We start from the raw sequence: 72,089 nt of genomic DNA on the forward strand, positions 1-72,089 counted from the left end.
TTATTTGACATGGATTTTACACCCGACGAACCTCACATTCGAGCGATGAATTGGAATGACCTTTGTATTATTGACGTTGAAGGAAAATAAATGTATCGATTTATCGGTTTCGTACATATCCAACAAAAATCTGGGAATATGATTGTGCATGGTTCGCATATTCGACTGTGAACGCCCAATTGGTGTATGTTGTACAGTTCACTTTCACCGTCGTGCGAATAACCCATGTTAGGGTTCCATGTTTGTGTGTCTGTATGTCATGCTTCTGATGGACTCAGAGTCATTGCAATGTGGCTTATTGGTATGACATTGTTATCGGGTGTGATGACATTCGATCTACATCAAAATTACCGGCTATGATAATGTCTGTGGATCGAAGGCTTACTCCCCGATGTTTGTATACCAACACATTGCATGCAATGTCACACACCTCCATTTACGCGTATACTGTTGTGGGCAAACAAGCGCGACGTATGTCTGGATGGTATTTTTTCGTGGAAACACAGGGTGTAACATGTTTACTTTGAATATTGTTCATTGGTTTATCGATTCAGAGTTGATATCCAGATCCGGTTACATACTTTATCAGGGTTTCCGATTTCAAACTGAATGTCGAGGCATACATTGACCAATAAAGACACAATATAGTAAACATGCGAGAGGAAAACTCGACCTGGAATTGTTATCGCGATGGGTGACATAAATCCAACCGTTATCCACATACCAACCATCGTCAAGGAGGTGTTTTATTCAGACATTTTGACTCTGGAAAACCCAAAGCACGAACCCGGACATCACAGAACTATCGAAGCCTATTGTCTAATTTTCCAAAACATGCATTTCTGTGTACAAGAGCATATTGTATGTGGTTAACCGATGATATTGATGTGATACGACTGATGGAGGTATACTCTGAAACCGGTAGTCCGTGTATATTTCCGTCACTGTTCGTTGTAATCTATTTTAAACTATCGTCAATACAACAAATACCAAATTGTCAGGTGTGTTTGTCAGATTTCAGAATGAAAATGGTTTTGTTACTCTAGGAAAAGCTAGATGACCAAGAGAAAATGTATTGTTACACTGGGTAAACGCCAGATCTCCAAAGGAAAATGATATTTTTACTCAGGTAAACGACGACCCGCCAAGTGAAAATGGTTGGTTGCTCAGTGAAAATGGTTTGTTCTTCAGGGGAAAAATATATTTCCAAGTGAAAAAGGTTTGTTACCCAGAGAAAAAATATATTTCCAAGTGAAAAAGGTTTGTTACCCAGAGAAAAAATATATTTCCAAGTGAAAAAGGTTTGTTACCCAGAGAAAAAATATATTTCCAAGTAAACAAGGTTTGTTAACCAGAGAAAAAATATATTTCCAAGTGAAAAAAGGTTTGTTAACCAGAGAAAAAATATATTTCCAAGTGAAAAAGGATTGTTACCCAGAGAAAAAATAGATTACTAAAGGAAAAAGGGGTTTGTTACACTGGGTAAACGACAAATCTCCAAAGGATAATGGTATTTCTACTCGGGTAACGACCGACCTCCAGGTGAAAATGGTAATTTTACTTGGGTAGGTATCGTATGTTTAGTGTCGTTGGTATTGTTAAACGTTGTCGCCGGTAGCTGTTGGTATACTATTACGAGTGTGAAAAGGATTTACACGGCCTGTGTAGAGTATCGCGATAGTGAACATATTTTTGGTGCGACGAAACAAGATCGTTGTTTAAATTTTAATGCATTTCGATTACCGAGTTGCTGTACAATAGAGATGACTCTACATTGGACCGTGCTGTATACTTCGATTAAAACCACAAGACCACATGTAAATCTATTCGCACAACTCGATGATGTTGATGTAGTGTTACTAAAATTAATTATTACCTATTTACACAACATAAAAATAACAATTCATGTCGTAGCAGGTTTCTTGAACTCGTGCTTGATGAAACGAATGGTGACAAGTAGGCTTTGAGTGAAAAATAATTATTTAGAGTAGTGACATTTTGTGACCAACGAATGTAAATCGATCATGATATTACAATATATGCTTTCGTCAACATACCGACTTGGCGTAGAAACACTTTCACGTTTTTTTTTTTGAATAACTGGATTCTCGAGACTTGCTACTTGTACGATGTATCGTTGGTGTGCAAACTATAACGACCATTTTGTATGATAGTATGTTTTAGTTGTATTGTTGTGAGGACAACCATGTGATGACTCAGCACTTTTCGTTAGCAAAGTAGGTCGATTTGTGTGTAAGATGTAAGCACCGTACTAGAAAACATATGTACTCTGTTGTTGGAGTAGCTGATTTATTGTTATGACATGGACATATCCTGAAGCCTTGGTTTGTTGTCTTACGAAAGATGAGGCGACCTCGGTGTCGTAAATTGTGTTAACTAAACTCGTATGGATGCCACAATTGTGCTGGACTTACACACGGTATTCGCATACTGTACACATACAAACTTTTGTGTAAACAACTCTGGTGTTTCTGTTAATACTAGTTATGTGTTGAACTACTTGATTATTACGATACATGAACAACCATTCAAACAATAAAGTTCTTGTGGTATCGAAACAGTTTGAAAGCACCACCAATCATTGTACAGGTTTGTAGCATGAGCGAATATTTTCGTGTAACATGAATATATTTCATATGTCTTCGGTAAGAAATGGGTTATGTGGGATAATAATTAGTATCGTAAAACTTGTTGTGTTTGATTGCATACTTTTTTAACATTGTTTGTTGTTGAAAGACGGACGAGTTTACATTTAAATATAGTAAGCAGAGCAACTCAAGTAATAAATTTTACTCGTTTGAAAATCGACAACGGAAAAAATACCGATGAATCGAGTAACAGTAATAATATGTGTGGTATATTATTTTTAGTGATATGCAACCAATCTTCTAAATCTTCTAATTTATCATGTCATAGAAAAGCCGATTGTTATGAATTCAAAACAAAAGTACTTCGATTATCACGATGATGGAAATTAAGATCAATGCAGTATTATGGAGATGGATGTGTATCGTTTGGTGTGTTCCCCAATCACTAAATGTCGGTTAGTTAAACGATACATTTACAAGTTTACCGAAATCTTGATTTACAAATAACAGCTTGATGATGTAAAGCTCAACCACGCAAATGTGTTCATTGTAAAGTATTTGACACAAACAAAATATCGAATGGAGACTTCGGTTTCATTACCAAGCTAGTGAAAATTGTTTTCTGTTGGCCAGGTAGGACACATTTGACAAACATCGTACACATTGTATCTTCGTGATGGTAACGACTTTCAGCGGCTTGGTTTCATGTCGGGAATTATTATTTGAGGGTTCAAGAATGATTTCAATCAATACTAGAAATGAACAACAATGCAAAACACGTTTAGCAAATACAGTGTAGCAAGTACTTTTTTGATATTACGAGTGTTGGGCACTAGACACTTCTAGTTGAATTGGATGCATCTAACAAACATATCACAATTTACTTTTACAATAATCAAAGTCTTAGAGTGTATAACCTCGCGATATTTTACATTTAGCACGCACAATGGGGAGTTACTGAAATGATTAAGAATTGATCGCTAGCTTCGAACGGTACTCGATACTTAAAGTGATATTATCATACTCTGTAAAGTGCATATGTTTCAATTCTCTGTCACAAATTCCGACAATAAATCGTTGGATTCAATAGTAACGATATTGTGATATACTGATTCTACACTTAGTCGTTTCAATTACCCGTTGGGAATCGGGATAATAAAGCATTTTTGTATCGGATGTTCAATGTATGAATACTGGAATTATTACATCTTTAGTGCTGTTTATCACAACGATAGATTTTAATAATTGTACTGATTGTTGAATGTAATAATACCGATATTGTCGTTTCATCTTTAGTCTTGGTTACTGGAAATATTTTCTGATATCCGCGATACGCAGAGTGATTTTTACCAAGGTGGAGTAATTTTCCTATCAAGAACATTTCAGACACACATAGTTTTACAGCTTGATATGTTAATAACGTTGGTACTGAAAAGTTTGTTGTTGTCATAACATTTACCACAACGCGGGGTCTAATTAACGCAAATAATTTAATAATCAAGTCATGATCAACTATTACATATGTCGAATCAATGTGTCAATTCATATGTTTACATCGTGAAAATTTTCAAGATAACGCCTGCGTTCGATTGTAAGAAATGAATTCTCAACTACATTGGTCAGATATTCAAATCTCGTATACTAAAATGTAATATGGTAATCTCAAACCGCACACCGAGTAGTATTTACTTTGGTTTATAAAATATACCGAGTAGTAATTACTTTATCTTACAGAATAGTAACGACTTTTACAGTTGAACAAATAAAAAGATGATTTGGCGGTATATGACTACAGCCGAACTTGCTATGGATTTTGGATTGTGGTGATTACTCGCGTAGTCTTGTCTACTTTTCATAAGGATACTTTTTGCTTTGGTTGGGTAAGTTACAAACGGATTGACTTGACAAGGCTTTTTTGTATTTTACTCTTTTGTGTGTGGGAAGATGTTAAAATGTTGAGACGTAATACTATTTCCATTCACTCGATTACAACAAAAAATAAAAAATGTTGAGACGTAATACTATTTCCGTTCACTCGATTACAACAAAAAATAACCTGCTAGTTTGTTCAAGGTTTCGACAAATAGATTGAAATATTCCGATTTAACTCATCGCGTCACAAGTCGATCGCGGTATGCACAAGTGGTTGTCAAGTTAGAAATATTTACAACAGGTGCTATTTCATTGATTGATTCTATACATTAAAATATCGCGATAGTATTTACTGAAACTGATAAACGGAAAACTCAGTCGTGAATGGAGTTGTAAGTTTCAAGGATTGTTTCAAAGTATGATCTTGAAATGTGACTGGATCAAAGTTGGTAGTCATGTTTGTCAATATATTTCAATTCAGACTATGTCAAAGTCCAAATATTTCATTTTGGATTATCTGGATTTACCTTTAGTACATCCCACGAATGGATTCCGACGCCGCGCTATAACATTTTTGATGATAAGGACTCGAGGATTTTCATGATAGAGTTGACGAGTGATAAGATGCGTGTTTTTGTTAAGAGTTTGATTTCATGTTGATAAAGACAATAACTGTATAATGCACATACTTGTGATTCTTGATTCTTGTAGAGTTATAGTTGTGAAAACAGCGGCGCGGGTGTGCGAATAATTCAATGTGGCTGAAAGTCGGCGTCAGTAATATTCGGGTTATGGTCGAATCAAAAGATCACGAAAAGATTTCTCGAAATAATTAGAATTGTATTAATTAATTGTACCGAATTAACACATTCAGATACGAATCAACTTGAGCTGTGTAGTAAGTTTCATTTCGAGTTGGCAAATTGATACATTGATTGAATATTCTCATAATTCTTATCGCGCAACTAAAGTCAGCCACTGTTCGAAGTGTCAAAACATATAGCGACCACCAGAAAGTGTCAAATTGTTGGTTTACGAATCACCGTCTGCGCCGGCTCTGTGACAAACTTATTGCGGAAATATTACCTTGTGAGCGATCGGTATGTCTTTAACACCAAGTCACTAAAAATGGTTATGTTCGAGACATTATCTTGTTAGCGATCGCGGGATTTGCAATCTATTTTACACTTTTTGAAGTGTTAATTTACGAGCGCGGTTATTTGTTGCTCGCTTTTCGTGTCGCTGCTGAATACTGAATACTGCTGAACGTAATAGCACCGACTGGATTAGTGGAATAATCGATACGATAGTGCGCGCTCCGAATTTCCAAAACGGACGTATTTAGTGGGTCACACAGGTCAAAATACAACCGCCAACATCTGGTTTTCAAAATCGCACAATGCACTGCGGATTAGTGAATTTCCTGTTTAGTGATGCCTATACCCGAAAGTACGATATGCGAGAGATGTCTATACCTAAAAGTACGATTCACGACCCACCCATAAGAACACATGGCGAATCACCAACACAACCTATACGCGAAAGCACGACATGCGAAAGTACGACGTGCGAGAGATGCCTATACCGAAAGGGCGATTCACGGCCGCACCCATAAGACACAATAGCCGCATGCGACCGCACCCATAAGAACACATGGCGAGTCACCACAGATCCCGTAGGAATACACGGCAGGCGAATCACCGTCACCACCTATAGTAAAAAAGGCGAGTCACGACCACGAGTTTTCACGATATACACATTAACAAAGATTCATTCACATGACTATTTACTTGATACATATTCAACACCGGTCGAGAGATGCATATACCGAAAAGGGTCACCGGTTCAAGACGAGTTTTCGCGGCACCGGTCGAGTGATCCCTATACCGAAAAGGGTTACCGGTCGAGAGATGGCTATACCTGAAAGTGCGACATGCCACCACGAGTTTTCCATGCGATGTGCGAGAGATGCCTATACCTGAAAGTGCGACATGCCACCACGAGTTTTCCATGCGATGTGCGAGAGATGCCTATACCTGAAAGTGCGACATGCGAGCGCACCCATAAGAACCAATGGCGATGTGCGAGCGGAAGGGGGGTCTAAAAGCGCGATATGCCAACACGAGTTTCCAGGCGATGTGCGAGAGATGCCTATACCTGAAAGTGCCTGGGTCTCACTGGGTGTCTATATACAGAGATGACGATACTCATTTTCATGATTCGCTAGGTTTCGGACCGCTAAAACCTCAGATAATCGAATTCCTGGAGCCGGATGAATTTTCTGTGACTGGGAAACAGTTACAGAGTAAAACTTCGGATGTGTGTGGAGATCATGCTATTGCATTCTTGATAAAAAGAGCTCAAGGATTTTCAGCCAAGGAATACTTGGATAATTTTGGTGATGATAAAAAAGTGAATGATACGATTGTACGTGCTTTTGTGAAGAGTTTGATTTCAGAGTAATAAATGAATGTATAAATGTGTATACTTGTGATTCTTGTTGTGACTGTGAACAGCAGATTATTTTGTAGGCGCGAAACAGCGGAAGGTGTGAATAATCCGAAAGTGTTATTCAGCTAGCAATCAATAGCGAGGAAAGAGAACACGATCGGTCATTTGACACGACTAAACTACGATATCATATATCATAATTTACGATCAAACTATTTCGCACTGAATGGAATAGTGTAATAATCGATAGTGGCACGCGGCTGTCCGGGAAACAATTCAGCGCGCAGGTCATTCGAAATATAGGTCGCACGCACTGCTTAATCCTCACAACAAGCCACGTTTCCGTTTGTGCGGTTATTGTTGTTGACTCGTACATATTCAACACCGCGCGAGAGATGGCTATACTCGAAAGTGCGAATCACGACCACGAGTTTTCAATACGAGTCACCGCCGCAGCCTATACCCGAAAGTACGAATCACGACCACGAGTATTTCAATACGAGTCACCGCCGCAGCCTATACCCGAAAGTACGAATCACGACCACGAGTATTTCAATACGAGTCACCGCCGCAGCCTATACCCGAAAGTACAAATCACGACCACGAGTATTTCAATACGAGTCACCGCCGCAGCCTATACCCGAAAGTACGAATCACGACCGCGTCCATAAGAACCCATTACGACTCACCACCACAAGGGGGGTCTGAAAGTACGAGTCACCACCCCGGGTTTTCAATACGAGTCACCACCCCGCCCATAAGAACCCCATTGCGTCATGCGAGCGATCATATATACTACTGGCGTAGAGCGCATAATCTCAGTACTCGCAAAAAATGTTATTTACTACTCGACTCGAATCATTAAAATTAATACTCGATTCAGATTCGAGTACTCGAATCATTGTGCCCAGCCCTAGTAATAAGTCACGGCATTCCGAGTCACAAAAGTCCTTCTCTGATTGTAACGTTTGACGCGACGAGTACGAGTACGAGTAATTCTACAGAAGGTCGCGCCTAAGTCCAAATCACAATTTTTAGTCACGAATCATCAACGGGTCATATTTTACCATCATAAACAAGTAATGTCACGTAATAGTTGATCTTCCACTGCGTGGTAGCTTTTGAAAGTTAAGTTCGATGAGTAGTTTCAGGCTTCTGGAGTAGATTTAGAGCGAATTTTAAGTTCTCAAATGATAAAAATGGTAGTTAAATATTGTCGAATACTTCGAAATCCAAAATATCGTCGCGGGTCGCGTGTTTGAGACCTCTGGTCTACAGTATCATTACTGCTTTAACAATCCAGTTACAGACCTTTTTTTAGGAAATACGATTATAGTTAACCCTACAATGATTCCAACGACTGTTTAGTTTGTTTGACATTACTGGTTCTCTTAGAATAGTTATAGAAATCGGATCAATCATACATCGATGAGCTAATGCTACCTGCTAACACTTAATTAGAGTCGATAGTATTAATACGGTATTAGGAATCCAAACACAAACTCTACAGTATGCGCAAATCATTTTTTGCAGGAAATACAACGATTGCGCACCCTACTATCATTCCAACGACTGGTTAGTTTGTTTGACATTGTTGGTTCTCATTGAATATTGATAGAAATGTGACCAACCATAGATTGGTTAGCCATATCCTTCTGCTAACACTTGATTTCCGTTTGAATTATCAATACAGCCTCAGGGATTGGGATACAAATTTAAAAATGTGCAAATTATTTCTTCTGCAGGAACTACAACCATTGCGGACCCTACGATCGTCCCAACGACTGGTTAGTAGCCTATTTATGAGATTGTTGGTTTTCTTAGAATAATATTACAACGGGTACCAATCATACATAGTGTAGCTAATGCTAACTGCTAACACGTATTCAGAGTCGACAGTATCATTACATCTTTAACAATCCAGTTACAGATTTCTTGGTGTGCAAACCATTTCTTTTGAAGAAATACGACTATAGTTGGCCCTACGATGATACCAACGACTGCTCAGTATTCGTGGGATTCTTTGTTCTTTTCGATTATTGATAGAAATGTAACCAACCATACATTGATTAGCCAATATCATCAGCTACCACTTAATAAGGGTCGACAGTATCATTACAGCTCTAGGGATTCAGATACAATTTTTGAAATTTTCAAATCATTTCATTTGCAGGAACAACAGCAATTGTGGACCCTACGATCGTCCCAACGACTGGTTAGTATGTATGAGATTGTTGGTTCTCTTAGAATAATAATAAAATGGGGACCAACCGTGCAGTGTTTAGATCAGAGGTCTCAAACTCAAATGTGCTCGCGGGCCAATATCGATATCGATATTATCGAAACTATAATTCTCGTTGATAAATTACCTTTCAGTGGCGTGGAGCGCATAATCTCAGTACTCGAAAAAAATGTTATTTACTACTCCACTCGAATCATTAAAATTAATACTCGATTCAGATTCGAGTACTCGAATCATTGTGCCCAGCCCTAGTAATAAGTCACGGCATTCCGAGTCACAAAAGTCCTTCTCTGATTGTAACGTTTGACGCGACGAGTACGAGTACGAGTAATTCTACAGAAGGTCGCGCCTAAGTCCAAATCACAATTTTTAGTCACGAATCATCAACTGGTCATGTTTTACCATCATAAACAAGTAATGTCACGTAATAGTTGATCTTCCACTGCGTGGTAGCTTTTGAAAGTTAAGTTCGATGAGTAGTTTCAGGCTTCTGGAGTAGATTTAGAGCGAATTTTAAGTTCTCAAATGATAAAAATGGTAGTTAAATATTGTCGAATACTTCGAAATCCAAAATATCGTCGCGGGTCGCGTGTTTGAGACCTCTGGTCTACAGTATCATTACTGCTTTAACAATCCAGTTATAGACCTTTTTTTAGGAAATACGATTATAGTTAACCCTACAATGATTCCAACGAATGTTTAGTTTGTTTGACATTACTGGTTCTCTTAGAATAGTTATAGAAATCGGATCAATCATACATTGATGAGCTAATGCTACCTGCTAACACTTAATTAGAGTCGATAGTATTAATACGGTATTAGGAATCCAAACACAAACTCTACAGTATGCGCAAATCATTTTTTGCAGGAAATACAACGATTGCGCACCCAACTATCATTCCAACGACTGGTTAGTTTGTTTGACATTGTTGGTTCTCATTGAATATTGATAGAAATGTGACCAACCATAGATTGGTTAGCCATATCCTTCTGCTAACACTTGATTTCCGTTTGAATTATCGATACAGCCTCAGGGATTGGGATACAAATTTAAAAATGTGCAAATTATTTCTTCTGCAGGAACTACAACCATTGCGGACCCTACGATCGTCCCAACGACTGGTTAGTAGCCTATTTATGAGATTGTTGGTTTTCTTAGAATAATATTAAAACGGGTACCAATCATACATAGTGTAGCTAATGCTAACTGCTAACACGTATTCAGAGTCGACAGTATCATTACATCTTTAACAATCCAGTTACAGATTTCTTAGTGTACAAACCATTTCTTTTGAAGAAATACAACTATAGTTGGCCCTACGATGATACCAACGACTGCTCAGTATTCGTGGGATTCTTTGTTCTTTTCGATTATTGATAGAAATGTGACCAACCATACATTGATTAGCCAATGTCATCAGCTACCACTTAATAAGGGTCGACAGTATCATTACAGCTCTAGGGATTCAGATACAATTTTTGAAATTTTCAAATCACTTCATTTGCAGGAACAACAACAATTGTGGACCCTACGATCGTCCCAACGACTGGTTAGTATGAATGAGATTGTTGGTTCTCTTAGAATATTATTAACACGGGGACCAGCCGTGCAGTGTTTAGCTAATAGTATCGTATCTGTTTACATTAAATTAGAGTCGACAGTATCAATACAGCATTAGGAATCCAAACATAAACTCTACAGTGTGCAAATCATTTTTGCAGGTAATACAACGATTGCAGATCCTACTATCATTCCATCGACTGGTTAGTTTGTTTGACATTGCTGCTTCTCATTGAATATTGATATCAATGTGACCAACAAGACATTGATTAGCCATATTCTTCTGCCAACACTAGATTTCCACTTGAATTATCAATACAGCCTTAGCGATCGGGATACCAATTTTAAAGTGTGCAAATCATTTCATTTGCAGGAACTACAACCATTGCGGACCCTACGATCGTCCCAACGACTGGTTAGTGTGTATGAGATTGTTGGTTCTCTTGCAATATTAATAAAATGGGGACCAACCGTGCAGTGTTTAAATAATGTTATCTGACAACCCTTAACTAGAGTCGACAGTATCATTACTGCTTTACTAATCCAGTTACATCTTTTTTGGTGTACAAACCTTTTTTTAGGAAATACAGTTATAGTTAACCCTACAATGATTCCAACGACTGGTTAGTTTGTTTGACATTACTGGTTCTCTTAGAATAGTGATAGAAATGGAATCAATCATACATTGATGAGCTAATGCTACCTGCTAACACCTAATTAGAGTCGATAGTATCATTACAGCCATAGGGATTCAGATGCAATTTTTTTTAAGTTTTCAAATCATTTCATTTGCAGGAACCACAACCAATGCGGACCCTACGATTGTCCCATCGACTGGTTAGTGTGTATGAGATTGTTGGTTCTCTTAGAATAATAATAAAATGGGGACCAACCGTGCAGTGTTTAGATAATGGTATCTGAAAACCCTTAATTTAAGTCGACAGTATCATTACTGCTTCAACAATCCAGTTACAGCTTTTTTGGTGTACAGACTTTTTTTAGGAAATACAATTATAGTTAACCCTACAATGATTCCAACGACTGGTTAGTTTGTTTGACATTACTGGCTCTCTTAGAATAGGTATAGAAATCGGACCAATCATACATTGATGAGCTAATGCTACCTGCTAACACTTAATTAGAGTCGATAGTATTAATACGGCATTAGGAATCCAAACACAAACTCTACAGTATGCGCAAATCATTTTTTGCAGGAAATACAACGATTGCGCACCCTACTATCATTCCAACGACTGGTTAGTTTGTTTGACATTGTTGGTTCTCATTGAATATTGATAGAAATGTGACCAACCATAGATTGGTTAGCCATATCCTTCTGCTAACACTTGATTTCCGTTTGAATTATCAATACAGCCTCAGGGATCGGGATACAAATTTAAAAATGTGCAAATTATGTCTTTTGCAGGAACTACAACCATTGCGGACCCAACGATCGTCCCAACGACTGGTTAGTAGCCTATTTACGAGATTGTTGGTTTTCTTAGAATAATATTACAACGGGTACCAATCATACATAGTGTAGCTAATGCTAACTGCTAACACGTATTCAGAGTCGACAGTATCATTACATCTTTAACAATCCAGTTACAGATTTCTTGGTGTACAAACCATTTCTTTTGAAAAAATACGACTATAGTTGGCCCTACGATGATACCAACGACTGCTCAGTATTCGTGGGATTCTTTGTTCTTTTCGATTATTGATAGAAATGTAACCAACCATACATTGATTAGCCAATATCATCAGCTACCACTTAATAAGGGTCGACAGTATCATTACAGCTCTAGGGATTCAGATACAATTTTTGAAATTTTCAAATCATTTCATTTGCAGGAACAACAGCAATTGTGGACCCTACGATCGTCCCAACGACTGGTTAGTATGAATGAGATTGTTGGTTCTCTTAGAATATTATTAACACGGGGACCAGCCGTGCAGTGTTTAGCTAATAGTATCGTATCTGTTTACATTAAATTAGAGTCGACAGTATCAATACAGCATTAGGAATCCAAACATAAACTCTACAGTGTGCAAATCATTTTTGCAGGTAATACAACGATTGCAGACCCTACTATCATTCCATCGACTGGTTAGTTTGTTTGACATTGCTGCTTCTCATTGAATATTGATAGAAATGTGACCAACCATACATTGGTTAGCCATAATCTTCTGCTAACACTTGATTTCCGTTTGAATTATCAATACAGCCTTAGGGTTTGGGATACAAATTTTAAAGTGTGCAAATTATTTCTTTTGAAGGAACTACAACCATTGCGGACCCTACGATCGTCCCAACGACTGGTTAGTATGTATGAGATTGTTGGTTCTCTTAGAATAATAATAAAATGGGGACCAACCGTGCAGTGTTTAGATCAGAGGTCTCAAACTCAAATGTGCTCGCGGGCCAATATCGATATCGATATTATCGAAACTATAATTCTCGTTGATAAATTACCTTTCAGTGGCGTGGAGCGCATAATCTCAGTACTCGAAAAAAATGTTATTTACTACTCGACTCGAATCATTAAAATTAATACTCGATTCAGATTCGAGTACTCGAATCATTGTGCCCAGCCCTAGTAATAAGTCACGGCATTCCGAGTCACAAAAGTCCTTCTCTGATTGTAACGTTTGACGCGACGAGTACGATTACGAGTAATTCTACAGAAGGTCGCGCCTAAGTCCAAATCACAATTTTTAGTCACGAATCATCAACTGGTCATGTTTTACCATCATAAACAAGTAATGTCACGTAATAGTTGATCTTCCACTGCGTGGTAGCTTTTGAAAGTTAAGTTCGATGAGTAGTTTCAGGCTTCTGGAGTAGATTTAGAGCGAATTTTAAGTTCTCAAATGATAAAAATGGTAGTTAAATATTGTCGAATACTTCGAAATCCAAAATATCGTCGCGGGTCGCGTGTTTGAGACCTCTGGTCTACAGTATCATTACTGCTTTAACAATCCAGTTATAGACCTTTTTTTAGGAAATACGATTATAGTTAACCCTACAATGATTCCAACGACTGTTTAGTTTGTTTGACATTACTGGTTCTCTTAGAATAGTTATAGAAATCGGATCAATCATACATTGATGAGCTAATGCTATCTGCTAACACTTAATTAGAGTCGATAGTATTAATACGGTATTAGGAATCCAAACACAAACTCTACAGTATGCGCAAATCATTTTTTGCAGGAAATACAACGATTGCGCACCCAACTATCATTCCAACGACTGGTTAGTTTGTTTGACATTGTTGGTTCTCATTGAATATTGATAGAAATGTGACCAACCATAGATTGGTTAGCCATATCCTTCTGCTAACACTTGATTTCCGTTTGAATTATCAATACAGCCTCAGGGATTGGGATACAAATTTAAAAATGTGCAAATTATTTCTTCTGCAGGAACTACAACCATTGCGGACCCTACGATCGTCCCAACGACTGGTTAGTAGCCTATTTATGAGATTGTTGGTTTTCTTAGAATAATATTAAAACGGGTACCAATCATACATAGTGTAGCTAATGCTAACTGCTAACACGTATTCAGAGTCGACAGTATCATTACATCTTTAACAGTCCAGTTACAGATTTCTTAGTGTACAAACCATTTCTTTTGAAGAAATACAACTATAGTTGGCCCTACGATGATACCAACGACTGCTCAGTATTCGTGGGATTCTTTGTTCTTTTCGATTATTGATAGAAATGTGACCAACCATACATTGATTAGCCAATGTCATCAGCTACCACTTAATAAGGGTCGACAGTATCATTACAGCTCTAGGGATTCAGATATATTTTTGAAATTTTCAAATCACTTCATTTGCAGGAACAACAACAATTGTGGACCCTACGATCGCCCCAACGACTGGTTAGTATGAATGAGATTGTTGGTTCTCTTAGAATATTATTAACACGGGGACCAGCCGTGCAGTGTTTAGCTAATAGTATCGTATCTGTTTACATTAAATTAGAGTCGACAGTATCAATACAGCATTACGAATCCAAACATAAACTCTACAGTGTGCAAATCATTTTTGCAGGTAATACAACGATTGCAGACCCTACTATCATTCCATCGACTGGTTAGTTTGTTTGACATTGCTGCTTCTCATTGAATATTGATATCAATGTGACCAACAAGACATTGGTTAGCCATATTCTTCTGCCAACACTAGATTTCCACTTGAATTATCAATACAGCCTTAGCGATCGGGATACCAATTTTAAAGTGTGCAAATCATTTCATTTGCAGGAACTACAACCATTGCGGACCCTACGATCGTCCCAACGACTGGTTAGTGTGTATGAGATTGTTGGTTCTCTTGCAATATTAATAAAATGGGGACCAACCGTGCAGTGTTTAGATAATGTTATCTGACAACCCTTAACTAGAGTCGACAGTATCATTACTGCTTTACTAATCCAGTTACAGCTTTTTTGGTGTACAAACCTTTTTTTAGGAAATACAATTATAGTTAACCCTACAATGATTCCAACGACTGGTTAGTTTGTTTGACATTACTGGTTCTCTTAGAATAGTGATAGAAATGGAATCAATCATACATTGATGAGCTAATGCTACCTGCTAACACCTAATTAGAGTCGATAGTATCATTACAGCCATAGGGATTCAGATGCAATTTTTTTTAAAGTTTTCAAATCATTTCATTTGCAGGAACCACAACCATTGCGGACCCTACGATGGTCCCATCGACTGGTTAGTGTGTATGATATTGTTGGTTCTCTTAGAATAATAATAAAATGGGGACCAACCGTGCAGTGTTTAGATAATGGTATCTGACAACCCTTAATTTGAGTCGACATTATCATTACTGCTTCAACAATCCAGTTACAGCTTTTTTGGTGTACAGACTTTTTTTAGGAAATACAATTATAGTTAACCCTACAATGATTCCAACGACTGGTTAGTTTGTTTGACATTACTGGTTCTCTTAGAATAGGTATAGAAATCGGACCAATCATACATTGATGAGCTAATGCTACCTGCTAACACTTAATTAGAGTCGATAGTATTAATACGGCATTAGGAATCCAAACACAAACTCTACAGTATGCGTAAATCATTTTTTGCAGGAAATACAACGATTGCGCACCCTACTATCATTCCAACGACTGGTTAGTTTGTTTGACATTGTTGGTTCTCATTGAATATTGATAGAAATGTGACCAACCATAGATTGGTTAGCCATATCCTTCTGCTAACACTTGATTTCCGTTTAAATTATCAATACAGCCTTAGGGATCGGGATACAAATTTTAAAGTGTGCAAATTATTTCTTTTGCAGGAACTACAACAATTGCGGACCCTACGATCGTCCCAACGACTGGTTAGTGTGTATGAGATTGTTGGTTTTCTTGAAATAATAATAAAATGGGGACCAACCGTGCAGTGTTTAGATAATGGTATCGGCTAACATTTAATTAGAGTCGACAGTATCATTACTGCTTTAACAATCCAGTTACAGCTTTTTTGTTGTACGGACCTTTTTTTTAGGAAATACAATTATAGTTAACCGTACAATGATTCCAACGACTGGTTGGTTTGTTTGACATTGCTGGTTCTCTTAGAATAGTGATAGAAATGGGACCAATCATACATTGATGAGCTAATGCTACCTGCTAACACTTAATTAGAGTCGATAGTATCATTACAGCCATAGGGATTCAGATGTAATTTTTGAAGTTTTTAAATCATTTCATTTGCAGGAACTACAACCATTGCGGACCCTACGATCGTCCCAACGACTGGTTAGTATGTATGAGATTGTTGGTTCTCTTAGAATAATAATAAAATGGGGACCAACCGTGCAGTGTTTAGATCAGTGGTTCTCAACCGCCGGTCCGCGACGACATTCCTGCCGGTCCGCGAGGAATATTACAATTTTATACTTTAATTTCAAGATGCAATGTTGAAGGCTTGTTCTTTGATAAAATAAATAAGACATCTAATTTTAAACTGATTCAAAACTTCGTGAGGTACAATAGGGCTAGAAACATGTTCGATTTGACTTAAAGTACGAGACGTTTCATTTGACGACATGCGAGCGACAAATACAGAACAGATACGAGCTCACTCATCGCTAAGCAGCGCAGTTTGATTATTGGTGTTCGATTCATTTATTTTGTGCAGGACCGTAACTGAGGCCCCCCAAACCGCCCAATTGAAGAGGGGCCGTGCTTGAAAAGGGCCCAAAATTAGTTCGCAAATGAATATAAATCATAGCGTTTTATTTGAAACTTTTTCCAACATTTTTCAATTTCTTTTCGGGCTTTGCACGATTTAGTGTCCCTAAATGTCTTGCTTATTATGGTGCCCTTCTCCGAGAAATACGCATGATTTATAGGCATTTCAGCGTCAGCCATTGTCGCACCACGACGTATCCACACATAAGGAAGTTTAGGTTAGCATATGGGACTCCGAAATTTGGGCCTAAAATTCGACCGCGAGAAAAGCGCTTCAGTCGTGAATGATCGAAAATTGTCGCCATTGTCGCGATAAGCTACTTAAACTCTCTGCTTACGCTGAGTAGAATGGATGTGATCACAAGTACAGGTGAAAACATCCAATCAAGTGTAGGGTCTTGGGGCGAAGCCCCCGGAAGTTTGGTTTATCGCCCTGTGGGGGCCCCAAGATCAACGTTTTTTGGAGTGGGCTGACGAAGTGCTTTTTCGTCCCGGATTTGCGGATGGCCGGTATAGCTGCTGTATTGTGTTTTCTTGCGGCACGCACTGTATTCGCAGTTGCCGGAGTAGCCTGCGTCTGGTGGCAGTGGGCAATGAGCAAGGTAGCACGACAAGGTGCTTGGTTCGACTCCGATACGCTTCTTCTCTTGATATTGTCGGTCGGTATTGAGTTGGCGTGGCCGTTTAAACCCACGGCCTTTGGCGCGAAAGACTGTAAACGACTCTAAGCGGTAGCACGTTTATCTGGACAAGGCAATTTTACCTCGACTTGGCAGATTCACTACCATAAAATCACATGGATGCCATCATGAATATTATTAAATACGATCAAAACCCTCCAATTTTCACTCTCTAGCATCATATAATTGCCAAAAACGGCTGCATGCTTTACATTTTGGCTTCATTTCAATTTTGACTGTTCACCGGTCCGCCAGACATTTTTTGAAATTTCGCCGGTCCGCGAGGCGAAAAAGGTTGAGAACCACTGGTCTGGATAATGGTATCTGACAACCCTTAATTAGAGTCGACAGTATCATTACTGCTTTAACAATCCAGTTACATCTTTTTTGGTGTACAGACCTTTTTTTTAGGAAATACAATTATAGATAACCCTACAATGATTCCAACGACTGGTTAGTTTGTTTGACATTACTGGTTCTCTTAGAATAGGTATAGAAATCGGACCAATCATACATTGATGAGCTAATGCTACCTGCTAACACTTAATTAGAGTCGATAGTATTAATACGGTATTAGGAATCCAAACACAAACTCTACAGTATGCGCAAATCATTTTTTGCAGGAAATACAACGATTGCGCACCCTACTATCATTCCAACGACTGGTTAGTTTGTTTGACATTGTTGGTTCTCATTGAATATTGATAGAAATGTGACCAACCGTAGATTGGTTAGCCATATCCTTCTGCTAACACTTGATTTCCGTTTGAATTATCAATACAGCCTCAGGGATCGGGATACAAATTTTAAAACGTGCAAATTATTTCTTTTTCAGGAACTACAACCATTGCGGACCCTACGATCGTCCCAACGACTGGTTAGTAGCCTATTTATGAGATTATTGGTTTCCTTAGAATAATATTAAAACGGGTACCAACCATACATAGTGTAGCTAATGCTAACTGCTAACACGTATTCAGAGTCGACAGTATCATTACATCTTTAACAATCCAGTTACAGATTTCTTAGTGTACAAACCATTTCTTTTGAAGAAATACAACTATAGTTGGCCCTACGATGATACCAACGACTGCTCAGTATTCGTGGGATTGTTTGTTCTCTTCGATTATTGATAGAAATGTGACCAACCATACATTGATTAGCCAATGTCATCAGCTACCACTTAATAAGGGTCGACAGTATCATTACAGCTCTAGGGATTCAGATACAATTTTTTAAATTTTCAAATCATTTCATTTGCAGGAACAACAACAATTGTGGACCCTACGATCGTCCCAACGACTGGTTAGTAGCCTATTTATGAGATTGTTGGTTCTCTTAGAATAATAATAAAATGGGGACCAACCGTGCAGTGTTTGGATCAGAGGTCTCAAACTCAAATGTGCTCGCGGGCCAATATCGATATCGATATTATCGAAACTATAATTGTCGTTGATAAATTACCTTTCAGTGGCGTGGAGCGCATATTCTCAGTACTCGAAAAAAATGTCTTTTACTACTCGACTCGAATCATTAAAATTAGTACTCGATTCAGATTCGAGTACTCGAATCATTGTGCCCAGCCCTAGTAATAAGTCACGGCATTCCGAGTCACAAAAGTCCTTCTCTGATTGTAACGTTTGACTCGACGAGTACGAGTACGAGTAATTCTACAGAGGTCGCGCCCAAGTCCAAATCACCATTTTTAGTCACGAATCATCAACGGGTCATGTTTTACCATCATAAACAAGTAATGTCACGTAATAGTTGATCTTCCACTGCGTGGTAGCTTTTGAAAGTTAAGTTCGATGAGTAGTTTCAGGCTTCTGGAGTAGATTTAGAGCGAATTTTAAGTTCTCAAATGATAAAAATGGTAGTTAAATATTGTCGAATACTTCGAAATCCAAAATATCGTCGCGGGTCGCGTGTTTGAGACCTCTGGTCTACAGTATCATTACTGCTTTAACAATCCAGTTACAGACCTTTTTTTAGGAAATACGATTATAGTTAACCCTACAATGATTCCAACGACTTGTTAGTTTGTTTGACATTACTGGTTCTCTTAGAATAGTTATAGAAATCGGATCAATCATACATTGATGAGCTAATGCTACCTGCTAACACTTAATTAGAGTCGATAGTATTAATACGGTATTAGGAATCCAAACACAAAGTCTACATTATGCGCAAATCATTTTTTGCAGGAAATACAACGATTGCGCACCCTACTATCATTCCAACGACTGGTTAGTTTGTTTGTATTGTTGGTTCTCATTGAATATTGATAGAAATGTGACCAACCGTAAATTGGTTAGCCATATCCTTCTGCTAACACTTGATTTCCGTTTGAATTATCAATACAGCCTCAGGGGGTCCGTGGACATATGAGCATGCGACATTACAGCATGCGAGACTTCAGCATACGACAATTTGGCATGCGACACATGAGCATGTGGGTTAAACTACCGGTCAGGGGTAGTTTAGGGTTGAATTTATGGTTAGGTTAGGGTTAGGTTTTAGGTTAGGTTAGGTTAGGCTAGGTTAGGTTAGGCTATGTTTTGGGTTAGGGTATGTTTTAGGGTTATACAGTCACATGCTGAAGTGACGCATGCTGATGTGTTCCATGCTGAACTGTCGCTTTCCATTGTGTCGCATGCTCATATGTCGGGCAACCGCCTCAGGGATCGGGATACAAATTTAAAAATGTGCAAATTATTTCTTTTGCAGGAACTACAACAATTACGGACCCTACGATCGTCCCAACGACTGGTTAGTAGCCTATTTATGAGATTGTTGGTTCTCTTGGAATAATTATAAAATGGGGACCAACCGTGCAGTGATTAGATAATGTTATCTGACAACCCTTAATTAGAGTCGACAGTATCATTACTGCTTTACCAATCCAGTTACAGCTTTTTTGGTGTACAAACCTTTTTTTTAGGAAATACAATTATAGTTAACCCTACAATGATTCCAACGACTGGTTAGTTTGTTTGACATTACTGGTTCTCTTAGAATAGTGATAGAAATGGGACCAATCATACATTGATGAGCTAATGCTACCTGCTAACACTTAATTAGAGTCGATAGTATCATTACAGCCATAGGGATTCAGATGCAATTTTTGAAGTTTTCAAATTATTTCATTTGCAGGAACCACGACCATTGCGGACCCTACGATCGTCCCAACGACTGGTTAGTATGTATGAGATTGTTGGTTCTCTTAGAATAATATTAAAATGGGGACCAACCGTGCAGTGTTTAGATAATGGTATCTGACAACCCTTAATTTAAGTCGACAGTATCATTACTGCTTCAACAATCCAGTTACAGCTTTTTTGGTGTACAGTTTTTTTTTAGGAAATACAATTATAGTTAACCCTACAATGATTCCAACGACTGGTTAGTTTGTTTGACATTACTGGTTCTCTTAGAATAGGTATAGAAATCGGACCAATCATACATTGATGAGCTAATGCTACCTGCTAACACTTAATTAGAGTCGATAGTATTAATACGGCATTAGGAATCCAAACACAAACTCTACAGTATGCGCAAATCATTTTTTGCAGGAAATACAACGATTGCGCACCCTACTATCATTCCAACGACTGGTTAGTTTGTTTGACATTGTTGGTTCTCATTGAATATTGATAGAAATGTGACCAACCGTAGATTGGTTAGCCATATCCTTCTGCTAACACTTGATTTCCGTTTGAATTATCAATACAGCCTCAGGGATCGGGATACAAATTTTAAAATGTGCAAATTATTTCTTTTTCAGGAACTACAACCATTGCGGACCCTACGATCGTCCCAACGACTGGTTAGTAGCCTATTTATGAGATTATTGGTTTTCTTAGAATAATATTAAAACGGGTACCAACCATACATAGTGTAGCTAATGCTAACTGCTAACACGTATTCAGAGTCGACAGTATCATTACATCTTTAACAATCCAGTTACAGATTTCTTAGTGTACAAACCATTTCTTTTGAAGAAATACAACTATAGTTGGCCCTACGATGATACCAACGACTGCTCAGTATTCGACAGTATCATTACAGCTCTAGGGATTCAGATACAATTTTTTAAATTTTCAAATCATTTCATTTGCAGGAACAACAACAATTGTGGACCCTACGATCGTCCCAACGACTGGTTAGTAGCCTATTTATGAGATTGTTGGTTCTCTTAGAATAATAATAAAATGGGGACCAACCGTGCAGTGTTTAGATCAGAGGTCTCAAACTCAAATGTGCTCGCGGGCCAATATCGATATCGATATTATCGAAACTATAATTGTCGTTGATAAATTACCTTTCAGTGGCGTGGAGCGCATATTCTCAGTACTCGAAAAAAATGTCTTTTACTACTCGACTCGAATCATTAAAATTAGTACTCGATTCAGATTCGAGTACTCGAATCATTGTGCCCAGCCCTAGTAATAAGTCACGGCATTCCGAGTCACAAAAGTCCTTCTCTGATTGTAACGTTTGACTCGACGAGTACGAGTACGAGTAATTCTACAGAGGTCGCGCCTAAGTCCAAATCACAATTTTTAGTCACGAATCATCAACGGGTCATGTTTTACCATCATAAACAAGTAATGTCACGTAATAGTTGATCTTCCACTGCGTGGTAGCTTTTGAAAGTTAAGTTCGATGAGTAGTTTCAGGCTTCTGGAGTAGATTTAGAGCGAATTTTAAGTTCTCAAATGATAAAAATGGTAGTTAAATATTGTCGAATACTTCGAAATCCAAAATATCGTCGCGGGCCGCGTGTTTGAGACCTCTGGTCTACAGTATCATTACTGCTTTAACAATCCAGTTACAGACCTTTTTTTAGGAAATACGATTATAGTTAACCCTACAATGATTCCAACGACTGGTTAGTTTGTTTGACATTACTGGTTCTCTTAGAATAGTTATAGAAATCGGATCAATCATACATTGATGAGCTAATGCTACCTGCTAACACTTAATTAGAGTCGATAGTATTAATACGGTATTAGGAATCCAAACACAAAGTCTACATTATGCGCAAATCATTTTTTGCAGGAAATACAACGATTGCGCACCCTACTATCATTCCAACGACTGGTTAGTTTGTTTGTATTGTTGGTTCTCATTGAATATTGATAGAAATGTGACCAACCGTAAATTGGTTAGCCATATCCTTCTGCTAACACTTGATTTCCGTTTGAATTATCAATACAGCCTCAGGGGGTCCGTGGACATATGAGCATGCGACATTACAGCATGCGAGACTTCAGCATACGACAATTTGGCATGCGACACATGAGCATGTGGGTTAAACTACCGGTCAGGGGTAGGTTAGGGTTGAATTTATGGTTAGGTTAGGGTTAGGTTTTAGGTTAGGTTAGGTTAGGCTAGGTTAGGTTAGGCTATGTTTTGGGTTAGGGTATGTTTTAGGGTTATACAGTCACATGCTGAAGTGACGCATGCTGATGTGTTCCATGCTGAACTGTCGCTTTCCATTGTGTCGCATGCTCATATGTCGGGCAACCGCCTCAGGGATCGGGATACAAATTTAAAAATGTGCAAATTATTTCTTTTGCAGGAACTACAACAATTACGGACCCTACGATCGTCCCAACGACTGGTTAGTAGCCTATTTATGAGATTGTTGGTTCTCTTGGAATAATTATAAAATGGGGACCAACCGTGCAGTGATTAGATAATGTTATCTGACAACCCTTAATTAGAGTCGACAGTATCATTACTGCTTTACCAATCCAGTTACAGCTTTTTTGGTGTACAAACCTTTTTTTTAGGAAATACAATTATAGTTAACCCTACAATGATTCCAACGACTGGTTAGTTTGTTTGACATTACTGGTTCTCTTAGAATAGTGATAGAAATGGGACCAATCATACATTGATGAGCTAATGCTACCTGCTAACACTTAATTAGAGTCGATAGTATCATTACAGCCATAGGGATTCAGATGCAATTTTTGAAGTTTTCAAATTATTTCATTTGCAGGAACCACGACCATTGCGGACCCTACGATCGTCCCAACGACTGGTTAGTATGTATGAGATTGTTGGTTCTCTTAGAATAATATTAAAATGGGGACCAACCGTGCAGTGTTTAGATAATGGTATCTGACAACCCTTAATTTAAGTCGACAGTATCATTACTGCTTCAACAATCCAGTTACAGCTTTTTTGATGTACAGTTTTTTTTTAGGAAATACAATTATAGTTAACCCTACAATGATTCCAACGACTGGTTAGTTTGTTTGACATTACTGGTTCTCTTAGAATAGGTATAGAAATCGGACCAATCATACATTGATGAGCTAATGCTACCTGCTAACACTTAATTAGAGTCGATAGTATTAATACGGCATTAGGAATCCAAACACAAACTCTACAGTATGCGCAAATCATTTTTTGCAGGAAATACAACGATTGCGCACCCTACTATCATTCCAACGACTGGTTAGTTTGTTTGACATTGTTGGTTCTCATTGAATATTGATAGAAATGTGACCAACCGTAGATTGGTTAGCCATATCCTTCTGCTAACACTTGATTTCCGTTTGAATTATCAATACAGCCTCAGGGATCGGGATACAAATTTTAAAATGTGCAAATTATTTCTTTTTCAGGAACTACAACCATTGCGGACCCTACGATCGTCCCAACGACTGGTTAGTAGCCTATTTATGAGATTATTGGTTTTCTTAGAATAATATTAAAACGGGTACCAACCATACATAGTGTAGCTAATGCTAACTGCTAACACGTATTCAGAGTCGACAGTATCATTACATCTTTAACAATCCAGTTACAGATTTCTTAGTGTACAAACCATTTCTTTTGAAGAAATACAACTATAGTTGGCCCTACGATGATACCAACGACTGCTCAGTATTCGTGGGATTGTTTGTTCTCTTCGATTATTGATAGAAATGTGACCAACCATACATTGATTAGCCAATGTCATCAGCTACCACTTAATAAGGGTCGACAGTATCATCACAGCTCTAGGGATTCAGATACAATTTTTTAAATTTTCAAATCATTTCATTTGCAGGAACAACAACAATTGTGGACCCTACGATCGTCCCAACGACTGGTTAGTAGCCTATTTATGAGATTGTTGGTTCTCTTAGAATAATAATAAAATGGGGACCAACCGTGCAGTGTTTAGATCAGAGGTCTCAAACTCAAATGTGCTCGCGGGCCAATATCGATATCGATATTATCGAAACTATAATTGTCGTTGATAAATTACCTTTCAGTGGCGTGGAGCGCATATTCTCAGTACTCGAAAAAAATGTCTTTTACTACTCGACTCGAATCATTAAAATTAGTACTCGATTCAGATTCGAGTACTCGAATCATTGTGCCCAGCCCTAGTAATAAGTCACGGCATTCCGAGTCACAAAAGTCCTTCTCTGATTGTAACGTTTGACTCGACGAGTACGAGTACGAGTAATTCTACAGAGGTCGCGCCTAAGTCCAAATCACAATTTTTAGTCACGAATCATCAACGGGTCATGTTTTACCATCATAAACAAGTAATGTCACGTAATAGTTGATCTTCCACTGCGTGGTAGCTTTTGAAAGTTAAGTTCGATGAGTAGTTTCAGGCTTCTGGAGTAGATTTAGAGCGAATTTTAAGTTCTCAAATGATAAAAATGGTAGTTAAATATTGTCGAATACTTCGAAATCCAAAATATCGTCGCGGGCCGCGTGTTTGAGACCTCTGGTCTACAGTATCATTACTGCTTTAACAATCCAGTTACAGACCTTTTTTTAGGAAATACGATTATAGTTAACCCTACAATGATTCCAACGAATTGTTAGTTTGTTTGACATTACTGGTTCTCTTAGAATAGTTATAGAAATCGGATCAATCATACATTGATGAGCTAATGCTACCTGCTAACACTTAATTAGAGTCGATAGTATTAATACGGTATTAGGAATCCAAACACAAAGTCTACATTATGCGCAAATCATTTTTTGCAGGAAATACAACGATTGCGCACCCTACTATCATTCCAACGACTGGTTAGTTTGTTTGTATTGTTGGTTCTCATTGAATATTGATAGAAATGTGACCAACCGTAAATTGGTTAGCCATATCCTTCTGCTAACACTTGATTACCGTTTGAATTATCAATACAGCCTCAGGGATCGGGATACAAATTTAAAAATGTGCAAATTATTTCTTTTGCAGGAACTACAACAATTACGGACCCTACGATCGTCCCAACGACTGGTTAGTAGCCTATTTATGAGATTGTTGGTTCTCTTAGAATAATAATAAAATGGGGACCAACCGTGCAGTGTTTAGATCAGAGGTCTCAAACTCAAATGTGCTCGCGGGCCAATATCGATATCGATATTATCGAAACTATAATTGTCGTTGATAAATTACCTTTCAGTGGCGTGGAGCGCATATTCTCAGTACTCGAAAAAAATGTCTTTTACTACTCGACTCGAATCATTAAAATTAGTACTCGATTCATATTCGAGTACTCGAATCATTGTGCCCAGCCCTAGTAATAAGTCACGGCATTCCGAGTCACAAAAGTCCTTCTCTGATTGTAACGTTTGACTCGACGAGTACGAGTACGAGTAATTCTACAGAGGTCGCGCCTAAGTCCAAATCACAATTTTTAGTCACGAATCATCAACGGGTCATGTTTTACCATCATAAACAAGTAATGTCACGTAATAGTTGATCTTCCACTGCGTGGTAGCTTTTGAAAGTTAAGTTCGATGAGTAGTTTCAGGCTTCTGGAGTAGATTTAGAGCGAATTTTAAGTTCTCAAATGATAAAAATGGTAGTTAAATATTGTCGAATACTTCGAAATCCAAAATATCGTCGCGGGCCGCGTGTTTGAGACCTCTGGTCTACAGTATCATTACTGCTTTAACAATCCAGTTACAGACCTTTTTTTAGGAAATACGATTATAGTTAACCCTACAATGATTCCAACGAATTGTTAGTTTGTTTGACATTACTGGTTCTCTTAGAATAGTTATAGAAATCGGATCAATCATACATTGATGAGCTAATGCTACCTGCTAACACTTAATTAGAGTCGATAGTATTAATACGGTATTAGGAATCCAAACACAAAGTCTACATTATGCGCAAATCATTTTTTGCAGGAAATACAACGATTGCGCACCCTACTATCATTCCAACGACTGGTTAGTTTGTTTGTATTGTTGGTTCTCATTGAATATTGATAGAAATGTGACCAACCGTAAATTGGTTAGCCATATCCTTCTGCTAACACTTGATTACCGTTTGAATTATCAATACAGCCTCAGGGATCGGGATACAAATTTAAAAATGTGCAAATTATTTCTTTTGCAGGAACTACAACAATTACGGACCCTACGATCGTCCCAACGACTGGTTAGTAGCCTATTTATGAGATTGTTGGTTCTCTTGGAATAATTATAAAATGGGGACCAACCGTGCAGTGATTAGATAATGTTATCTGACAACCCTTAATTAGAGTCGACAGTATCATTACTGCTGTACCAATCCAGTTACAGCTTTTTTGGTGTACAAACCTTTTTTTTAGGAAATACAATTATAGTTAACCCTACAATGATTCTAACGACTGGTTAGTTTGTTTGACATTACTGGTTCTCTTAGAATAGTGATAGAAATGGGACCAATCATACATTGATGAGCTAATGCTACCTGCTAACACTTAATTAGAGTCGATAGTATCATTACAGCCATAGGGATTCAGATGCAATTTTTGAAGTTTTCAAATTATTTCATTTGCAGGAACCACGACCATTGCGGACCCTACGATCGTCCCAACGACTGGTTAGTATGTATGAGATTGTTGGTTCTCTTAGAATAATATAAAAATGGGGACCAACCGTGCAGTGTTTAGATAATGGTATCTGACAACCCTTAATTTAAGTCGACAGTATCATTACTGATTCAACAATCCAGTTACAGCTTTTTTGGTGTACAGACTTTTTTTAGGAAATACAATTATAGTTAACCCTACAATGATTCCAACGACTGGTTAGTATGTTTGACATTACTGGTTCTCTTAGAATAGGTATAGAAATCGGACCAATCATACATTGATGAGCTAATGCTACCTGCTAACACTTAATTAGAGTCGATAGTATTAATACGGCATTAGGAATCCAAACACAAACTCTACAGTATGCGCAAATCATTTTTTGCAGGAAATACAACGATTGCGCACCCTACTATCATTCCAACGACTGGTTAGTTTGTTTGACATTGTTGGTTCTCATTGAATATTGATAGAAATGTGACCAACCGTAGATTGGTTAGCCATATCCTTCTGCTAACACTTGATTTCCGTTTGAATTATCAATACAGCCTCAGGGATCGGGATACAAATTTTAAAATGTGCAAATTATTTCTTTTTCAGGAACTACAACCATTGCGGACCCTACGATCGTCCCAACGACTGGTTAGTAGCCTATTTATGAGAATATTGGTTTTCTTAGAATAATATTAAAACGGGTACCAACCATACATAGTGTAGCTAATGCTAACTGCTAACACGTATTCAGAGTCGACAGTATCATTACATCTTTAACAATCCAGCTACAGATTTCTTAGTGTACAAACCATTTCTTTTGAAGAAATACAACTATAGTTGGCCCTACGATGATACCAACGACTGCTCAGTATTCGTGGGATTGTTTGTTCTCTTCGATTATTGATAGAAATGTGACCAACCATACATTGATTAGCCAATGTCATCAGCTACCACTTAATAAGGGTCGACAGTATCATTACAGCTCTAGGGATTCAGATACAATTTTTTAAATTTTCAAATCATTTCATTTGCAGGAACAACAACAATTGTGGACCCTACGATCGTCCCAACGACTGGTTAGTAGCCTATTTATGAGATTGTTGGTTCTCTTAGAATAATAATAAAATGGGGACCAACCGTGCAGTGTTTAGATCAGAGGTCTCAAACTCAAATGTGCTCGCGGGCCAATATCGATATCGATATTATCGAAACTATAATTGTCGTTGATAAATTACCTTTCAGTGGCGTGGAGCGCATATTCTCAGTACTCGAAAAAAATGTCTTTTACTACTCGACTCGAATCATTAAAATTAGTACTCGATTCAGATTCGAGTACTCGAATCATTGTGCCCAGCCCTAGTAATAAGTCACGGCATTCCGAGTCACAAAAGTCCTTCTCTGATTGTAACGTTTGACTCGACGAGTACGAGTACGAGTAATTCTACAGAGGTCGCGCCTAAGTCCAAATCACAATTTTTAGTCACGAATCATCAACGGGTCATGTTTTACCATCATAAACAAGTAATGTCACGTAATAGTTGATCTTCCACTGCGTGGTAGCTTTTGAAAGTTAAGTTCGATGAGTAGTTTCAGGCTTCTGGAGTAGATTTAGAGCGAATTTTAAGTTCTCAAATGATAAAAATGGTAGTTAAATATTGTCGAATACTTCGAAATCCAAAATATCGTCGCGGGCCGCGTGTTTGAGACCTCTGGTCTACAGTATCATTACTGCTTTAACAATCCAGTTACAGACCTTTTTTTAGGAAATACGATTATAGTTAACCCTACAATGATTCCAACGAATTGTTAGTTTGTTTGACATTACTGGTTCTCTTAGAATAGTTATAGAAATCGGATCAATCATACATTGATGAGCTAATGCTACCTGCTAACACTTAATTAGAGTCGATAGTATTAATACGGTATTAGGAATCCAAACACAAAGTCTACATTATGCGCAAATCATTTTTTGCAGGAAATACAACGATTGCGCACCCTACTATCATTCCAACGACTGGTTAGTTTGTTTGTATTGTTGGTTCTCATTGAATATTGATAGAAATGTGACCAACCGTAAATTGGTTAGCCATATCCTTCTGCTAACACTTGATTACCGTTTGAATTATCAATACAGCCTCAGGGATCGGGATACAAATTTAAAAATGTGCAAATTATTTCTTTTGCAGGAACTACAACAATTACGGACCCTACGATCGTCCCAACGACTGGTTAGTAGCCTATTTATGAGATTGTTGGTTCTCTTAGAATAATAATAAAATGGGGACCAACCGTGCAGTGTTTAGATCAGAGGTCTCAAACTCAAATGTGCTCGCGGGCCAATATCGATATCGATATTATCGAAACTATAATTGTCGTTGATAAATTACCTTTCAGTGGCGTGGAGCGCATATTCTCAGTACTCGAAAAAAATGTCTTTTACTACTCGACTCGAATCATTAAAATTAGTACTCGATTCAGATTCGAGTACTCGAATCATTGTGCCCAGCCCTAGTAATAAGTCACGGCATTCCGAGTCACAAAAGTCCTTCTCTGATTGTAACGTTTGACTCGACGAGTACGAGTACGAGTAATTCTACAGAGGTCGCGCCTAAGTCCAAATCACAATTTTTAGTCACGAATCATCAACGGGTCATGTTTTACCATCATAAACAAGTAATGTCACGTAATAGTTGATCTTCCACTGCGTGGTAGCTTTTGAAAGTTAAGTTCGATGAGTAGTTTCAGGCTTCTGGAGTAGATTTAGAGCGAATTTTAAGTTCTCAAATGATAAAAATGGTAGTTAAATATTGTCGAATACTTCGAAATCCAAAATATCGTCGCGGGCCGCGTGTTTGAGACCTCTGGTCTACAGTATCATTACTGCTTTAACAATCCAGTTACAGACCTTTTTTTAGGAAATACGATTATAGTTAACCCTACAATGATTCCAACGAATTGTTAGTTTGTTTGACATTACTGGTTCTCTTAGAATAGTTATAGAAATCGGATCAATCATACATTGATGAGCTAATGCTACCTGCTAACACTTAATTAGAGTCGATAGTATTAATACGGTATTAGGAATCCAAACACAAAGTCTACATTATGCGCAAATCATTTTTTGCAGGAAATACAACGATTGCGCACCCTACTATCATTCCAACGACTGGTTAGTTTGTTTGTATTGTTGGTTCTCATTGAATATTGATAGAAATGTGACCAACCGTAAATTGGTTAGCCATATCCTTCTGCTAACACTTGATTACCGTTTGAATTATCAATACAGCCTCAGGGATCGGGATACAAATTTAAAAATGTGCAAATTATTTCTTTTGCAGGAACTACAACAATTACGGACCCTACGATCGTCCCAACGACTGGTTAGTAGCCTATTTATGAGATTGTTGGTTCTCTTGGAATAATTATAAAATGGGGACCAACCGTGCAGTGATTAGATAATGTTATCTGACAACCCTTAATTAGAGTCGACAGTATCATTACTGCTGTACCAATCCAGTTACAGCTTTTTTGGTGTACAAACCTTTTTTTTAGGAAATACAATTATAGTTAACCCTACAATGATTCTAACGACTGGTTAGTTTGTTTGACATTACTGGTTCTCTTAGAATAGTGATAGAAATGGGACCAATCATACATTGATGAGCTAATGCTACCTGCTAACACTTAATTAGAGTCGATAGTATCATTACAGCCATAGGGATTCAGATGCAATTTTTGAAGTTTTCAAATTATTTCATTTGCAGGAACCACGACCATTGCGGACCCTACGATCGTCCCAACGACTGGTTAGTATGTATGAGATTGTTGGTTCTCTTAGAATAATATAAAAATGGGGACCAACCGTGCAGTGTTTAGATAATGGTATCTGACAACCCTTAATTTAAGTCGACAGTATCATTACTGATTCAACAATCCAGTTACAGCTTTTTTGGTGTACAGACTTTTTTTAGGAAATACAATTATAGTTAACCCTACAATGATTCCAACGACTGGTTAGTTTGTTTGACATTACTGGTTCTCTTAGAATAGGTATAGAAATCGGACCAATCATACATTGATGAGCTAATGCTACCTGCTAACACTTAATTAGAGTCGATAGTATTAATACGGCATTAGGAATCCAAACACAAACTCTACAGTATGCGCAAATCATTTTTTGCAGGAAATACAACGATTGCGCACCCTACTATCATTCCAACGACTGGTTAGTTTGTTTGACATTGTTGGTTCTCATTGAATATTGATAGAAATGTGACCAACCGTAGATTGGTTAGCCATATCCTTCTGCTAACACTTGATTTCCGTTTGAATTATCAATACAGCCTCAGGGATCGGGATACAAATTTTAAAATGTGCAAATTATTTCTTTTTCAGGAACTACAACCATTGCGGACCCTACGATCGTCCCAACGACTGGTTAGTAGCCTATTTATGAGAATATTGGTTTTCTTAGAATAATATTAAAACGGGTACCAACCATACATAGTGTAGCTAATGCTAACTGCTAACACGTATTCAGAGTCGACAGTATCATTACATCTTTAACAATCCAGTTACAGATTTCTTAGTGTACAAACCATTTCTTTTGAAGAAATACAACTATAGTTGGCCCTACGATGATACCAACGACTGCTCAGTATTCGTGGGATTGTTTGTTCTCTTCGATTATTGATAGAAATGTGACCAACCATACATTGATTAGCCAATGTCATCAGCTACCACTTAATAAGGGTCGACAGTATCATTACAGCTCTAGGGATTCAGATACAATTTTTTAAATTTTCAAATCATTTCATTTGCAGGAACAACAACAATTGTGGACCCTACGATCGTCCCAACGACTGGTTAGTAGCCTATTTATGAGATTGTTGGTTCTCTTAGAATAATAATAAAATGGGGACCAACCGTGCAGTGTTTAGATCAGAGGTCTCAAACTCAAATGTGCTCGCGGGCCAATATCGATATCGATATTATCGAAACTATAATTGTCGTTGATAAATTACCTTTCAGTGGCGTGGAGCGCATATTCTCAGTACTCGAAAAAAATGTCTTTTACTACTCGACTCGAATCATTAAAATTAGTACTCGATTCAGATTCGAGTACTCGAATCATTGTGCCCAGCCCTAGTAATAAGTCACGGCATTCCGAGTCACAAAAGTCCTTCTCTGATTGTAACGTTTGACTCGACGAGTACGAGTACGAGTAATTCTACAGAGGTCGCGCCTAAGTCCAAATCACAATTTTTAGTCACGAATCATCAACGGGTCATGTTTTACCATCATAAACAAGTAATGTCACGTAATAGTTGATCTTCCACTGCGTGGTAGCTTTTGAAAGTTAAGTTCGATGAGTAGTTTCAGGCTTCTGGAGTAGATTTAGAGCGAATTTTAAGTTCTCAAATGATAAAAATGGTAGTTAAATATTGTCGAATACTTCGAAATCAAAAATATCGTCGCGGGCCGCGTGTTTGAGACCTCTGGTCTACAGTATCATTACTGCTTTAACAATCCAGTTACAGACCTTTTTTTAGGAAATACGATTATAGTTAACCCTACAATGATTCCAACGACTTGTTAGTTTGTTTGACATTACTGGTTCTCTTAGAATAGTTATAGAAATCGGATCAATCATACATTGATGAGCTAATGCTACCTGCTAACACTTAATTAGAGTCGATAGTATTAATACGGTATTAGGAATCCAAACACAAAGTCTACATTATGCGCAAATCATTTTTTGCAGGAAATACAACGATTGCGCACCCTACTATCATTCCAACGACTGGTTAGTTTGTTTGTATTGTTGGTTCTCATTGAATATTGATAGAAATGTGACCAACCGTAAATTGGTTAGCCATATCCTTCTGCTAACACTTGATTTCCGTTTGAATTATCAATACAGCCTCAGGGATCGGGATACAAATTTAAAAATGTGCAAATTATTTCTTTTGCAGGAACTACCACAATTACGGACCCTACGATCGTCCCAACGACTGGTTAGTAGCCTATTTATGAGATTGTTGGTTCTCTTGGAATAATTATAAAATGGGGACCAACCGTGCAGTGATTAGATAATGTTATCTGACAACCCTTAATTAGAGTCGACAGTATCATTACTGCTTTACCAATCCAGTTACAGCTTTTTTGGTGTACAAACCTTTTTTTTAGGAAATACAATTATAGTTAACCCTACAATGATTCCAACGACTGGTTAGTTTGTTTGACATTACTGGTTCTCTTAGAATAGTGATAGAAATGGGACCAATCATACATTGATGAGCTAATGCTACCTGCTAACACTTAATTAGAGTCGATAGTATCATTACAGCCATAGGGATTCAGATGCAATTTTTGAAGTTTTCAAATTATTTCATTTGCAGGAACCACGACCATTGCGGACCCTACGATCGTCCCAACGACTGGTTAGTATGTATGAGATTGTTGGTTCTATTAGAATAATAATAAAATGGGGACCAACCGTGCAGTGTTTAGATAATGGTATCTGACAACCCTTAATTTAAGTCGACAGTATCATTACTGCTTCAACAATCCAGTTACAGCTTTTTTGGTGTACAGACTTTTTTTAGGAAATACAATTATAGTTAACCCTACAATGATTCCAACGACTGGTTAGTTTGTTTGACATTACTGGTTCTCTTAGAATAGGTATAGAAATCGGACCAATCATACATTGATGAGCTAATGCTACCTGCTAACACTTAATTAGAGTCGATAGTATTAATACGGCATTAGGAATCCAAACACAAACTCTACAGTATGCGCAAATCATTTTTTGCAGGAAATACAACGATTGCGCACCCTACTATCATTCCAACGACTGGTTAGTTTGTTTGACATTGTTGGTTCTCATTGAATATTGATAGAAATGTGACCAACCGTAGATTGGTTAGCCATATCCTTCTGCTAACACTTGATTTCCGTTTGAATTATCAATACAGCCTCAGGGATCGGGATACAAATTTTAAAATGTGCAAATTATTTCTTTTTCAGGAACTACAACCATTGCGGACCCTACGATCGTCCCAACGACTGGTTAGTAGCCTATTTATGAGATTATTGGTTTTCTTAGAATAATATTAAAACGGGTACCAACCATACATAGTGTAGCTAATGCTAACTGCTAACACGTATTCAGAGTCGACAGTATCATTACATCTTTAACAATCCAGTTACAGATTTCTTAGTGTACAAACCATTTCTTTTGAAGAAATACAACTATAGTTGGCCCTACGATGATACCAACGACTGCTCAGTATTCGTGGGATTGTTTGTTCTCTTCGATTATTGATAGAAATGTGACCAACCATACATTGATTAGCCAATGTCATCAGCTACCACTTAATAAGGGTCGACAGTATCATTACAGCTCTAGGGATTCAGATACAATTTTTTAAATTTTCAAATCATTTCATTTGCAGGAACAACAACAATTGTGGACCCTACGATCGTCCCAACGACTGGTTAGTAGCCTATTTATGAGATTGTTGGTTCTCTTAGAATAATAATAAAATGGGGACCAACCGTGCAGTGTTTAGATCAGAGGTCTCAAACTCAAATGTGCTCGCGGGCCAATATCGATATCGATATTATCGAAACTATAATTGTCGTTGATAAATTACCTTTCAGTGGCGTGGAGCGCATATTCTCTGTACTCGAAAAAAATGTCTTTTACTACTCGACTCGAATCATTAAAATTAGTACTCGATTCAGATTCGAGTACTCGAATCATTGTGCCCAGCCCTAGTAATAAGTCACGGCATTCCGAGTCACAAAAGTCCTTCTCTGATTGTAACGTTTGACTCGACGAGTACGAGTACGAGTAATTCTACAGAGGTCGCGCCTAAGTCCAAATCACAATTTTTAGTCACGAATCATCAACGGGTCATGTTTTACCATCATAAACAAGTAATGTCACGTAATAGTTGATCTTCCACTGCGTGGTAGCTTTTGAAAGTTAAGTTCGATGAGTAGTTTCAGGCTTCTGGAGTAGATTTAGAGCGAATTTTAAGTTCTCAAATGATAAAAATGGTAGTTAAATATTGTCGAATACTTCGAAATCAAAAATATCGTCGCGGGCCGCGTGTTTGAGACCTCTGGTCTACAGTATCATTACTGCTTTAACAATCCAGTTACAGACCTTTTTTTAGGAAATACGATTATAGTTAACCCTACAATGATTCCAACGACTTGTTAGTTTGTTTGACATTACTGGTTCTCTTAGAATAGTTATAGAAATCGGATCAATCATACATTGATGAGCTAATGCTACCTGCTAACACTTAATTAGAGTCGATAGTATTAATACGGTATTAGGAATCCAAACACAAAGTCTACATTATGCGCAAATCATTTTTTGCAGGAAATACAACGATTGCGCACCCTACTATCATTCCAACGACTGGTTAGTTTGTTTGTATTGTTGGTTCTCATTGAATATTGATAGAAATGTGACCAACCGTAAATTGGTTAGCCATATCCTTCTGCTAACACTTGATTTCCGTTTGAATTATCAATACAGCCTCAGGGATCGGGATACAAATTTAAAAATGTGCAAATTATTTCTTTTGCAGGAACTACCACAATTACGGACCCTACGATCGTCCCAACGACTGGTTAGTAGCCTATTTATGAGATTGTTGGTTCTCTTTGAATAATTATAAAATGGGGACCAACCGTGCAGTGATTAGATAATGTTATCTGACAACCCTTAATTAGAGTCGACAGTATCATTACTGCTTTACCAATCCAGTTACAGCTTTTTTGGTGTACAAACCTTTTTTTTAGGAAATACAATTATAGTTAACCCTACAATGATTCCAACGACTGGTTAGTTTGTTTGACATTACTGGTTCTCTTAGAATAGTGATAGAAATGGGACCAATCATACATTGATGAGCTAATGCTACCTGCTAACACTTAATTAGAGTCGATAGTATCATTACAGCCATAGGGATTCAGATGCAATTTTTGAAGTTTTCAAATTATTTCATTTGCAGGAACCACGACCATTGCGGACCCTACGATCATCCCAACGACTGGTTAGTATGTATGAGATTGTTGGTTCTCTTAGAATAATAATAAAATGGGGACCAACCGTGCAGTGTTTAGATAATGGTATCTGACAACCCTTAATTTAAGTCGACAGTATCATTACTGCTTCAACAATCCAGTTACAGCTTTTTTGGTGTACAGACTTTTTTTAGGAAATACAATTATAGTTAACCCTACAATGATTCCAACGACTGGTTAGTTTGTTTGACATTACTGGTTCTCTTAGAATAGGTATAGAAATCGGACCAATCATACATTGATGAGCTAATGCTACCTGCTAACACTTAATTAGAGTCGATAGTATTAATACGGCATTAGGAATCCAAACACAAACTCTACAGTATGCGCAAATCATTTTTTGCAGGAAATACAACGATTGCGCACCCTACTATCATTCCAACGACTGGTTAGTTTGTTTGACATTGTTGGTTCTCATTGAATATTGATAGAAATGTGACCAACCGTAGATTGGTTAGCCATATCCTTCTGCTAACACTTGATTTCCGTTTGAATTATCAATACAGCCTCAGGGATCGGGATACAAATTTTAAAATGTGCAAATTATTTCTTTTTCAGGAACTACAACCATTGCGGACCCTACGATCGTCCCAACGACTGGTTAGTAGCCTATTTATGAGATTATTGGTTTTCTTAGAATAATATTAAAACGGGTACCAACCATACATAGTGTAGCTAATGCTAACTGCTAACACGTATTCAGAGTCGACAGTATCATTACATCTTTAACAATCCAGTTACAGATTTCTTAGTGTACAAACCATTTCTTTTGAAGAAATACAACTATAGTTGGCCCTACGATGATACCAACGACTGCTCAGTATTCGTGGGATTGTTTGTTCTCTTCGATTATTGATAGAAATGTGACCAACCATACATTGATTAGCCAATGTCATCAGCTACCACTTAATAAGGGTCGACAGTATCATTACAGCTCTAGGGATTCAGATACAATTTTTTAAATTTTCAAATCATTTCATTTGCAGGAACAACAACAATTGTGGACCCTACGATCGTCCCAACGACTGGTTAGTAGCCTATTTATGAGATTGTTGGTTCTCTTAGAATAATAATAAAATGGGGACCAACCGTGCAGTGTTTAGATCAGAGGTCTCAAACTCAAATGTGCTCGCGGGCCAATATCGATATCGATATTATCGAAACTATAATTGTCGTTGATAAATTACCTTTCAGTGGCGTGGAGCGCATATTCTCTGTACTCGAAAAAAATGTCTTTTACTACTCGACTCGAATCATTAAAATTAGTACTCGATTCAGATTCGAGTACTCGAATCATTGTGCCCAGCCCTAGTAATAAGTCACGGCATTCCGAGTCACAAAAGTCCTTCTCTGATTGTAACGTTTGACTCGACGAGTACGAGTACGAGTAATTCTACAGAGGTCGCGCCTAAGTCCAAATCACAATTTTTAGTCACGAATCATCAACGGGTCATGTTTTACCATCATAAACAAGTAATGTCACGTAATAGTTGATCTTCCACTGCGTGGTAGCTTTTGAAAGTTAAGTTCGATGAGTAGTTTCAGGCTTCTGGAGTAGATTTAGAGCGAATTTTAAGTTCTCAAATGATAAAAATGGTAGTTAAATATTGTCGAATACTTCGAAATCAAAAATATCGTCGCGGGCCGCGTGTTTGAGACCTCTGGTCTACAGTATCATTACTGCTTTAACAATCCAGTTACAGACCTTTTTTTAGGAAATACGATTATAGTTAACCCTACAATGATTCCAACGACTTGTTAGTTTGTTTGACATTACTGGTTCTCTTAGAATAGTTATAGAAATCGGATCAATCATACATTGATGAGCTAATGCTACCTGCTAACACTTAATTAGAGTCGATAGTATTAATACGGTATTAGGAATCCAAACACAAAGTCTACATTATGCGCAAATCATTTTTTGCAGGAAATACAACGATTGCGCACCCTACTATCATTCCAACGACTGGTTAGTTTGTTTGTATTGTTGGTTCTCATTGAATATTGATAGAAATGTGACCAACCGTAAATTGGTTAGCCATATCCTTCTGCTAACACTTGATTTCCGTTTGAATTATCAATACAGCCTCAGGGATCGGGATACAAATTTAAAAATGTGCAAATTATTTCTTTTGCAGGAACTACCACAATTACGGACCCTACGATCGTCCCAACGACTGGTTAGTAGCCTATTTATGAGATTGTTGGTTCTCTTGGAATAATTATAAAATGGGGACCAACCGTGCAGTGATTAGATAATGTTATCTGACAACCCTTAATTAGAGTCGACAGTATCATTACTGCTTTACCAATCCAGTTACAGCTTTTTTGGTGTACAAACCTTTTTTTTAGGAAATACAATTATAGTTAACCCTACAATGATTCCAACGACTGGTTAGTTTGTTTGACATTACTGGTTCTCTTAGAATAGTGATAGAAATGGGACCAATCATACATTGATGAGCTAATGCTACCTGCTAACACTTAATTAGAGTCGATAGTATCATTACAGCCATAGGGATTCAGATGCAATTTTTGAAGTTTTCAAATTATTTCATTTGCAGGAACCACGACCATTGCGGACCCTACGATCGTCCCAACGACTGGTTAGTATGTATGAGATTGTTGGTTCTCTTAGAATAATAATAAAATGGGGACCAACCGTGCAGTGTTTAGATAATGGTATCTGACAACCCTTAATTTAAGTCGACAGTATCATTACTGCTTCAACAATCCAGTTACAGCTTTTTTGGTGTACAGACTTTTTTTAGGAAATACAATTATAGTTAACCCTACAATGATTCCAACGACTGGTTAGTTTGTTTGACATTACTGGTTCTCTTAGAATAGGTATAGAAATCGGACCAATCATACATTGATGAGCTAATGCTACCTGCTAACACTTAATTAGAGTCGATAGTATTAATACGGCATTAGGAATCCAAACACAAACTCTACAGTATGCGCAAATCATTTTTTGCAGGAAATACAACGATTGCGCACCCTACTATCATTCCAACGACTGGTTAGTTTGTTTGACATTGTTGGTTCTCATTGAATATTGATAGAAATGTGACCAACCGTAGATTGGTTAGCCATATCCTTCTGCTAACACTTGATTTCCGTTTGAATTATCAATACAGCCTCAGGGATCGGGATACAAATTTTAAAATGTGCAAATTATTTCTTTTTCAGGAACTACAACCATTGCGGACCCTACGATCGTCCCAACGACTGGTTAGTAGCCTATTTATGAGATTATTGGTTTTCTTAGAATAATATTAAAACGGGTACCAACCATACATAGTGTAGCTAATGCTAACTGCTAACACGTATTCAGAGTCGACAGTATCATTACATCTTTAACAATCCAGTTACAGATTTCTTAGTGTACAAACCATTTCTTTTGAAGAAATACAACTATAGTTGGCCCTACGATGATACCAACGACTGCTCAGTATTCGTGGGATTGTTTGTTCTCTTCGATTATTGATAGAAATGTGACCAACCATACATTGATTAGCCAATGTCATCAGCTACCACTTAATAAGGGTCGACAGTATCATTACAGCTCTAGGGATTCAGATACAATTTTTTAAATTTTCAAATCATTTCATTTGCAGGAACAACAACAATTGTGGACCCTACGATCGTCCCAACGACTGGTTAGTAGCCTATTTATGAGATTGTTGGTTCTCTTAGAATAATAATAAAATGGGGACCAACCGTGCAGTGTTTAGATCAGAGGTCTCAAACTCAAATGTGCTCGCGGGCCAATATCGATATCGATATTATCGAAACTATAATTGTCGTTGATAAATTACCTTTCAGTGGCGTGGAGCGCATATTCTCTGTACTCGAAAAAAATGTCTTTTACTACTCGACTCGAATCATTAAAATTAGTACTCGATTCAGATTCGAGTACTCGAATCATTGTGCCCAGCCCTAGTAATAAGTCACGGCATTCCGAGTCACAAAAGTCCTTCTCTGATTGTAACGTTTGACTCGACGAGTACGAGTACGAGTAATTCTACAGAGGTCGCGCCTAAGTCCAAATCACAATTTTTAGTCACGAATCATCAACGGGTCATGTTTTACCATCATAAACAAGTAATGTCACGTAATAGTTGATCTTCCACTGCGTGGTAGCTTTTGAAAGTTAAGTTCGATGAGTAGTTTCAGGCTTCTGGAGTAGATTTAGAGCGAATTTTAAGTTCTCAAATGATAAAAATGGTAGTTAAATATTGTCGAATACTTCGAAATCCAAAATATCGTCGCGGGCCGCGTGTTTGAGACCTCTGGTCTACAGTATCATTACTGCTTTAACAATCCAGTTACAGACCTTTTTTTAGGAAATACGATTATAGTTAACCCTACAATGATTCCAACGAATTGTTAGTTTGTTTGACATTACTGGTTCTCTTAGAATAGTTATAGAAATCGGATCAATCATACATTGATGAGCTAATGCTACCTGCTAACACTTAATTAGAGTCGATAGTATTAATACGGTATTAGGAATCCAAACACAAAGTCTACATTATGCGCAAATCATTTTTTGCAGGAAATACAACGATTGCGCACCCTACTATCATTCCAACGACTGGTTAGTTTGTTTGTATTGTTGGTTCTCATTGAATATTGATAGAAATGTGACCAACCGTAAAATGGTTAGCCATATCCTTCTGCTAACACTTGATTACCGTTTGAATTATCAATACAGCCTCAGGGATCGGGATACAAATTTAAAAATGTGCAAATTATTTCTTTTGCAGGAACTACAACAATTACGGACCCTACGATCGTCCCAACGACTGGTTAGTAGCCTATTTATGAGATTGTTGGTTCTTTTGGAATAATTATAAAATGGGGACCAACCGTGCAGTGATTAGATAATGTTATCTGACAACCCTTAATTAGAGTCGACAGTATCATTACTGCTTTACCAATCCAGTTACAGCTTTTTTGGTGTACAAACCTTTTTTTTAGGAAATACAATTATAGTTAACCCTACAATGATTCCAACGACTGGTTAGTTTGTTTGACATTACTGGTTCTCTTAGAATAGTGATAGAAATGCGACCAATCATACATTGATGAGCTAATGCTACCTGCTAACAATTAATTAGAGTCGATAGTATCATTACAGCCATAGGGATTCAGATGCAATTTTTGAAGTTTTCAAATTATTTCATTTGCAGGAACCACGACCATTGCGGACCCTACGATCGTCCCAACGACTGGTTAGTATGTATGAGATTGTTGGTTCTCTTAGAATAATATTAAAATGGGGACCAACCGTGCAGTGTTTAGATAATGGTATCTGACAACCCTTAATTTAAGTCGACAGTATCATTACTGATTCAACAATCCAGTTACAGCTTTTTTGGTGTACAGACTTTTTTTAGGAAATACAATTATAGTTAACCCTACAATGATTCCAACGACTGGTTAGTTTGTTTGACATTACTGGTTCTCTTAGAATAGGTATAGAAATCGGACCAATCATACATTGATGAGCTAATGCTACCTGCTAACACTTAATTAGAGTCGATAGTATTAATACGGCATTAGGAATCCAAACACAAACTCTACAGTATGCGCAAATCATTTTTTGCAGGAAATACAACGATTGCGCACCCTACTATCATTCCAACGACTGGTTAGTTTGTTTGACATTGTTGGTTCTCATTGAATATTGATAGAAATGTGACCAACCGTAGATTGGTTAGCCATATCCTTCTGCTAACACTTGATTTCCGTTTGAATTATCAATACAGCCTCAGGGATCGGGATACAAATTTTAAAATGTGCAAATTATTTCTTTTTCAGGAACTACAACCATTGCGGACCCTACGATCGTCCCAACGACTGGTTAGTAGCCTATTTATGAGATTATTGGTTTTCTTAGAATAATATTAAAACGGGTACCAACCAAACATAGTGTAGCTAATGCTAACTGCTAACACGTATTCAGAGTCGACAGTATCATTACATCTTTAACAATCCAGCTACAGATTTCTTAGTGTACAAACCATTTCTTTTGAAGAAATACAACTATAGTTGGCCCTACGATGATACCAACGACTGCTCAGTATTCGTGGGATTGTTTGTTCTCTTCGATTATTGATAGAAATGTGACCAACCATACATTGATTAGCCAATGTCATCAGCTACCACTTAATAAGGGTCGACAGTATCATTACAGCTCTAGGGATTCAGATACAATTTTTTAAATTTTCAAATCATTTCATTTGCAGGAACAACAACAATTGTGGACCCTACGATCGTCCCAACGACTGGTTAGTAGCCTATTTATGAGATTGTTGGTTCTCTTAGAATAATAATAAAATGGGGACCAACCGTGCAGTGTTTAGATCAGAGGTCTCAAACTCAAATGTGCTCGCGGGCCAATATCGATATCGATATTATCGAAACTATAATTGTCGTTGATAAATTACCTTTCAGTGGCGTGGAGCGCATATTCTCTGTACTCGAAAAAAATGTCTTTTACTACTCGACTCGAATCATTAAAATTAGTACTCGATTCAGATTCGAGTACTCGAATCATTGTGCCCAGCCCTAGTAATAAGTCACGGCATTCCGAGTCACAAAAGTCCTTCTCTGATTGTAACGTTTGACTCGACGAGTACGAGTACGAGTAATTCTACAGAGGTCGCGCCTAAGTCCAAATCACAATTTTTAGTCACGAATCATCAACGGGTCATGTTTTACCATCATAAACAAGTAATGTCACGTAATAGTTGATCTTCCACTGCGTGGTAGCTTTTGAAAGTTAAGTTCGATGAGTAGTTTCAGGCTTCTGGAGTAGATTTAGAGCGAATTTTAAGTTCTCAAATGATAAAAATGGTAGTTAAATATTGTCGAATACTTCGAAATCCAAAATATCGTCGCGGGCCGCGTGTTTGAGACCTCTGGTCTACAGTATCATTACTGCTTTAACAATCCAGTTACAGACCTTTTTTTAGGAAATACGATTATAGTTAACCCTACAATGATTCCAACGAATTGTTAGTTTGTTTGACATTACTGGTTCTCTTAGAATAGTTATAGAAATCGGATCAATCATACATTGATGAGCTAATGCTACCTGCTAACACTTAATTAGAGTCGATAGTATTAATACGGTATTAGGAATCCAAACACAAAGTCTACATTATGCGCAAATCATTTTTTGCAGGAAATACAACGATTGCGCACCCTACTATCATTCCAACGACTGGTTAGTTTGTTTGACATTGTTGGTTCTCATTGAATATTGATAGAAATGTGACCAACCGTAGATTGGTTAGCCATATCCTTCTGCTAACACTTGATTTCCGTTTGAATTATCAATACAGCCTCAGGGATCGGGATACAAATTTTAAAATGTGCAAATTATTTCTTTTTCAGGAACTACAACCATTGCGGACCCTACGATCGTCCCAACGACTGGTTAGTAGCCTATTTATGAGATTATTGGTTTTCTTAGAATAATATTAAAACGGGTACCAACCATACATAGTGTAGCTAATGCTAACTGCTAACACGTATTCAGAGTCGACAGTATCATTACATCTTTAACAATCCAGTTACAGATTTCTTAGTGTACAAACCATTTCTTTTGAAGAAATACAACTATAGTTGGCCCTACGATGATACCAACGACTGCTCAGTATTCGTGGGATTGTTTGTTCTCTTCGATTATTGATAGAAATGTGACCAACCATACATTGATTAGCCAATGTCATCAGCTACCACTTAATAAGGGTCGACAGTATCATTACAGCTCTAGGGATTCAGATACAATTTTTTAAATTTTCAAATCATTTCATTTGCAGGAACAACAACAATTGTGGACCCTACGATCGTCCCAACGACTGGTTAGTAGCCTATTTATGAGATTGTTGGTTCTCTTAGAATAATAATAAAATGGGGACCAACCGTGCAGTGTTTAGATCAGAGGTCTCAAACTCAAATGTGCTCGCGGGCCAATATCGATATCGATATTATCGAAACTATAATTGTCGTTGATAAATTACCTTTCAGTGGCGTGGAGCGCATATTCTCTGTACTCGAAAAAAATGTCTTTTACTACTCGACTCGAATCATTAAAATTAGTACTCGATTCAGATTCGAGTACTCGAATCATTGTGCCCAGCCCTAGTAATAAGTCACGGCATTCCGAGTCACAAAAGTCCTTCTCTGATTGTAACGTTTGACTCGACGAGTACGAGTACGAGTAATTCTACAGAGGTCGCGCCTAAGTCCAAATCACAATTTTTAGTCACGAATCATCAACGGGTCATGTTTTACCATCATAAACAAGTAATGTCACGTAATAGTTGATCTTCCACTGCGTGGTAGCTTTTGAAAGTTAAGTTCGATGAGTAGTTTCAGGCTTCTGGAGTAGATTTAGAGCGAATTTTAAGTTCTCAAATGATAAAAATGGTAGTTAAATATTGTCGAATACTTCGAAATCCAAAATATCGTCGCGGGCCGCGTGTTTGAGACCTCTGGTCTACAGTATCATCACTGCTTTAACAATCCAGTTACAGACCTTTTTTTAGGAAATACGATTATAGTTAACCCTACAATGATTCCAACGAATTGTTAGTTTGTTTGACATTACTGGTTCTCTTAGAATAGTTATAGAAATCGGATCAATCATACATTGATGAGCTAATGCTACCTGCTAACACTTAATTAGAGTCGATAGTATTAATACGGTATTAGGAATCCAAACACAAAGTCTACATTATGCGCAAATCATTTTTTGCAGGAAATACAACGATTGCGCACCCTACTATCATTCCAACGACTGGTTAGTTTGTTTGTAATGTTGGTTCTCATTGAATATTGATAGAAATGTGACCAACCGTAAAATGGTTAGCCATATCCTTCTGCTAACACTTGATTACCGTTTGAATTATCAATACAGCCTCAGGGATCGGGATACAAATTTAAAAATGTGCAAATTATTTCTTTTGCAGGAACTACAACAATTACGGACCCTACGATCGTCCCAACGACTGGTTAGTAGCCTATTTATGAGATTGTTGGTTCTCTTGGAATAATTATAAAATGGGGACCAACCGTGCAGTGATTAGATAATGTTATCTGACAACCCTTAATTAGAGTCGACAGTATCATTACTGCTTTACCAATCCAGTTACAGCTTTTTTGGTGTACAAACCTTTTTTTTAGGAAATACAATCATAGTTAACCCTACAATGATTCCAACGACTGGTTAGTTTGTTTGACATTACTGGTTCTCTTAGAATAGTGATAGAAATGCGACCAATCATACATTGATGAGCTAATGCTACCTGCTAACAATTAATTAGAGTCGATAGTATCATTACAGCCATAGGGATTCAGATGCAATTTTTGAAGTTTTCAAATTATTTCATTTGCAGGAACCACGACCATTGCGGACCCTACGATCGTCCCAACGACTGGTTAGTATGTATGAGATTGTTGGTTCTCTTAGAATAATATTAAAATGGGGACCAACCGTGCAGTGTTTAGATAATGGTATCTGACAACCCTTAATTTAAGTCAACAGTATCATTACTGATTCAACAATCCAGTTACAGCTTTTTTGGTGTACAGACTTTTTTTAGGAAATACAATTATAGTTAACCCTACAATGATTCCAACGACTGGTTAGTTTGTTTGACATTACTGGTTCTCTTAGAATAGGTATAGAAATCGGACCAATCATACATTGATGAGCTAATGCTACCTGCTAACACTTAATTAGAGTCGATAGTATTAATACGGCATTAGGAATCCAAACACAAACTCTACAGTATGCGCAAATCATTTTTTGCAGGAAATACAACGATTGCGCACCCTACTATCATTCCAACGACTGGTTAGTTTGTTTGACATTGTTGGTTCTCATTGAATATTGATAGAAATGTGACCAACCGTAGATTGGTTAGCCATATCCTTCTGCTAACACTTGATTTCCGTTTGAATTATCAATACAGCCTCAGGGATCGGGATACAAATTTTAAAATGTGCAAATTATTTCTTTTTCAGGAACTACAACCATTGCGGACCCTACGATCGTCCCAACGACTGGTTAGTAGCCTATTTATGAGATTATTGGTTTTCTTAGAATAATATTAAAACGGGTACCAACCATACATAGTGTAGCTAATGCTAACTGCTAACACGTATTCAGAGTCGACAGTATCATTACATCTTTAACAATCCAGTTACAGATTTCTTAGTGTACAAACCATTTCTTTTGAAGAAATACAACTATAGTTGGCCCTACGATGATACCAACGACTGCTCAGTATTCGTGGGATTGTTTGTTCTCTTCGATTATTGATAGAAATGTGACCAACCATACATTGATTAGCCAATGTCATCAGCTACCACTTAATAAGGGTCGACAGTATCATTACAGCTCTAGGGATTCAGATACAATTTTTTAAATTTTCAAATCATTTCATTTGCAGGAACAACAACAATTGTGGACCCTACGATCGTGCCAACGACTGGTTAGTAGCCTATTTATGAGATTGTTGGTTCTCTTAGAATAATAATAAAATGGGGACCAACCGTGCAGTGTTTAGATCAGAGGTCTCAAACTCAAATGTGCTCGCGGGCCAATATCGATATCGATATTATCGAAACTATAATTGTCGTTGATAAATTACCTTTCAGTGGCGTGGAGCGCATATTCTCAGTACTCGAAAAAAATGTCTTTTACTACTCGACTCGAATCATTAAAATTAGTACTCGATTCAGATTCGAGTACTCGAATCATTGTGCCCAGCCCTAGTAATAAGTCACGGCATTCCGAGTCACAAAAGTCCTTCTCTGATTGTAACGTTTGACTCGACGAGTACGAGTACGAGTAATTCTACAGAGGTCGCGCCAAAGTCCAAATCACAATTTTTAGTCACGAATCATCAACGGGTCATGTTTTACCATCATAAACAAGTAATGTCACGTAATAGTTGATCTTCCACTGCGTGGTAGCTTTTGAAAGTTAAGTTCGATGAGTAGTTTCAGGCTTCTGGAGTAGATTTAGAGCGAATTTTAAGTTCTCAAATGATAAAAATGGTAGTTAAATATTGTCGAATACTTCGAAATCCAAAATATCGTCGCGGGCCGCGTGTTTGAGACCTCTGGTCTACAGTATCATTACTGCTTTAACAATCCAGTTACAGACCTTTTTTTAGGAAATACGATTATAGTTAACCCTACAATGATTCCAACGACTTGTTAGTTTGTTTGACATTACTGGTTCTCTTAGAATAGTTATAGAAATCGGATCAATCATACATTGATGAGCTAATGCTACCTGCTAACACTTAATTAGAGTCGATAGTATTAATACGGTATTAGGAATCCAAACACAAAGTCTACATTATGCGCAAATCATTTTTTGCAGGAAATACAACGATTGCGCACCCTACTATCATTCCAACGACTGGTTAGTTTGTTTGTATTGTTGGTTCTCATTGAATATTGATAGAAATGTGACCAACCGTAAATTGGTTAGCCATATCCTTCTGCTAACACTTGATTTCCGTTTGAATTATCAATACAGCCTCAGGGATCGGGATACAAATTTAAAAATGTGCAAATTATTTCTTTTGCAGGAACTACCACAATTACGGACCCTACGATCGTCCCAACGACTGGTTAGTAGCCTATTTATGAGATTGTTGGTTCTCTTGGAATAATTATAAAATGGGGACCAACCGTGCAGTGATTAGATAATGTTATCTGACAACCCTTAATTAGAGTCGACAGTATCATTACTGCTTTACCAATCCAGTTACAGCTTTTTTGGTGTACAAACCTTTTTTTTAGGAAATACAATTATAGTTAACCCTACAATGATTCCAACGACTGGTTAGTTTGTTTGACATTACTGGTTCTCTTAGAATAGTGATAGAAATGGGACCAATCATACATTGATGAGCTAATGCTACCTGCTAACACTTAATTAGAGTCGATAGTATCATTACAGCAATAGGGATTCAGATGCAATTTTTGAAGTTTTCAAATTATTTCATTTGCAGGAACCACGACCATTGCGGACCCTACGATCGTCCCAACGACTGGTTAGTATGTATGAGATTGTTGGTTCTCTTAGAATAATATTAAAATGGGGACCAACCGTGCAGTGTTTAGATAATGGTATCTGACAACCCTTAATTTAAGTCGACAGTATCATTACTGCTTCAACAATCCAGTTACAGCTTTTTTGGTGTACAGACTTTTTTTAGGAAATACAATTATAGTTAACCCTACAATGATTCCAACGACTGGTTAGTTTGTTTGACATTACTGGTTCTCTTAGAATAGGTATAGAAATCGGACCAATCATACATTGATGAGCTAATGCTACCTGCTAACACTTAATTAGAGTCGATAGTATTAATACGGCATTAGGAATCCAAACACAAACTCTACAGTATGCGCAAATCATTTTTTGCAGGAAATACAACGATTGCGCACCCTACTATCATTCCAACGACTGGTTAGTTTGTTTGACATTGTTGGTTCTCATTGAATATTGATAGAAATGTGACCAACCGTAGATTGGTTAGCCATATCCTTCTGCTAACACTTGATTTCCGTTTGAATTATCAATACAGCCTCAGGGATCGGGATACAAATTTTAAAATGTGCAAATTATTTCTTTTTCAGGAACTACAACCATTGCGGACCCTACGATCGTCCCAACGACTGGTTAGTAGCCTATTTATGAGATTATTGGTTTTCTTAGAATAATATTAAAACGGGTACCAACCAAACATAGTGTAGCTAATGCTAACTGCTAACACGTATTCAGAGTCGACAGTATCATTACATCTTTAACAATCCAGCTACAGATTTCTTAGTGTACAAACCATTTCTTTTGAAGAAATACAACTATAGTTGGCCCTACGATGATACCAACGACTGCTCAGTATTCGTGGGATCGTTTGTTCTCTTCGATTATTGATAGAAATGTGACCAACCATACATTGATTAGCCAATGTCATCAGCTACCACTTAATAAGGGTCGACAGTATCATTACAGCTCTAGGGATTCAGATACAATTTTTTAAATTTTCAAATCATTTCATTTGCAGGAACAACAACAATTGTGGACCCTACGATCGTCCCAACGACTGGTTAGTAGCCTATTTATGAGATTGTTGGTTCTCTTAGAATAATAATAAAATGGGGACCAACCGTGCAGTGTTTAGATCAGAGGTCTCAAACTCAAATGTGCTCGCGGGCCAATATCGATATCGATATTATCGAAACTATAATTGTCGTTGATAAATTACCTTTCAGTGGCGTGGAGCGCATATTCTCAGTACTCGAAAAAAATGTCTTTTACTACTCGACTCGAATCATTAAAATTAGTACTCGATTCAGATTCGAGTACTCGAATCATTGTGCCCAGCCCTAGTAATAAGTCACGGCATTCCGAGTCACAAAAGTCCTTCTCTGATTGTAACGTTTGACTCGACGAGTACGAGTACGAGTAATTCTACAGAGGTCGCGCCTAAGTCCAAATCACAATTTTTAGTCACGAATCATCAACGGGTCATGTTTTACCATCATAAACAAGTAATGTCACGTAATAGTTGATCTTCCACTGCGTGGTAGCTTTTGAAAGTTAAGTTCGATGAGTAGTTTCAGGCTTCTGGAGTAGATTTAGAGCGAATTTTAAGTTCTCAAATGATAAAAATGGTAGTTAAATATTGTCGAATACTTCGAAATCCAAAATATCGTCGCGGGCCGCGTGTTTGAGACCTCTGGTCTACAGTATCATTACTGCTTTAACAATCCAGTTACAGACCTTTTTTTAGGAAATACGATTATAGTTAACCCTACAATGATTCCAACGACTTGTTAGTTTGTTTGACATTACTGGTTCTCTTAGAATAGTTATAGAAATCGGATCAATCATACATTGATGAGCTAATGCTACCTGCTAACACTTAATTAGAGTCGATAGTATTAATACGGTATTAGGAATCCAAACACAAAGTCTACATTATGCGCAAATCATTTTTTGCAGGAAATACAACGATTGCGCACCCTACTATCATTCCAACGACTGGTTAGTTTGTTTGTATTGTTGGTTCTCATTGAATATTGATAGAAATGTGACCAACCGTAAATTGGTTAGCCATATCCTTCTGCTAACACTTGATTTCCGTTTGAATTATCAATACAGCCTCAGGGGGTCCGTGGACATATGAGCATGCGACATTACAGCATGCGAGACTTCAGCATACGACAATTTGGCATGCGACACATGAGCATGTGGGTTAAACTACCGGTCAGGGGTAGGTTAGGGTTGGATTTATGGTTAGGTTAGGGTTAGGTTTTAGGTTAGGTTAGGTTAGGCTAGGTTAGGTTAGGCTATGTTTTGGGTTAGGGTATGTTTTAGGGTTATACAGTCACATGCTGAAGTGACGCATGCTGATGTGTTCCATGCTGAACTGTCGCTTTCCATTGTGTCGCATGCTCATATGTCGGGCAACCGCCTCAGGGATCGGGATACAAATTTAAAAATGTGCAAATTATTTCTTTTGCAGGAACTACAACAATTACGGACCCTACGATCGTCCCAACGACTGGTTAGTAGCCTATTTATGAGATTGTTGGTTCTCTTGGAATAATTATAAAATGGGGACCAACCGTGCAGTGATTAGATAATGTTATCTGACAACCCTTAATTAGAGTCGACAGTATCATTACTGCTTCACCAATCCAGTTACAGCTTTTTTGGTGTACAAACCTTTTTTTTAGGAAATACAATTATAGTTAACCCTACAATGATTCCAACGACTGGTTAGTTTGTTTGACATTACTGGTTCTCTTAGAATAGTGATAGAAATGGGATCAATCATACATTGATGAGCTAATGCTACCTGCTAACACTTAATTAGAGTCGATAGTATCATTACAGCCATAGGGATTCAGATGCAATTTTTGAAGTTTTCAAATTATTTCATTTGCAGGAACCACGACCATTGCGGACCCTACGATCGTCCCAACGACTGGTTAGTATGTATGAGATTGTTGGTTCTCTTAGAATATTATTAAAATGGGGACCAACCGTGCAGTGTTTAGATAATGGTATCTGACAACCCTTAATTTAAGTCGACAGTATCATTACTGCTTCAACAATCCAGTTACAGCTTTTTTGGTGTACAGACTTTTTTTAGGAAATACAATTATAGTTAACCCTACAATGATTCCAACGACTGGTTAGTTTGTTTGACATTACTGGTTCTCTTAGAATAGGTATAGAAATCGGACCAATCATACATTGATGAGCTAATGCTACCTGCTAACACTTAATTAGAGTCGATAGTATTAATACGGCATTAGAAATCCAAACACAAACTCTACAGTATGCGCAAATCATTTTTTGCAGGAAATACAACGATTGCGCACCCTACTATCATTCCAACGACTGGTTAGTTTGTTTGACATTGTTGGTTCTCATTGAATATTGATAGAAATGTGACCAACCGTAGATTGGTTAGCCATATCCTTCTGCTAACACTTGATTTCCGTTTGAATTATCAATACAGCCTCAGGGATCGGGATACAAATTTTAAAATGTGCAAATTATTTCTTTTTCAGGAACTACAACCATTGCGGACCCTACGATCGTCCCAACGACTGGTTAGTAGCCTATTTATGAGATTATTGGTTTTCTTAGAATAATATTAAAACGGGTACCAACCATACATAGTGTAGCTAATGCTAACTGCTAACACGTATTCAGAGTCGACAGTATCATTACATCTTTAACAATCCAGCTACAGATTTCTTAGTGTACAAACCATTTCTTTTGAAGAAATACAACTATAGTTGGCCCTACGATGATACCAACGACTGCTCAGTATTCGTGGGATTTTTTGTTCTCTTCGATTATTGATAGAAATGTGACCAACCATACATTGATTAGCCAATGTCATCAGCTACCACTTAATAAGGCTCGACAGTATCATTACAGCTCTAGGGATTCAGATACAATTTTTTAAATTTTCAAATCATTTCATTTGCAGGAACAACAACAATTGTGGACCCTACGATCGTCCCAACGACTGGTTAGTAGCCTATTTATGAGATTGTTGGTTCTCTTAGAATAATAATAAAATGGGGACCAACCGTGCAGTGTTTAGTTCAGAGGTCTCAAATTCAAATGTGCTCGCGGGCCAATATCGATATCGATATTATCGAAACTATAATTGTCGTTGATAAATTACCTTTCAGTGGCGTGGAGCGCATATTCTCAGTACTCGAAAAAAATGTCTTTTACTACTCGACTCGAATCATTAAAATTAGTACTCGATTCAGATTCGAGTACTCGAATCATTGTGCCCAGCCCTAGTAATAAGTCACGGCATTCCGAGTCACAAAAGTCCTTCTCTGATTGTAACGTTTGACTCGACGAGTACGAGTACGAGTAATTCTACAGAGGTCGCGCCAAAGTCCAAATCACAATTTTTAGTCACGAATCATCAACGGGTCATGTTTTACCATCATAAACAAGTAATGTCACGTAATAGTTGATCTTCCACTGCGTGGTAGCTTTTGAAAGTTAAGTTCGATGAGTAGTTTCAGGCTTCTGGAGTAGATTTAGAGCGAATTTTAAGTTCTCAAATGATAAAAATGGTAGTTAAATATTGTCGAATACTTCGAAATCCAAAATATCGTCGCGGGCCGCGTGTTTGAGACCTCTGGTCTACAGTATCATTACTGCTTTAACAATCCAGTTACAGACCTTTTTTTAGGAAATACGATTATAGTTAACCCTACAATGATTCCAACGACTTGTTAGTTTGTTTGACATTACTGGTTCTCTTAGAATAGTTATAGAAATCGGATCAATCATACATTGATGAGCTAATGCTACCTGCTAACACTTAATTAGAGTCGATAGTATTAATACGGTATTAGGAATCCAAACACAAAGTCTACATTATGCGCAAATCATTTTTTGCAGGAAATACAACGATTGCGCACCCTACTATCATTCCAACGACTGGTTAGTTTGTTTGTATTGTTGGTTCTCATTGAATATTGATAGAAATGTGACCAACCGTAAATTGGTTAGCCATATCCTTCTGCTAACACTTGATTTCCGTTTGAATTATCAATACAGCCTCAGGGATCGGGATACAAATTTAAAAATGTGCAAATTATTTCTTTTGCAGGAACTACCACAATTACGGACCCTACGATCGTCCCAACGACTGGTTAGTAGCCTATTTATGAGATTGTTGGTTCTCTTGGAATAATTATAAAATGGGGACCAACCGTGCAGTGATTAGATAATGTTATCTGACAACCCTTAATTAGAGTCGACAGTATCATTACTGCTTTACCAATCCAGTTACAGCTTTTTTGGTGTACAAACCTTTTTTTTAGGAAATACAATTATAGTTAACCCTACAATGATTCCAACGACTGGTTAGTTTGTTTGACATTACTGGTTCTCTTAGAATAGTGATAGAAATGGGACCAATCATACATTGATGAGCTAATGTTACCTGCTAACACTTAATTAGAGTCGATAGTATCATTACAGCCATAGGGATTCAGATGCAATTTTTGAAGTTTTCAAATTATTTCATTTGCAGGAACCACGACCATTGCGGACCCTACGATCGTCCCAACGACTGGTTAGTATGTATGAGATTGTTGGTTCTCTTAGAATAATATTAAAATGGGGACCAACCGTGCAGTGTTTAGATAATGGTATCTGACAACCCTTAATTTAAGTCGACAGTATCATTACTGCTTCAACAATCCAGTTACAGCTTTTTTGGTGTACAGACTTTTTTTAGGAAATACAATTATAGTTAACCCTACAATGATTCCAACGACTGGTTAGTTTGTTTGACATTACTGGTTCTCTTAGAATAGGTATAGAAATCGGACCAATCATACATTGATGAGCTAATGCTACCTGCTAACACTTAATTAGAGTCGATAGTATTAATACGGCATTAGGAATCCAAACACAAACTCTACAGTATGCGCAAATCATTTTTTGCAGGAAATACAACGATTGCGCACCCTACTATCATTCCAACGACTGGTTAGTTTGTTTGACATTGTTGGTTCTCATTGAATATTGATAGAAATGTGACCAACCGTAGATTGGTTAGCCATATCCTTCTGCTAACACTTGATTTCCGTTTGAATTATCAATACAGCCTCAGGGATCGGGATACAAATTTTAAAATGTGCAAATTATTTCTTTTTTAGGAACTACAACCATTGCGGACCCTACGATCGTCCCAACGACTGGTTAGTAGCCTATTTATGAGATTATTGGTTTTCTTAGAATAATATTAAAACGGGTACCAACCATACATAGTGTAGCTAATGCTAACTGCTAACACGTATTCAGAGTCGACAGTATCATTACATCTTTAACAATCCAGCTACAGATTTCTTAGTGTACAAACCATTTCTTTTGAAGAAATACAACTATAGTTGGCCCTACGATGATACCAACGACTGCTCAGTATTCGTGGGATTGTTTGTTCTCTTCGATTATTGATAGAAATGTGACCAACCATACATTGATTAGCCAATGTCATCAGCTACCACTTAATAAGGCTCGACAGTATCATTACAGCTCTAGGGATTCAGATACAATTTTTTAAATTTTCAAATCATTTCATTTGCAGGAACAACAACAATTGTGGACCCTACGATCGTCCCAACGACTGGTTAGTAGCCTATTTATGAGATTGTTGGTTCTCTTAGAATAATAATAAAATGGGGACCAACCGTGCAGTGTTTAGATCAGAGGTCTCAAACTCAAATGTGCTCGCGGGCCAATATCGATATCGATATTATCGAAACTATAATTGTCGTTGATAAATTACCTTTCAGTGGCGTGGAGCGCATATTCTCAGTACTCGAAAAAAATGTCTTTTACTACTCGACTCGAATCATTAAAATTAGTACTCGATTCAGATTCGAGTACTCGAATCATTGTGCCCAGCCCTAGTAATAAGTCACGGCATTCCGAGTCACAAAAGTCCTTCTCTGATTGTAACGTTTGACTCGACGAGTACGAGTACGAGTAATTCTACAGAGGTCGCGCGTAAGTCCAAATCACAATTTTTAGTCACGAATCATCAACGGGTCATGTTTTACCATCATAAACAAGTAATGTCACGTAATAGTTGATCTTCCACTGCGTGGTAGCTTTTGAAAGTTAAGTTCGATGAGTAGTTTCAGGCTTCTGGAGTAGATTTAGAGCGAATTTTAAGTTCTCAAATGATAAAAATGGTAGTTAAATATTGTCGAATACTTCGAAATCCAAAATATCGTCGCGGGCCGCGTGTTTGAGACTTCTGGTCTACAGTATCATTACTGCTTTAACAATCCAGTTACAGACCTTTTTTTAGGAAATACGATTATAGTTAACCCTACAATGATTCCAACGACTTGTTAGTTTGTTTGACATTACTGGTTCTCTTAGAATAGTTATAGAAATCGGATCAATCATACATTGATGAGCTAATGCTACCTGCTAACACTTAATTAGAGTCGATAGTATTAATACGGTATTAGGAATCCAAACACAAAGTCTACATTATGCGCAAATCATTTTTTGCAGGAAATACAACGATTGCGCACCCTACTATCATTCCAACGACTGGTTAGTTTGTTTGTATTGTTGGTTCTCATTGAATATTGATAGAAATGTGACCAACCGTAAATTGGTTAGCCATATCCTTCTGCTAACACTTGATTTCCGTTTGAATTATCAATACAGCCTCAGGGGGTCCGTGGACATATGAGCATGCGACATTACAGCATGCGAGACTTCAGCATACGACAATTTGGCATGCGACACATGAGCATGTGGGTTAAACTACCGGTCAGGGGTAGGTTAGGGTTGGATTTATGGTTAGGTTAGGGTTAGGTTTTAGGTTAGGTTAGGTTAGGCTAGGTTAGGTTAGGCTATGTTTTGGGTTAGGGTATGTTTTAGGGTTATACAGTCACATGCTGAAGTGACGCATGCTGATGTGTTCCATGCTGAACTGTCGCTTTCCATTGTGTCGCATGCTCATATGTCGGGCAACCGCCTCAGGGATCGGGATACAAATTTAAAAATGTGCAAATTATTTCTTTTGCAGGAACTACAACAATTACGGACCCTACGATCGTCCCAACGACTGGTTAGTAGCCTATTTATGAGATTGTTGGTTCTCTTGGAATAATTATAAAATGGGGACCAACCGTGCAGTGATTAGATAATGTTATCTGACAACCCTTAATTAGAGTCGACAGTATCATTACTGCTTTACCAATCCAGTTACAGCTTTTTTGGTGTACAAACCTTTTTTTTAGGAAATACAATTATAGTTAACCCTACAATGATTCCAACGACTGGTTAGTTTGTTTGACATTACTGGTTCTCTTAGAATAGTGATAGAAATGGGACCAATCATACATTGATGAGCTAATGCTACCTGCTAACACTTAATTAGAGTCGATAGTATCATTACAGCCATAGGGATTCAGATGCAATTTTTGAAGTTTTCAAATTATTTCATTTGCAGGAACCACGACCATTGCGGACCCTACGATCGTCCCAACGACTGGTTAGTATGTATGAGATTGTTGGTTCTCTTAGAATAATATTAAAATGGGGACCAACCGTGCAGTGTTTAGATAATGGTATCTGACAACCCTTAATTTAAGTCGACAGTATCATTACTGCTTCAACAATCCAGTTACAGCTTTTTTGGTGTACAGACTTTTTTTAGGAAATACAATTATAGTTAACCCTACAATGATTCCAACGACTGGTTAGTTTGTTTGACATTACTGGTTCTCTTAGAATAGGTATAGAAATCGGACCAATCATACATTGATGAGCTAATGCTACCTGCTAACACTTAATTAGAGTCGATAGTATTAATACGGCATTAGGAATCCAAACACAAACTCTACAGTATGCGCAAATCATTTTTTGCAGGAAATACAACGATTGCGCACCCTACTATCATTCCAACGACTGGTTAGTTTGTTTGACATTGTTGGTTCTCATTGAATATTGATAGAAATGTGACCAACCGTAGATTGGTTAGCCATATCCTTCTGCTAACACTTGATTTCCGTTTGAATTATCAATACAGCCTCAGGGATCGGGATACAAATTTTAAAATGTGCAAATTATTTCTTTTTCAGGAACTACAACCATTGCGGACCCTACGATCGTCCCAACGACTGGTTAGTAGCCTATTTATGAGATTATTGGTTTTCTTAGAATAATAATAAAATGGGGACCAACCGTGCAGTGTTTAGTTCAGAGGTCTCAAATTCAAATGTGCTCGCGGGCCAATATCGATATCGATATTATCGAAACTATAATTGTCGTTGATAAATTACCTTTCAGTGGCGTGGAGCGCATATTCTCAGTACTCGAAAAAAATGTCTTTTACTACTCGACTCGAATCATTAAAATTAGTACTCGATTCAGATTCGAGTACTCGAATCATTGTGCCCAGCCCTAGTAATAAGTCACGGCATTCCGAGTCACAAAAGTCCTTCTCTGATTGTAACGTTTGACTCGACGAGTACGAGTACGAGTAATTCTACAGAGGTCGCGCCAAAGTCCAGATCACAATTTTTAGTCACGAATCATCAACGGGTCATGTTTTACCATCATAAACAAGTAATGTCACGTAATAGTTGATCTTCCACTGCGTGGTAGCTTTTGAAAGTTAAGTTCGATGAGTAGTTTCAGGCTTCTGGAGTAGATTTAGAGCGAATTTTAAGTTCTCAAATGATAAAAATGGTAGTTAAATATTGTCGAATACTTCGAAATCCAAAATATCGTCGCGGGCCGCGTGTTTGAGACCTCTGGTCTACAGTATCATTACTGCTTTAACAATCCAGTTACAGACCTTTTTTTAGGAAATACGATTATAGTTAACCCTACAATGATTCCAACGACTTGTTAGTTTGTTTGACATTACTGGTTCTCTTAGAATAGTTATAGAAATCGGATCAATCATACATTGATGAGCTAATGCTACCTGCTAACACTTAATTAGAGTCGATAGTATTAATACGGTATTAGGAATCCAAACACAAAGTCTACATTATGCGCAAATCATTTTTTGCAGGAAATACAACGATTGCGCACCCTACTATCATTCCAACGACTGGTTAGTTTGTTTGTATTGTTGGTTCTCATTGAATATTGATAGAAATGTGACCAACCGTAAATTGGTTAGCCATATCCTTCTGCTAACACTTGATTTCCGTTTGAATTATCAATACAGCCTCAGGGATCGGGATACAAATTTAAAAATGTGCAAATTATTTCTTTTGCAGGAACTACCACAATTACGGACCCTACGATCGTCCCAACGACTGGTTAGTAGCCTATTTATGAGATTGTTGGTTCTCTTGGAATAATTATAAAATGGGGACCAACCGTGCAGTGATTAGATAATGTTATCTGACAACCCTTAATTAGAGTCGACAGTATCATTACTGCTTTACCAATCCAGTTACAGCTTTTTTGGTGTACAAACCTTTTTTTTAGGAAATACAATTATAGTTAACCCTACAATGATTCCAACGACTGGTTAGTTTGTTTGACATTACTGGTTCTCTTAGAATAGTGATAGAAATGGGACCAATCATACATTGATGAGCTAATGCTACCTGCTAACACTTAATTAGAGTCGATAGTATCATTACAGCCATAGGGATTCAGATGCAATTTTTGAAGTTTTCAAATTATTTCATTTGCAGGAACCACGACCATTGCGGACCCTACGATCGTCCCAACGACTGGTTAGTATGTATGAGATTGTTGGTTCTCTTAGAATAATATTAAAATGGGGACCAACCGTGCAGTGTTTAGATAATGGTATCTGACAACCCTTAATTTAAGTCGACAGTATCATTACTGCTTCAACAATCCAGTTACAGCTTTTTTGGTGTACAGACTTTTTTTAGGAAATACAATTATAGTTAACCCTACAATGATTCCAACGACTGGTTAGTTTGTTTGACATTACTGGTTCTCTTAGAATAGGTATAGAAATCGGACCAATCATACATTGATGAGCTAATGCTACCTGCTAACACTTAATTAGAGTCGATAGTATTAATACGGCATTAGGAATCCAAACACAAACTCTACAGTATGCGCAAATCATTTTTTGCAGGAAATACAACGATTGCGCACCCTACTATCATTCCAACGACTGGTTAGTTTGTTTGACATTGTTGGTTCTCATTGAATATTGATAGAAATGTGACCAACCGTAGATTGGTTAGCCATATCCTTCTGCTAACACTTGATTTCCGTTTGAATTATCAATACAGCCTCAGGGATCGGGATACAAATTTTAAAATGTGCAAATTTTTTCTTTTTCAGGAACTACAACCATTGCGGACCCTACGATCGTCCCAACGACTGGTTAGTAGCCTATTTATGAGATTATTGGTTTTCTTAGAATAATATTAAAACGGGTACCAACCATACATAGTGTAGCTAATGCTAACTGCTAACACGTATTCAGAGTCGACAGTATCATTACATCTTTAACAATCCAGTTACAGATTTCTTAGTGTACAAACCATTTCTTTTGAAGAAATACAACTATAGTTGGCCCTACGATGATACCAACGACTGCTCAGTATTCGTGGGATTGTTTGTTCTCTTCGATTATTGATAGAAATGTGACCAACCATACATTGATTAGCCAATGTCATCAGCTACCACTTAATAAGGGTCGACAGTATCATTACAGCTCTAGGGATTCAGATACAATTTTTTAAATTTTCAAATCATTTCATTTGCAGGAACAACAACAATTGTGGACCCTACGATCGTCCCAACGACTGGTTAGTAGCCTATTTATGAGATTGTTGGTTCTCTTAGAATAATAATAAAATGGGGACCAACCGTGCAGTGTTTAGATCAGAGGTCTCAAACTCAAATGTGCTCGCGGGCCAATATCGATATCGATATTATCGAAACTATAATTGTCGTTGATAAATTACCTTTCAGTGGCGTGGAGCGCATATTCTCAGTACTCGAAAAAAATGTCTTTTACTACTCGACTCGAATCATTAAAATTAGTACTCGATTCAGATTCGAGTACTCGAATCATTGTGCCCAGCCCTAGTAATAAGTCACGGCATTCCGAGTCACAAAAGTCCTTCTCTGATTGTAACGTTTGACTCGACGAGTACGAGTACGAGTAATTCTACAGAGGTCGCGCCAAAGTCCAAATCACAATTTTTAGTCACGAATCATCAACGGGTCATGTTTTACCATCATAAACAAGTAATGTCACGTAATAGTTGATCTTCCACTGCGTGGTAGCTTTTGAAAGTTAAGTTCGATGAGTAGTTTCAGGCTTCTGGAGTAGATTTAGAGCGAATTTTAAGTTCTCAAATGATAAAAATGGTAGTTAAATATTGTCGAATACTTCGAAATCCAAAATATCGTCGCGGGCCGCGTGTTTGAGACCTCTGGTCTACAGTATCATTACTGCTTTAACAATCCAGTTACAGACCTTTTTTTAGGAAATACGATTATAGTTAACCCTACAATGATTCCAACGACTTGTTAGTTTGTTTGACATTACTGGTTCTCTTAGAATAGTTATAGAAATCGGATCAATCATACATTGATGAGCTAATGCTACCTGCTAACACTTAATTAGAGTCGATAGTATTAATACGGTATTAGGAATCCAAACACAAAGTCTACATTATGCGCAAATCATTTTTTGCAGGAAATACAACGATTGCGCACCCTACTATCATTCCAACGACTGGTTAGTTTGTTTGTATTGTTGGTTCTCATTGAATATTGATAGAAATGTGACCAACCGTAAATTGGTTAGCCATATCCTTCTGCTAACACTTGATTTCCGTTTGAATTATCAATACAGCCTCAGGGATCGGGATACAAATTTAAAAATGTGCAAATTATTTCTTTTGCAGGAACTACCACAATTACGGACCCTACGATCGTCCCAACGACTGGTTAGTAGCCTATTTATGAGATTGTTGGTTCTCTTGGAATAATTATAAAATGGGGACCAACCGTGCAGTGATTAGATAATGTTATCTGACAACCCTTAATTAGAGTCGACAGTATCATTACTGCTTTACCAATCCAGTTACAGCTTTTTTGGTGTACAAACCTTTTTTTTAGGAAATACAATTATAGTTAACCCTACAATGATTCCAACGACTGGTTAGTTTGTTTGACATTACTGGTTCTCTTAGAATAGTGATAGAAATGGGACCAATCATACATTGATGAGCTAATGCTACCTGCTAACACTTAATTAGAGTCGATAGTATCATTACAGCCATAGGGATTCAGATGCAATTTTTGAAGTTTTCAAATTATTTCATTTGCAGGAACCACGACCATTGCGGACCCTACGATCGTCCCAACGACTGGTTAGTATGTATGAGATTGTTGGTTCTCTTAGAATAATATTAAAATGGGGACCAACCGTGCAGTGTTTAGATAATGGTATCTGACAACCCTTAATTTAAGTCGACAGTATCATTACTGCTTCAACAATCCAGTTACAGCTTTTTTGGTGTACAGACTTTTTTTAGGAAATACAATTATAGTTAACCCTACAATGATTCCAACGACTGGTTAGTTTGTTTGACATTACTGGTTCTCTTAGAATAGGTATAGAAATCGGACCAATCATACATTGATGAGCTAATGCTACCTGCTAACACTTAATTAGAGTCGATAGTATTAATACGGCATTAGGAATCCAAACACAAACTCTACAGTATGCGCAAATCATTTTTTGCAGGAAATACAACGATTGCGCACCCTACTATCATTCCAACGACTGGTTAGTTTGTTTGACATTGTTGGTTCTCATTGAATATTGATAGAAATGTGACCAACCGTAGATTGGTTAGCCATATCCTTCTGCTAACACTTGATTTCCGTTTGAATTATCAATACAGCCTCAGGGATCGGGATACAAATTTTAAAATGTGCAAATTATTTCTTTTTTAGGAACTACAACCATTGCGGACCCTACGATCGTCCCAACGACTGGTTAGTAGCCTATTTATGAGATTATTGGTTTTCTTAGAATAATATTAAAACGGGTACCAACCATACATAGTGTAGCTAATGCTAACTGCTAACACGTATTCAGAGTCGACAGTATCATTACATCTTTAACAATCCAGCTACAGATTTCTTAGTGTACAAACCATTTCTTTTGAAGAAATACAACTATAGTTGGCCCTACGATGATACCAACGACTGCTCAGTATTCGTGGGATTGTTTGTTCTCTTCGATTATTGATAGAAATGTGACCAACCATACATTGATTAGCCAATGTCATCAGCTACCACTTAATAAGGCTCGACAGTATCATTACAGCTCTAGGGATTCAGATACAATTTTTTAAATTTTCAAATCATTTCATTTGCAGGAACAACAACAATTGTGGACCCTACGATCGTCCCAACGACTGGTTAGTAGCCTATTTATGAGATTGTTGGTTCTCTTAGAATAATAATAAAATGGGGACCAACCGTGCAGTGTTTAGATCAGAGGTCTCAAACTCAAATGTGCTCGCGGGCCAATATCGATATCGATATTATCGAAACTATAATTGTCGTTGATAAATTACCTTTCAGTGGCGTGGAGCGCATATTCTCAGTACTCGAAAAAAATGTCTTTTACTACTCGACTCGAATCATTAAAATTAGTACTCGATTCAGATTCGAGTACTCGAATCATTGTGCCCAGCCCTAGTAATAAGTCACGGCATTCCGAGTCACAAAAGTCCTTCTCTGATTGTAACGTTTGACTCGACGAGTACGAGTACGAGTAATTCTACAGAGGTCGCGCGTAAGTCCAAATCACAATTTTTAGTCACGAATCATCAACGGGTCATGTTTTACCATCATAAACAAGTAATGTCACGTAATAGTTGATCTTCCACTGCGTGGTAGCTTTTGAAAGTTAAGTTCGATGAGTAGTTTCAGGCTTCTGGAGTAGATTTAGAGCGAATTTTAAGTTCTCAAATGATAAAAATGGTAGTTAAATATTGTCGAATACTTCGAAATCCAAAATATCGTCGCGGGCCGCGTGTTTGAGACTTCTGGTCTACAGTATCATTACTGCTTTAACAATCCAGTTACAGACCTTTTTTTAGGAAATACGATTATAGTTAACCCTACAATGATTCCAACGACTTGTTAGTTTGTTTGACATTACTGGTTCTCTTAGAATAGTTATAGAAATCGGATCAATCATACATTGATGAGCTAATGCTACCTGCTAACACTTAATTAGAGTCGATAGTATTAATACGGTATTAGGAATCCAAACACAAAGTCTACATTATGCGCAAATCATTTTTTGCAGGAAATACAACGATTGCGCACCCTACTATCATTCCAACGACTGGTTAGTTTGTTTGTATTGTTGGTTCTCATTGAATATTGATAGAAATGTGACCAACCGTAAATTGGTTAGCCATATCCTTCTGCTAACACTTGATTTCCGTTTGAATTATCAATACAGCCTCAGGGGGTCCGTGGACATATGAGCATGCGACATTACAGCATGCGAGACTTCAGCATACGACAATTTGGCATGCGACACATGAGCATGTGGGTTAAACTACCGGTCAGGGGTAGGTTAGGGTTGGATTTATGGTTAGGTTAGGGTTAGGTTTTAGGTTAGGTTAGGTTAGGCTAGGTTAGGTTAGGCTATGTTTTGGGTTAGGGTATGTTTTAGGGTTATACAGTCACATGCTGAAGTGACGCATGCTGATGTGTTCCATGCTGAACTGTCGCTTTCCATTGTGTCGCATGCTCATATGTCGGGCAACCGCCTCAGGGATCGGGATACAAATTTAAAAATGTGCAAATTATTTCTTTTGCAGGAACTACAACAATTACGGACCCTACGATCGTCCCAACGACTGGTTAGTAGCCTATTTATGAGATTGTTGGTTCTCTTGGAATAATTATAAAATGGGGACCAACCGTGCAGTGATTAGATAATGTTATCTGACAACCCTTAATTAGAGTCGACAGTATCATTACTGCTTTACCAATCCAGTTACAGCTTTTTTGGTGTACAAACCTTTTTTTTAGGAAATACAATTATAGTTAACCCTACAATGATTCCAACGACTGGTTAGTTTGTTTGACATTACTGGTTCTCTTAGAATAGTGATAGAAATGGGACCAATCATACATTGATGAGCTAATGCTACCTGCTAACACTTAATTAGAGTCGATAGTATCATTACAGCCATAGGGATTCAGATGCAATTTTTGAAGTTTTCAAATTATTTCATTTGCAGGAACCACGACCATTGCGGACCCTACGATCGTCCCAACGACTGGTTAGTATGTATGAGATTGTTGGTTCTCTTAGAATAATATTAAAATGGGGACCAACCGTGCAGTGTTTAGATAATGGTATCTGACAACCCTTAATTTAAGTCGACAGTATCATTACTGCTTCAACAATCCAGTTACAGCTTTTTTGGTGTACAGACTTTTTTTAGGAAATACAATTATAGTTAACCCTACAATGATTCCAACGACTGGTTAGTTTGTTTGACATTACTGGTTCTCTTAGAATAGGTATAGAAATCGGACCAATCATACATTGATGAGCTAATGCTACCTGCTAACACTTAATTAGAGTCGATAGTATTAATACGGCATTAGGAATCCAAACACAAACTCTACAGTATGCGCAAATCATTTTTTGCAGGAAATACAACGATTGCGCACCCTACTATCATTCCAACGACTGGTTAGTTTGTTTGACATTGTTGGTTCTCATTGAATATTGATAGAAATGTGACCAACCGTAGATTGGTTAGCCATATCCTTCTGCTAACACTTGATTTCCGTTTGAATTATCAATACAGCCTCAGGGATCGGGATACAAATTTTAAAATGTGCAAATTATTTCTTTTTCAGGAACTACAACCATTGCGGACCCTACGATCGTCCCAACGACTGGTTAGTAGCCTATTTATGAGATTATTGGTTTTCTTAGAATAATATTAAAACGGGTACCAACCATACATAGTGTAGCTAATGCTAACTGCTAACACGTATTCAGAGTCGACAGTATCATTACATCTTTAACAATCCAGCTACAGATTTCTTAGTGTACAAACCATTTCTTTTGAAGAAATACAACTATAGTTGGCCCTACGATGATACCAACGACTGCTCAGTATTCGTGGGATTGTTTGTTCTCTTCGATTATTGATAGAAATGTGACCAACCATACATTGATTAGCCAATGTCATCAGCTACCACTTAATAAGGCTCGACAGTATCATTACAGCTCTAGGGATTCAGATACAATTTTTTAAATTTTCAAATCATTTCATTTGCAGGAACAACAACAATTGTGGACCCTACGATCGTCCCAACGACTGGTTAGTAGCCTATTTATGAGATTGTTGGTTCTCTTAGAATAATAATAAAATGGGGACCAACCGTGCAGTGTTTAGTTCAGAGGTCTCAAATTCAAATGTGCTCGCGGGCCAATATCGATATCGATATTATCGAAACTATAATTGTCGTTGATAAATTACCTTTCAGTGGCGTGGAGCGCATATTCTCAGTACTCGAAAAAAATGTCTTTTACTACTCGACTCGAATCATCAAAATTAGTACTCGATTCAGATTCGAGTACTCGAATCATTGTGCCCAGCCCTAGTAATAAGTCACGGCATTCCGAGTCACAAAAGTCCTTCTCTGATTGTAACGTTTGACGCGACGAGTACGAGTACGAGTAATTCTACAGAGGTCGCGCCTAAGTCCAAATCACAATTTTTAGTCACGAATCATCAACGGGTCATGTTTTACCATCATAAACAAGTAATGTCACGTAATAGTTGATCTTCCACTGCGTGGTAGCTTTTGAAAGTTAAGTTCGATGAGTAGTTTCAGGCTTCTGGAGTAGATTTAGAGCGAATTTTAAGTTCTCAAATGATAAAAATGGTAGTTAAATATTGTCGAATACTTCGAAATCCAAAATATCGTCGCGGGCCGCGTGTTTGAGACCTCTGGTCTACAGTATCATTACTGCTTTAACAATCCAGTTACAGACCTTTTTGTAGGAAATACGATTATAGTTAACCCTACAATGATTCCAACGACTTGTTAGTTTGTTTGACATTACTGGTTCTCTTAGAATAGTTATAGAAATCGGATCAATCATACATTGATGAGCTAATGCTACCTGCTAACACTTAATTAGAGTCGATAGTATTAATACGGTATTAGGAATCCAAACACAAAGTCTACATTATGCGCAAATCATTTTTTGCAGGAAATACAACGATTGCGCACCCTACTATCATTCCAACGACTGGTTAGTTTGTTTGTATTGTTGGTTCTCATTGAATATTGATAGAAATGTGACCAACCGTAAATTGGTTAGCCATATCCTTCTGCTAACACTTGATTTCCGTTTGAATTATCAATACAGCCTCAGGGATCGGGATACAAATTTAAAAATGTGCAAATTATTTCTTTTGCAGGAACTACAACAATTACGGACCCTACGATCGTCCCAACGACTGGTTAGTAGCCTATTTATGAGATTGTTGGTTTTCTTAGAATAATATTAAAACGGGTACCAACCATACATAGTGTAGCTAATGCTAACTGCTAACACGTATTCAGAGTCGACAGTATCATTACATCTTTAACAATCCAGTTACAGATTTCTTAGTGTACAAACCATTTCTTTGGAAGAAATACAACTATAGTTGGCCCTACGATGATACCAACGACTGCTCAGTATTCGTGGGATTTTTTGTTCTCTTCGATAATTGATAGAAATGTGACCAACCATACATTGATTAGCCAATGTCATCAGCCACCACGTAATTAGGGTCGACAGTATCATTACAGCTCTAGGGATTCAGATACAATTTTTGAAATTTTCAAATCATTTCATTTGCAGGAACTACAACAATTGTGGACCCTACGATCGTCCCAACGACTGGTTAGTATGTATGAGATTGTTGGTTCTCTTAGAATATTAATAACACGGGGACCAGCCGTGCAGTCTTTAGCTAATGGTATCGTATCTGCTTACATTTAATTATAGTCGACAGTATCAATACAGCATTAGGAATCCAAACATAAACTCTACAGTCTGCAAATCATTTTTGCAGGTAATACAACGATTGCAGACCCTACTATCATTCCAACGACTGGTTAGTTTGTTTGACATTGCTGCTTCTCATTGAATATTGATAGAAATGTGACCAACCATACATTCGTTAGCCATATTCTTCTGCTAACACTTGATTTCCGTTTGAATTATCAATACAGCCTTAGGGTTTGGGATACAAATTTTAATGTGCAAATTATTTCTTTTGCAGGAACTACAACCATTGCGGACCCTACGATCGTCCCAACGACTGGTTAGTAGCCTGTTTATGAGATTGTTGGTTCTCTTAGAATAATAATAAAATGGGGACTAACCGTGCAGTGTTTAGATCAGAGGTCTCAAACTCAAATGTGCTCGCGGGCCACTATCGATATCGATATTATCGAAACTATAATTGTCGTTGATAAATTACCTTTCAGTGGCGTGGAGCGCATATTCTCAGTACTCGAAAAAAATGTCTTTTACTACTCGACTCGAATCATTAAAATTAGTACTCGATTCAGATTCGAGTACTCGAATCATTGTGCCCAGCCCTAGTAATAAGTCACGGCATTCCGAGTCACAAAAGTCCTTCTCTGATTGTAACGTTTGACGCGACGAGTACGAGTACGAGTAATTCTACAGAAGGTCGCGCCTAAGTCCAAATCACAATTTTTAGTCACGAATCATCAACGGGTCATGTTTTACCATCATAAACAAGTAATGTCAGTGGCGGCTCGTTCTATAGAGCAACTGGGGCATTGCCCCACCTAAAATTATGTTCAATAACAATTCTTTACAATTTATAGACGTACAACAATCTATATATACCGAAATCACAGCGAAAATCGTATTCTTCTTGTCATTTCGCTTGTAAATGCCCATATATAGCGAAGTCTCTGCGAAAATCGAATTCTCTTCTGTGTTTTCGCTTTGCGAATGCCTAGCCGGGGCATGCCCCGGTAGCGCTCAGAACAAGCTTTCACTGTCTATTCTCTCAAAGCCGCGCACAATAAAGAAACGGTGATTAACTCTCTCCTATTCATAAAATTACCGAGCAACCGGGGCTCAATAGGTCTGTGCCCCTAAGGTGTGATGTAACAATCGTATCTATATCTGAACTCGGTTACCGACATATGCGTTTAGTCGACCTTTGCTGGTATAGGTCGATTTTGATGGTGTTTTACAGCATGAAAACTCTTGAAACTTGGTATGTCATGTCGTGATGGTGGTATTTAACATTGCTCCAAGTTTCAGGGTTTCTACTTGAAGTTTAGGGTAGTAATTCCGTTTCCGAAGTTGAGTGTGTGCTGATCCGTCATGTATCGCAAACAGATTTTACTCGAAAGCCAGTATTGGTATCCATTGATTTTGACGATGTTCAATACTGAGATCGGTTATGAAATTTGGCACGGTAAGTCTTAATGTTAGTATCGAACGCTGTACCAAGTTTTAAGTTTGTCACTGAACTATGTCAGTGGTAATTTCGTTTCCTAAGTCGAGTGAGAGCTGACTCGTCATTTATCCCTAACAGATTTTACGCAAAGCCGGTATTGGTCTTATTGATTTTAACGATGCTCCTTACCTAGATCTGTCATGAGCTTCTGCACGGTGTGTTTTGATTTTAGTATCGAACGCTGTGCCAAGTCTCAAGGTTGACACTCAATGATTAGGGCAGTAATTTCGTTATCAAGGTCGAATATGGTAGAGATGTGCTCTGATCTGACACTTTAGCCTACAACGCATTGCGGATTTCACGCAAAAGGCGGTGTATCTGTGGTAACGTTAACTGTGTTCCATACTGAGATAGGTGACGAGATCATGATATCATTCTCATTTGCATTAAAATATTTACTTTGATATTATATTATCCAATGTCAATTTCACCGTGAAATTGTGGCCTTCAAGCCATTTGCTTACAACCCCCTGTCAAGCGCGATAGCTATTTCGTTTTCGATGTCGGCTAACAGCTGATCACTTGATCATCCTATTCCTCAGTATATTTTACGCAAAATTCGGTCTGTTCGCATTAATTTTGACAGTGTACCATACCGAAAAGGGCCATGAGGCTACTTCTCGATGATGTCATGTAACAGTGTACTAAGTTTATGGCTTTCATCCACGTATATATTCGGTAATATATTTTCCAAAGGCGATTTCGCAGCAGACCTATAGACAGTAATAAAACCATGTGTCGTGTTACAGTCTCCAGTTTCAAGGCCAAAATCTCCTATGCTGTAACGAGACCGAGTTTCCGAGACTGCTATTCTTAGTTCTTCAGAATGATGTTTTGGATTCAATATGACAGGCCCAATGTATGAGATAACAATTGGGTATGTGTCCGAACTCGTTGACCTTTCCAATTAGGCTTACGCAATCTCTCGAGTTATAGTCATTTCCATTTCTGCAGATAATTGGTCAGGTCTAGTGCGAACATGAACCGCGTTGAATCTTTGTTCCGTACGCCGTTTACGCAGTTACCACACTTCAAGTCACAGCTCACCGGCAGACCTCTCGTGGCACATACGTTAAAATCACTGTTGTCGGGAAATTCATGTTACCGTAACATCATTAAGTTACTTGTTTACGTTAGAAAACGCCATTGTGACGTCATCTTGATAAAAAGTCGCTTGCAGCCCTTGCCCCACCACCCGATATTGTCACGAGCCGCCACTGAGTAATGTCACGTAATACTTGATCTTCCACTGCGTGGTAGCTTTTGAATGTTAAGTTCGATGAGTAGTTTCAGGCTTCTGGAGTAGATTTAGAGCGAATTTTAAGTTCTCAAATGATAAAAATGGTAGTTAAATATTGTCGAATACTTCGAAATCCAAAATATCGTCGCGGGTAGCGTGTTTGAGACCTCTGGTCTACAGTATCATTACTGCTTTAAAAATCCAGTTACAGACCTTTTTGTAGGAAATACGATTATAGTTAACCCTACAATGATTCCAACGACTTGTTAGTTTGTTTGAACTTACTGGTTCTCTTAGAATAGTTATAGAAATCGGATCAATCATACATTGATGAGCTAATGCTACCTGCTAACACTTAATTAGAGTCGATAGTATTAATACGGTATTAGGAATCCAAACACAAAGTCTACATTATGCGCAAATCATTTTTTGCAGGAAATACAACGATTGCGCACCCTACTATCATTCCAACGACTGGTTAGTTTGTTTGTATTGTTGGTTCTCATTGAATATTGATAGAAATGTGACCAACCGTAAATTGGTTAGCCATATCCTTCTGCTAACACTTGATTTCCGTTTGAATTATCAATACAGCCTCAGGGATCGGGATACAAATTTAAAAATGTGCAAATTATTTCTTTTGCAGGTACTACAACAATTACGGACCCTACGACCGTCCCAACGACTGGTTAGTAGCCTATTTATGAGATTGTTGGTTTTCTTAGAATAATATTAAAACGGGTACCAACCATACATAGTGTAGCTAATGCTAACTTCTAACACGTATTCAGAGTCGACAGTATCATTACATCTTTAACAATCCAGTTACAGTTTCTTAGTGTACAAACCATTTCTTTGGAAGAAATACAACTATAGTTGACCCTACGATGATACCAACGACTGCTCAGTATTCGTGGGATTTTTTGTACTCTTCGATAATTGATAGAAATGTGACCAACCATACATTGATTAGCCAATGTCATCAGCCACCACGTAATTAGGGTCGACAGTATCATTACAGCTCTAGGGATTCAGATACAATTTTTGAAATTTTCAAATCATTTCATTTGCAGGATCTACAACAATTGTGGACCCTACGTTCGTCCCAACGACTGGTTAGTATGTATGAGATTGTTGGTTCTCTTAGAATATTAATAACACGGGCACCAGCCGTGCAGTCTTTAGCTAATGGTATCGTATCTGCTTACATTTAATTAGAGTCGACAGTATCAATACAGCATTAGGAATCCAAACATAAACTCTACAGTCTGCAAATCATTTTTGCAGGTAATACAACGATTGCATACCCTACTATCATTCCAACGACTGGTTAGTTTGTTTGACATTGCTGCTTCTCATTGAATATTGATAGAAATGTGACCAACCATACATTCGTTAGCCATATTCTTCTGCTAACACTTGATTTCCGTTTGAATTATCAATACAGCCTTAGGGTTTGGGATACAAATTTTAATGTGCAAATTATTTCTTTTGCAGGAACTACAACCATTGCGGACCCTACGATCGTCCCAACGACTGGTTAGTAGCCTATTTATGAGATTGTTGGTTCTCTTAGAATAATAATAAAATGG

The sequence above is a fragment of the Botryllus schlosseri genome, chromosome 4, assembly GCF_051294905.1.
Source record: "Botryllus schlosseri isolate E-star chromosome 4, Bs_hap1, whole genome shotgun sequence".
NCBI classification, from domain to species: domain Eukaryota; kingdom Metazoa; phylum Chordata; class Ascidiacea; order Stolidobranchia; family Styelidae; genus Botryllus; species Botryllus schlosseri.